Below are 68,400 nucleotides of genomic sequence, written 5' to 3' on the forward strand. Positions count from 1 at the left end.
TTGTAATAACGAGAGATTTAAAAATCGCTTAAAAACATTCAGTATGTGCTTTTGGTAGTGTTATTGATTTCTGGGCCCTGGTTATGGATATTTAAAACATGTTTACCGTTTCCAAGAACAACAGAAAGGCAATTAAAAAACGTACCGGAATCGTAAAGTTATTACATATGAAAACAATACATTCATCTGGTGTGTAATGTTTTTTTATGCAAGAATAGCGACAATACAATTTTGTTTTGTGTATTAACCTCAGTCTGCTGATGCCCGCGGGATTGTTTGTGACCGAGACTGAGAAAAAAAAAAAAAAAAAAAAAAAAAAAAAAAAACGTGTATTAATATAATGAAAGTAAGTGATTGAGCAAATAGATAAACAAAACTGCTCCAAAAACTTTCGCACAGGTCTGTACACGAGATGCTGAATCTGTTGATGTAACAACCATTGTTTTTGTACAAGTCATAAGCGACTCATAACAAATATGGCAGAACTATACTTCAAAGTTGTGATGATTTCCTTGATGTGTGCTTATTGAATAATATCAAATATATGCTGGAGTTTATGGTAATTCTCAAGTTGAAGCTATTTTTTTCAAATGAATTATCTCAACAATCTGCAACATGTATTGTGAAGATGCCTGCACATATACTTGTTATGCGTGATCGTGTTTTGCCTCATATACCAAACATGTTGGGTAACAACCCATGTCTTACTGATTTCGCTAAAATTTTCATTGTTGTCATTTGTTTTATAGCTAGTTCAAGCTATATATAGCTAAATTTAGCTATATAGCTAATTTATTACTTTTCTGTGACCTGTTTATATCGAAAATTCACTGGTTGTTTAATGATACAAAAATACTGTTTTGTTTTTTTCAAGGGAAAGCCCCGTTTTTTGTTGAAAAAGTAGCAACATCCATCAGTCTTTGTTTGTTACCATTTTATGAAGACATTGCGTTTTGGACACTAAGGTTTAGGAGTATATCTTCAAAACACAAACTTATATGATAAACGAACAGCATCTGTACCAGCAATTTGCCTGTCAATTACATGTTCTGCAGTACTGTCCCGTACTGATAATTGTTTTTGTAATAAACATTTTTTTTTTCATGTGAAACAATCCTTTCTTTCTATGTTTTGTTGTTGTATTTTTTTCTCTCAAAATGTAAGTGTAAACGTTAAATCGCTGACGGTTTTACATTTGTCATGTCCTAGATTCGACACATCGCAAAATTAATTTTCATAATTAAGGATGAAAACACACATCTTTCTTACTGCCTATTTAGTAAACTCTGTAAGACTTCCTTGAATGAATAAAGAAAATGCATGATCGGGAGATGGCGTAATCAAACATTACACTAGGAATTGCGGGGTGGCATGACCTCGGTTGAGTTGTTTCACTTAGACCGGTGAAATCAAGGGGAAACTTTCTTAGAAGGGTAAGCAAAAACTGTTAAGTAAAATTATGAATTGATGTATTCAGACATACTTAATAGCTGGAATGTTAACTACATGATTTATCAAGATTACTTGGTTAGACCTAACAAATTCAGTAGGGAAAAGTAACTGTTGGTTAGTATTGGAAACATCGACTTTATGTGGATTAAGTAAAAATAAGAGAAATAACATTGGTCAAATATAGTGAAATGTAGCTTTTATTGTCATCTTTGAAAGTACATCAGCCGAAAAATCTGATATTGAATATTTAGCATTTTCTATGCATCTGACACGGTTTTTGCAGGTATGGTTGATCTAATTTTAGGAGGCATAATTCAGACAATAGCTATTCTATCAGTTGGCAAAATTGTTGACAATTGACTTATGTATGATACATTAAGGCAGAATGATTTTGAAAACTTTGACATTCCTTAGAGGTACAAAGGTAGTAATTCGCCGGATATGCCTCCGTGGTCCACTCAAATGTAGTTCATAACAGTATATTATTCCATGTTCCGCCCAGTAAAGGCCGTTTTCATGCTAGATATAAGATTAATTTATACTCGATTGTAACTGGGAATGACTGCAGATGATTTTAAACTACGCTATAGGAATATAGTATACATGTTATTACAAAGAATAAGTTAAATGCAAAATTAAATAAAATGAATGCTTAACTTGGAGAAGAGAAACCATTTTCAGGCCAATTTGCCAGTGTTTACTCACGTGTTATCGTTATATTCTGTTAGAGTAAACCCGTAAATATTTGGAGAGGGATGAAAGTGACTTCTCAGATGGAACGCGTTATCTTAAAGTGTTTTACAGTAACACATCATATAGCTATGCTTTTATTTCGTTGATAAAATAGATACACAAAACATGTTATGAGTATAAAGCCTTCTTCTGCATTTATATTCAAAAGTTTAATGTGTTTCCAATTTGACATAAAAAATTACGTCAACATTACATTTAAATCTCATACAAATTTTCAGATCCGCTTTTATCTATACAACCAGACGACACTATTTTGTTATCGATTGCTGTGTTTTTGGAAATAGAATATATCGGATGAATATACATGTAACTGCCTGTTTTGTTGCCTTCCTGACTAACTGGACCTCGTATGAATTTCGCTGACGGTCCTTCTTCAGTCTGGTCTTCAGTTGGCTCATCGTAGATATGGTCAATTGGCTCTTCGTAGATATGACCTAATAAGAAAGTAGGTTGTTTTGTAATAGGGAACAAATTCCTTTATACAATAACAAATCTTTCTACAATTGAATGCAAAGGGGTGTAATTATTGATGTAATTATTTTAGGTAGTTTCACATTATTGGTCAGGTGATGTTTTGAAAAAAAACACGAAGCTTATTAGTAAAATAATGTTTAGCTCATTTGATTTTTTCTTAAGATTTGATTCCAGTATATAAAGGCATTAAAATGAATTAAACTGCTTCTTATCAACTGGATAGCACTTCTAACAACTGAGGAAACTGCTTTTCAAATCTGTAAGTTAAACTTTATATAATTAAGAAATGAAAAAAGAACTTAATAACTATGTTTATGAATATGAGTAAAGTGTAACAATACCACTTCTGACTAGTGTAAAGTCGAAGTATGATTCACGGTACAGCTAAATAAAACTGTCTATCTGATTTTTCATTTCAGGAAAGTAATTCAACACACTCTAGGTCATCTACAAAGGAAACCCTGACAAATAATTTTAAAGCGCAAAATAGTCGTTTTGCAGGCAATATTATCCAACTCCTATAAAATTTAGACGGGACAATTCAAAACAAGATGGTCACAATGACAGCATTTCGCTCACCTGGACATTTGCACAAATTAGTTAGAGAGAACATTTGACCCTGCACACCACAGAGGTAATTTTGTAGACCAACATGTTTGAAAACCCCTTACATAGGAACTTATTTGCAATAGGTTTCCGCCTTGCTGGTTTGCCCGTACTTAAATACATTACCGTTAGTTTCTTTCGAAATTTGACAACATTACAATGATGCTACTAATCAAGAAGATCCAGTCATCGGTTCATCACAAGAAGTCGTTTAAATATTTTCTATTTTGTGCTCTAGTGGTCCCTAAAAGGGACTAAGCGCCCCTATTTTAATAAATATTGGAGAAGCAAGACGGATGCTACAGGCCAAGTTTGAAGAATATCTATCAAGCAGTTCGTTAGCAGAAGTTGTGTAAAGGCGATTCTATTTTCAGTTTTAGCACTCTCAACAAAAGAGATCAAGCGCCCCAATTTGAAGAAATTTTGGAAAAGATCTTCTACTGAAGTTACCAACTAAACTTCTAAAGACCCATCGAGCGGTTCATGAGCAGACGTCGTTTAAAGTTTTTTCTCTACTGACACTACTTCATGTTTTACTCATGTGTTTTACTAACAAAGCTTCTGAATCAGAAAATTAAACAATAAATCAATCATCAATTAAATGTGACGACTTTGAATACAAAACAATGGATTGTTTATTTAAGGAAGATATATCGCAATTGTTATTAAATAGTGATCATCACAACAGATGTATAAATTTCGTCGTCAAATACTTAATTGTTCCAGTGATTCATATGTCATGACAATTAAAAATAAATTCAATAATATAATTCAGTCGAAAATGATAATTCATTTATAAAGTGTGTTCTTTGAAACTTTTCCAAACCAACACAACAAGACCAATTGAAGTCGATAAAGAGTTCATACACTTTTAGAAATTTCAACAAGTTAATTTGTTGAAATATTATAAACTTTCTATTTAGATACAACCTGTCAATAAAGCGGTCATAAAAATTTCAAGGTTAACTTGATCAATTCAACTGAGCATAAAATGAGCTGTTTTGGTCATTAAATATTTAAGCAGCACTTTTTAATACCATACAGAAATATATTTTTAGGGTTAATGATTGCTGATGTTTGAATGAGATTGTTAAAAGTTCTTATTTCTTACAATATTCATATTTTAATTTGTTACATTCAGTTTAGAAAATGGCGTCTTTTGAAGAAATTTATTTTCATGAAACTTTCCTCAAGCGAAGGAGAATCCTAATCTCTTCACGTGTAAGTGAAGAATTTGCTTAAGTTGTTTTTAGGTTTTTCAGTAAATAAGTTGGACATATTATCATTTACTTCAAAGGTATACTGCTTAAGCAAGAAGTATTCGTAACCAAATCTTAAACTTATATCACCTAAAGAATTGTCTTCCGAACGGTCACACGTACTTCTAACTTGTCTGTATGTCACAACTTCTCCAAACCTCCCACTGACTTCACGTTCTCGCTTGAGGTTTTGTCTATTTTAAAACAAAAACACCATTAGACTATTAGAATAAATCTCTTATACACGTGTGAAACGTTGCCTTCTTTGAAATTTAATTCAACTGATTATACGTGATTTCAGATTATTGATTTTATTGTTGTATTATGTATAGCATAAAACAAAGAAACAATAGTCAAAATAAGCATAAAAGCTCGATATGTTATTATTTCAGTAGCGCTATATGTCTGATTTTTTAAAAGAATAACTTTTCTTGAAAAAAAAAAAAAAAACAACAAAAAAAAAACATGCTGCTTTTTACATTATGAAACAGAGGGCTCGCATATACAAAATGACAATAGTTATTTTTGGCATGTAACTTAAGAAATTAAGAAATAACATTATTAAATGAATAAAGATGTATACCGTCTTTTGAGCAGTATGACAGCTACCAGGACTATACTGATGGTCAGTATTACCACGGATACAAGCAGTATTACAGAACCAATTTGTCGTGTTGTACTGGAGGTAATCTCGATTGTTTTTTCTGTTACTGATACATATTCAATATATAGGATATCTAAACTAGATTGGCAATGTATTTTAAATTACGTTTTTGTTGATAATTCAAATAGTAATATTATATGTATGCCGTAAATGAAATGTATTTAATTATGTATTAGTACTAATATGCCGAATCAAAATGTTCTGTCTATTTTTTTCAGAGGCGGTATTTCTGCTTAAATTTAACAATCTGTCTTTCTCAGTTGGACTTTATTTCAACATGGAATAAACTAGTACTGAACTAGATATCAATGGTTCTCACCCTGTGAACACATGGCCCCTTTAAAACCTTCTAGACATCCATTGTCGCAGGATCCTGTCTCTCTATCGCATGTTACGTTGCGACAATTATCGCTGCATGAATAACTGCAATCTTCTCCGTAGAAGCCAACCACGTTTTTAGCGAAATTCTCAAAAACAGTCTTACACTTGGCACAAGTGCCATTTAAATAACATATACAGTTCACTGGACAATGGCATTTTTCTCCATTAAAACCAACTAAGCACCCTTGCCTACAAGTACCATTATCGCTGTGACAGTCGCTGTGAAGACAATTTGCGGGACATTTCAACTCGCACTGTCCTCCCCAGTAGCCTCGTTTACAGCCGTAGTCACATGTGCCATAGTCAGCATTACATGTTGTATTCATACAGTTTCTAGAGCAGCGTGTGCTGCAGTGATAAAACCCACTGCTTTTATTTCGTCCGTAACTACCTACATTGCAAGTTAAACATTCATTCATTTGACCACTAGAACTATTACAAGTTTGACATTTCGTATCACATTTCGATTTGCATTTGTTGCCATAAAATCCATCTTCACAAAATGGACAATCACCAGTATCAATATTGCAATATGTTCCTGTTTTACAGTAATTGCATCTATCTTGGCAAAATTGACCATAAAATCCATTGAAACATGACTTGCACGACGTATCATCCGTACAGGAATGACAATGTTCGGGGCAATCTCTGTCACACCTGGACCCGTAAAACCCAGGTAAGCAGGAATAACAATGTCCATTCCTCAAACACTCGCCGGATAAACAATTTGCAGGACAATGTTCAAAACAAAATATACCAAAAAAGCCGGGCTGACAATCGTTGCAATAACCTGATATATTGCATAAGGAGGCAGTGCAGTTCTCACTACATGGTGTATTACAATACTCTCCATAGTAACCAGGAATACATGCATGGCAATGTCCATTCGACCGGCACATGCCATCTAAACACCCAATAGGGCATGTTAAATGACAACGCCCTCCAGGAAAATGATCTTCACAGGACTGGCAGGAGGTTTCTGATGTACATTTCTTACAGTTGCTTGGACATGAAGAATTGCAATACTTGCCAAAAAAATTAGGAATGCACCCTTGCCAGCATTCCCCATGTCGTGTATCACATATTCCACCATAGCAGTTCTCTGGACACATTGCGCTACAATTAGGTCCATACATTCCAGATATACATCGACTGCAGAACGGTCCGGTAAAGTTTACTTTACAGCTTTTGGAGCATGCGCTTGTGTTTTGATCACACATATCTGACAAGCAACCATATGAGCATTTCTGTTCACATATTTCTCCGTGAAATCCATCTTTGCATTTTGTGCACTCCGTAGTGGATAAACAGGAACGGCAGCTGTTGGGACAGTGATTTCTACAGTCCTTTCCCCAATACCCATCCTCACAATTTGTACAATTCGGCAATTTGACAGGAGGCTTACATTCAAAGCAGGCGCCTGTTTCCCTGTCGCAAACGTCGTCTAAACACCCACTTGGACAACTCATTTCACATTTATGTCCATAATATGAAGGCTTACATTTATCGCAAATACCATTTATCGGGTTACAGCTACTCTCCGAACATCCCGTAGAGCAATTCCATTCGCACCTTTCACCAAAATACCCATCAACACACATTGTACAGTCTTCATATGAATTACAAGTCCAACAATTTTCATGGCAATCTTGATTACAAGCCGGTTCAAATTTTCCAGGATTACATGACATACATGATTCACTGTTATAATTGCCTTCACAATTGCACTTCCCCGTTTCTTTATCACATACGTCGTCTACGCATCCAGGATAGCACTTTTGTGTACACGTACGTCCAAAATATCCAGGTTTGCATTCAGTGCATTCATAATGCATCTCACATGAGGCACAGTTATCGGGACAAGATAAGCAAGCAGATCCAAACAAGTAAAACCCTCTAGGACATGCCAAGCACAATGTGCCGTTTTGATAGTAACCGTCGTTACATTCCAGACATTCATTTTCTGATATGCATTTTGTACAGTTTTTGGCACATTTTCTGCACCCGCCGTTCCTGAAGTATCCCGTGTCACACTGATAACACTCGTCTTTAGAAGAACACACGCTGCAACCTTCGGCACAAGAATGGCAGATTTTTCCATCGTTGTCAAAAGGTTTTAAATAGAATCCTGCTTTACATTCCGTGCAAGTTCGACCTGATGAACATGTTAAGCAATTTGCTGAACAGTTTTCGCATAGTTTGTTATCATTGATATAATAACCATTTTTGCAGCCGTAACAATAACCGGTCCAGAAACAATTACATCCTGGACTACATCTTGATACGACAGATCCTGAAATACAATAAGAGCACCTAACTTCATAAGGTCATCGATTGAAACGTTTGATGAAAATATTAAAGGCCTAGATTCACTACTATATAAGTGTCCCCCCCCCCCCCCCCCCCCCCAAATCCAATATACAACTCCCATCTTATCTGCTGCTTATCAGCGATTATGTAATAGCAACTGATTAGAGGGCAGTTAGCACAGCAGGGACCCTAACTAGACCATGAAGATGTGTGCAGTGGAGTTGAAAGAAGTTAATTTTTCTTCATAATAATTATTATTTTGATATTTTGTAGATGATAATAACTATCACTTTAATGTTATAATAATGAAAATAATAATAATAGAAATAATCATAATCATAATAATTATTATTATCATTATATTATCATTAGTAATTATTATTATTATATATTATTATATTACATATAGGATGATAAAAGATACAGTAATAATATTGAAAATAATAATGATAATAAAACACAAGTACAGTGAAAACTTCCTGAGTTCTTTGTGCTGATAAACAATATTTTTCGATTTGGAAATTGATTTTCATGTATTCATGTAATCAACATTATTTGAATATAAAATTGTGTTCCATCTATATTCGATTTTCATTTTCAGTATGTTGCCTAAAGGGACTTTTATCATGCTTTGCTTTGTAACTTTGAAATTCACATTCTGTTTTCAATTTATACAAATGTTATTTACAGTATTCTGCAAGCTTTAAATGAGTGAAAGTCACATTTTTCAGAAATATCACAATTTTCCAGACAGAATTTGAAAAAATAAAACTTGCATGTTTCTTTAAGTAAGTTTCTCATTATTTCATTATTGTGAAAATAAGTTTCTGATTATTTTATTATTGTGTTTGATCAACAAATATTTTTCTTTACATAGAAATGCCAAAAAAAAACTAGTATAACTTTAAAAGTTATCAATTATTCATTAATTTACAATAAATTACATCTTTTCCCCTTTTCACTAATAGATACACTTGTAAGGTAGACTGACTCTCCAATAAACAATGACCCTTGTTTATTGGAGTCATACTGTGATGGTCATTAGCCCCCAGCTGTGCTGGTGAAGACAAAAGTCCCTTGGCCCACTGCCAAAATCTAGGCCTTTAAGAAGTAAGATATGTAAACTTGGAAATTTGCTAAATGAGAAAGGAAATATTCACAAATCGAATGTTTGCTATTAAAGAAGAGAACCCCCTAACTTTTAAATGGTAGCACATTCAATATTTTTTCTATCATTTGGATGATTCAACTTGTAATATATGTTTTCAATTGTAACTAAAGGTTGTTATTTGTTTTACGGTGAGGTATATGTTGATATTACATTAACTTTCAAAATATAAATATATATTCAAAGTCTACCTAATATTATGTCAGAATTTTAGTAATGTTTTTATTATATATATGAATTAATATCTTAAATGATTGATATATTTTAGTTCAGCTCCATAGCCGAAAATTCAACCGCTAGGTTTACACTGAAATACAATTGTTTTTTGATACTTTTAATCATATCTTGGAAAATATATCTGGATACGAAATAATCCTGTATATTATCTTAGTAGTCGTCTATCAAATTACATGTAATTCAGTGACATTTTGGTCACAAAATGAATTGTTCTGTGTGCAAAAGTTTTCAAAAATTTGCAAACCATGCAGCATATGGATATATGTAAATATTTACCCTAGTTAATTGTTAACAGCATGAAAGCGATAAGGACGGAAGATAACATCTGAAAAACAAAATAAATGACATATGAATTTAATTATCATACAACAAATATCAGTGTACATAACACATTACTCTTAAATACGAGACATTTTATTGGAAAACACCGTAAAACGGCATACATGTAATAGTTGCATGCCTTAAACAATAGCCTCGCTTCATAATATTAGGTAACACAATTTGTCTCATACGTGTGGAGATAAATAAATTTGACTGTGACGTTTTCTTAGGCGTAAACGAAACGGAAGGTTCAGCTTCTTTTTGCAAACATACAAGAAGTTATTATATGAGAAAATTTTTGACGAACTGATTATGAATATTAAAACATTTAAAATATACTGTCAGAAACACAAGAAACACATTTTTAACGATGTTAGAAACTAAAAACGCCATTTCTTATGATATTGACGCAGAAATAAATATTTTTTGAAAATATATAACATGTTGATTGCTCCATATTGAAGAGAAATATCTTTGTTACATCTGGTATTTCGGTATAAGTTGTTCATTTAATGAATAGATCAGAAAAGAATAAAAGAATTGTTTTAGATATCAACATAATTACCACTTTCATCACAACCACATACATTATATTTTCGACGGCGGTATTTTAATTTTTATTAGTTGTTGTAACAAAGGAATCAATACTTAACTGTCTATGTCTTAAATCAAAAACCAGAGATGTGTTTAAACGAATATTATCTTATTTTATCCGCCTCATTTAAAAATCAACAAACATTATATCTTAAAGCTACAATCTTTCTGTTACTCTAACACAGATACACTTAAAAAAGCTCAAACCCTATTTAATTAACTATATTTCTAATGCGTTGCATAGTTATTACTAAGCTTGACGTGTAATAATACAGTTTCATGCGATTATTAACTTTAACAGAAGTAACAATAAAACATTATTGAACAAGCATTAGGAAAAATACATTAAATGTATTCAGACAGGAAGGAAGTGAAAGTAATGCCGTGTAAAGTTCATACTGATTGTGCTGCTACATGAAAACTGTGACACTTGCGGCAAGTTCGCCCTTTCATCTTAGTGAACGTCATCTCTGACTTAGACACATGTTATCATTTAATTCAATGGTAATGTAAAAAGTGTATAACAGATATTATGAGCGTAAAATGTATTTTATTGACTTAAGAACAGATGTCATACTTTCTTTGAACATATATATGTTTTTTTTTATTCGCAGCCGTCATTCCCTGTATGTACCTGACGTTTAGACGTTACGTCAGAAAAGTGATTAGGCTTACCATTCGCTTTGCCACAACCGTTATCAACAACTGGAATTTTCATTTTTTTTTCAATGTTTAGAACATATATATTTCAGAAATGAGCATTGTTATCTAAGTGATCTTCCCGGGAATTGAAAGATATTTGTTTCTGTTCGAAAACTGACAGTTCGAGAAGCGCAGACCATCATAAACTTCTGTATTTATTTAATTTCCTCCTGTGTGTTCTACACAATTGTTTATTGTATTTCCAGCCCGTTTACTAACAATATGACCTGAGACATGACATGACGTCATTTGTGTAGTCCTTTATTGTCAGTCCTCCTGATAAAATATCGAGCATTGTTTCAATGTCTATAGATTTCCTCTTTGTTTCAAACTCAATGAACTTCTAGTTTAATTGCGTTTTTCGTTAACTCTCACACGAGGCAAGGTATGTGACAGTGAAGGTTGCTTTTGTAAACTTTTATTTGTCGAATGAAATGCTTCCAAGTACAAATGCCTGTCACTGAGTATTTGTTGATGTTCTTGTAGTGTAGGAGCATGAATTAGTGAATAACTACAGTTTCGTAATTTTTTTCTCAATAATAGATTTTGATGAAATGTTTTGTATGAAAAGATCATGTTATGATGTATTGAAAAATGAAATAAAAATACTAGGTCACCAGCTTTGTTTCAATTTAATTTGCCCCTAGATATGGTGCTATTTTAAACATTTTTCAAAATTTCTGTAATCCTAAAATATATTTCAGTAAAGTACAATAATCTGCATAAATTTGGTATCTAAGCATTTTTATAAAGGAAAACAATATATCTATTTGAAACATGCTCAGAGAAATCAAAAGAACATGATTTTGTAAAGAAAGGAATACTTGTTCAGCTGACCCAAAGGCTATTTTTGCATATTTTTGTCAGTTTTAAGTTGGTACTTCTGCTATTTTATCGAGTTTCACATAATAGAATTTAACCAAACTCTGCACATACCTTTGGTTATGTCTACCTAATCTAAAACAAAAAGAAAATTGATAGGTCACCATATTAGATTTCGCTTAAATCAAATTACAACGAGGTGGGGTGTGGTGGGCATTTATACAACGCAGGTTGGTACGAAATACTCTTTCAGTGTTTGAGCAAATGACTTAGAAATATATACATGTATATAAAATTATCAAACGGCAGATTTCTTAATAAGCGGATTTTAAGGTGTTTCCGAAGCATTTTGATGGCATAGAACGATAAAAGTTTCCGCCCTTTTTTAACAAAACCTATAGTTTACGAATGTACGGTACGGGTACGGTACGGGATTAGAAACAGCTGTGACTCAATGCAGAATTTGAGCGCTGGTATAAATAACAGACTCCAGTATATGCCGGATTGAAGCAATTTGAACTAAAAGTACTTTAAATGTATATATTTTGTAATCATGGTGATACTTACCCTATATTTTAGTCAATATATTATACATTTCGTACATTAAATGCATGCGAACATACAATAATTCGCGAATTTTTTGCCGTACGCGACATTAGGTAATCACTTCCGGGCATGCGCAGAAGACCGCACCAGCCCTGCAGTGAGCTACATCGAAACCAATTTGGCACGGTGTTGGGGTAAATATCGACCCGTCCGAAAAAAACTGTAGCGAGTGCCTAGCTCTTGCTTACGTATTTTTCGACTAAAGTCCCTTGATTTGCATTTCTATTTAAAGCGTTCAATGAATGAATGAATAAGCTGGATTTTAAGCCGAATCGACACAAAAAGGTCATATATCGCCGAAATTTTTTTAAATTGATAACATTTATTGTAAAGCATACCTAAAACCATTTAAGTAAAAATGTATATTCATATATAGTGTTAAAAATTCAGTTTCAAACATAAAAAGAATTGCAAAAGTTGTGAATAAAAATTTAATAAGGTTCAGATTTTATGATGTAAGCCTATTTTTTCAAAAATTGTAAACATTTTTTTCGACAGGACTTTGCATAAACAACTCCTTAAATGATTCAACATCATAGTATGAATTGCGCTGTGGATCGAAGTCTACACAGTCGATTAAAATATGTTTGATAGTAAGCGGTGTTTGAAATGGTACACACTCAGGTTGATCTTCATTGTTCAGAAGGATAAGAATGATTCAACCGAGTATGACCTATTCGACAACGAGAAAGAACAACTTCCTCCCTGCGAACAGATCTGTTTCCTTGGTGCGATTCACCTAGAGTAGGTTTATTATCATGAAGTTTATTGAACAAACCATTGTTCCATGAAGATTACCATTTAGTTAAAATGTATTTGTTAATATTTGACTTAAAATCAGTATATAGTAATTTCAAATTAGATTGTGTTAATGAAAGGGATTTCTTTGCTGCAGTATCAGCATCCTCATTTCCATAAATACCAAGTTGAACATGACTAGGAATCCAACAAAAAATAATCGACTTTTAAAAAGATAGTTCATGAACCCTGAGAAGAATATTTTGAATGAAATGATTTTCCATATTTCGGTTGAGAATTGATTGTAAAACTGGAAGTGAGTCGGAAAAGATAATAAACATTTCTTCGATATATTTGGAAACAAAATTTAACACCAAATCAATAGCTTTTGCCTCGGCTTAAAAAATTGTGGCGTTATTTGGCAAGCGTAATTTTGATTGATGTAGGTGGCTGACGGCGGCCAACCTTTTTGTCATTTTTTTAACCGTCTGTATAAATTGGGAAATGACCCTTGTAAGTCGACTTGATTTCATTATATTTTGACTTGAATATTTCAGAGTTTGTTTCTGACCTTTTAAAGGCAGTTTTCATATCAAAAAGAACTGTAGCAGAATCAAGAGTCCATGGTGGTGTATCCGGAACCAAATTCTCCTCCACATCATCGAACTCAAAGTCAGTTTCTTTCATAGAATTGTTAATGCGAAATCCAAAAGACTTGATTTGTTTTGATGATTATTTTTTGTATTTCGGTTTAAAAATGATTTTCTAAGCAGGATTTGTTTGCAGCCACCCACAAAGCATTTTGCAATGACAGTTTTTCACGTTGGGTGTAAAGTGAGGGTTCGTTTCAACATACAAGCTTTCAACCGGCGATGTTCTAAATGCGCCAAGAGCAATACGAAGACCTTGATTATGGATAGTATCTAACATTTGTAGATATCATTTTCTAGCTGAATCATAAAGAACACAACCGTAATCTAGCTTGGATCTAATCAAAGCTCTATAAAGTCTTAACAAAACCTTGCGATCGGCTCCCCAAACGGTATTTGAAATTAGCTTGGAAAGATTCAATGATTTCAAACATATGGCTTTCAGGTATTTTACATGTGGTATAAAAGAAAGCTTTTTGTCAAAGATAACACCAAGAAATTTTGCTTCGTCAACAACGGGTATTTTTGTACCATTTAGGAAAAGCTGAGGGTCACAATGTTGTTTCCGTAATTGACAAAAGTGGACTACTGAGTTTTCGATTTTGAAAATTTAAAACCATTTTTCCTGGCCTAAGTTTGAACTTTATTCAAACACTGCTGTAATTGGCGTTCAATTGTACGCATATTTTTGAATGATAACATATCAGAAAGTCATCGACACATATAATGAACAATCTGTCCCTGGTAACAAACATTTTACAATATTATTTATTTTAATGCTAAAAAGTGTAACAGATAAAATAGAACCTTGCAGAACTCCCTGTTTTTGCTCAAAAGAGTCAGAAAGAGTAGAGCTAACACTAGGTAAAAATTGTGATATAAATGTTGGAAGACGACCATTTAAACCTAAGTCGTCAAGGTCATTCATAATACTATATTTCCATGTCGTATCATAAGCTTTTTCTAAATCGAGAAAGACAAACACAAAATGTTCTTTTTTAATAAATGCATCACAAATAAAACTTTCCAGTCGAACAAGATGATTAATTGTGCTGCGCTGCTTGAAAGTTCGAAATTAAGCCTTGCGATTCAAGATACCGAACTAGTCTAGATATAATCATACTTTCTAGAGTTTACATAAACAGCTAGTAAGGGCTATCGGTCTATAATAATTAGGGTTCGTGCCATCTTTCTCAGGTTTTAGTATGGGAATTACAACAGCTTCTCTCCAGGAATCTGGAAAAATACCAGTTTTCCATGTAATATTGTAAATCTAATGATTCTTGTGGTACATGTAAGTGTTTTAAAGTTGGTCATGACATTTGTCTAGAAAAAATTTTAACCAAGAGTATTGACAATGCCCTCATTGGTTGATGCAATAGACTGGTCTGATTTTGTTAGATGAGAAACATTGGACGTTTTTCCTTTTCCATTATTTTACGAATCATTTCCCAGACTTTTTTAACCGACGACCTAGAATTCAGTTTAGAAACGTATGACTGCCAAGACTTTTTCTTTGCTTGTTTTATAGTTCTTCGAGCTTTTGCTCTCAGAACCTTAACAGACTGTAGATTGTCTTTTGTCGACCGAATAGTGAACTTTTTAATTGCCGCTCTACGTTTTCGAATAGCGGTCTTACAATCATCATTATACCATGGTTTTTGTTTAAGTTTACTATTTCTTTAAGTTTTCGGAATGGATTTTTCTGCAATATCGGATAAAGTAACAGAAAACCGATCAACAGAATCATAAAAATTTGTGAAATTCTCCAACGTCAAATCATTTTTACACAAAGACTGATATTGTTGTCAGTCAGGTTTATTTAATTTAAAATAAGAGGGATAGTCTGACGTTGATGAACGATACTTGATAAGATAAAAGAAAAATGATCACTTCCATGTAAGGACGGATTACACCAAACCGGAAATGACTACTCAGTGTGAAGTAGTCCAAAATGTAGTTCCATGCTATGGATGAAATCTGGTATAATGAGTGACATGAGGAGGTGACAGTTATATTTTTGGCTTAGTTTAATTGCTTATTGTATTGAAAAAAGATCTAAACCATTTTCATTGTGAATTTCCTGGAATAAGTTTTATTCTTTGCGAAAAATGTCTACCTACGCATAGTTGCTAAACGGCTGTTTACATGGGGGCATTTTTAGAGGGTGATGTTTCTCAGAACAGATTATTTTTCTTATATACAATATAACATGTCAATATTTTTCTATTTTTGATAAGAAGACATGTCATACTAAATGATCATATATGGTTTTCATATCATTGAAATGCTCTAAAGTGCTGAAAATGAGGTCTGAATATTTTATTGTTAATATGAAATAAATAAGGAATTGAATTGGTAGAATGTAACCTGTAAGTCATCTGGCACCGTCCATTCAAAGTCAAGAAAAAGGCTTGGTTGGCAAACTGATAAATCGAGAGAAGAGTAGTGTCCTGTAGCAGGAATAAGATATGTTTTGGATTATCATTTAGTAAACAGAGAGAATTTCTCTCAATGAAGGTTTCAATAATTTGACCTCTTGTATTGCCGTCAGAACAGCCCCAAAATTCATGATGAACATTGAAATCTCCCAACAGAATAAAAGACTGTGGTAGTTGATTGTTAAGGTGATCGAGTTCTTCAAGATTAAGTTAATATTTTGGGGTTATATATTGAACAATATGTCATAGGCTGATACATAGTAACATGTAATGCAACTGACTGAATAGTAGTATTCAAAACAATTTGTCTATGTGGACATGCATTATTTATTAAAATTGATGCTCCACCAGAATCTCTTTCTGTACTTCTATTAATTTTATAAAGTTATACATTGAATAATTTTTAAAAGATGTTTTGTCAGTTTATTTCAAAAAGGTTTCACTAAGACAAATAGGGATTATATTTTGACAAAAGAAGGAGAATTTTATTTTAATTAGCCTTAAGTCCACGGCAATTCCACAGGATGATTTTACTTGACATTTAATAATATTTGTTCAAAATGGTAAACAAAATTGTAAGACTGGAAAATTAAACAATATGTTAGTGTTGCATTGACTCGGGAGGTGGAACCTTCTTGATCTTCACCTCCTTTGTGCCAGTTAAACTGGTCGGAGGAGACAACGGCGGATCGTCGTCATCCTCCCCTGTCAATCGGTTCAAATCAAGAAGGAACCGGTTATGGTTCTGTAAGGGATCATTAGATCCCTTTTCAAACCCATCAGTTTTCAAGTGGTTTGTGTGTTTGACTCACCCCTCGTAGGTTAGAATTTGACTTAACTTTTGGTTTTGATGACGGCGTATTTGCATATTTCGGTACATTTTGTACAACTGGCGGCAGCGCTGGTTTAGCCGCAGCATTTTGAATTAAATGTCTTGCTTTGCTACAACCTTCGGCTTTTCCTTAAGTATGTCTGGGACAGGCTCAGGAGTAGTTTGCGTAGACGCATCAATACACTCCCAGGCGAAATGAAGGTCATATGACCATGGACTACCATGGCCTGCCGTGGTAGTTCATGGTCATATGATCATGGTTTACCGTGGTCAACCACGTTTTGTTAAATGACACCACGGTTTTTATAGTCAATAATCAACATGGTCAACCATGGTTGGGGGATCATGGTTGACCATGGTTGTGGACCACAGTCAACCATGGTTGACCAAGGTCCACGATCATGGTCGAACTTGTGATTATTGACTATAAAAACTGTGATGCCATTTAACAAAACATGGTCGACCATGGTCAAAACGTGGTCGACCTCGGCCATGACCATGAACTACCATGGTAGTCTATATACACAGGGATCAGTCTTGACAGATACCTGACGGACAACTAGCAAACACAAAAGCTCAAATGCTCATGGTGAGAACCAGTCATCACATGAGGTTAAAAATGGACAGAAATAAAATCAAGTGTATAAAATCATATTGGAGAAAATTCCAAAATTCTGAGAGACCGTTTCTTCGCTAGTAGTTACTTGTGTAAATATACTGAAAATTTGCGTATATTATGTGAAAAAAAAACACTTTGTAACGAGAAATCAAAATACACTATTTTGATATATCTTAAAATCAGTATATCTGAAACAATGTTTTGCACTTTACAAATTATAAGGTTTGTTTAAAATATATCAAAATATTTCACCACTACAGATAAGTAATTAAATGTATAAATATAAATTTGAAAGGGTCGAGAACATACATGACAATTGCAGTCTATATCTATTTTTGCAAGTCAGTCATTTATTTGTCATAAAATTGCTAAGATGACAACAAATTATAGTCAGGCTAAGGAAGTTTACCTTTGAATCTGTCTAAAAATGCAGGAAAACTATTCTATATCTAGGAAAACTTTTGGAGCCAAAATGCAGTCAGGCATCTTTGGTGCATTGTAAAACTTGATAATTGTGAAAATTACTAACATGACCATTGTAGTCCATGGTCAACCGTGGTTGAAAAAAGTTGATCACGGTAGACCATGGTCAAACTGTTGATTGTCTTTTCTGACCATGGTCGACCATGGCCAATTTTCTCTCTTCATGGTCGACCCTGCTCCTGACCATGTTTTCACCTGTTATTTGATGGTTGACCATGTGAAAACATGGTCAACCGTCAAAAACTGTCGTGACCATGGTCAACCATGGTCATCATTTCGCCTAGGCTGTGTTCACACAAGACAGTGCGCGACTGCAGGTGTAATGTTCATGAGAATATCCATTTTGACTGCACTTAGGGCAAATAAGGTCACTTTTGCAGTTCCTTTCGTTGTGTCCGAACCTGAAACAAATCGCCGCGGAGTCCAACAAGGGAACATGTAAACAGAGCGGATATCATGCTTATACATTTAAGGGATACTGTAGTGATATACTCGGTCAGGTATTTTGCAATCTTTGTTTATATCACCAGCTGTATTGCAGAAATGCAATAAGGGGATTCAAGAGATTGCTACTTTACCCAACCAATTGACCATAAGCTAATAGAAATATAAATACATATTGCAATGAAGTATACAATAATTGGTGTGAACATATTATGAAGTTTGCTGAAAGCAGTAAAACAATAGAATGAAAGTACATTCGATGGTGTGTACCGATAATTTGCCGAAATAGTAGAAAATTATGCAATGTAGAAATGGAATCATACAGATGCAGTTTTAGAATAAGGAATAAAAAGAATGTAAGAAGTTGTAAGGGTGAGTGAAGAGATATTTCCTGGGGCTTGGCATGACTAGCCGATTGATCGTATCAGGCCAATACAACCGCTAAAAGCCGCTAAAACGTCTAGACCGAATTAGAGGCCAAAGATATGTATTGGCATCCACGCACTGAAAAGGGGATGCACAAATGTGAACAAACATGAATCACCTTCCCAGGGTGCCATGGTGCACGTCAACATCCAGGACCCTCCCCTTCGGCTTACGGGCCGCCACCCACGGCAAACAGGTGGCTCCTTTTTCGGGGGAGTTGTACCCCTCTGCATGGAGATACAACCGGCATTTTCTATCCTCCGCCGATAAGGAGCTTTAAAGCATTCAAAGATCAACAGAATAAATCAACCGTCATTTAGTTACAATATCTACATTTCTTTGCTTTTTGCATGCGTACCACTAAACATGTTCAGTCGTTTTTTTCCAGCGAACGCCGTTTAAGAACAAATTCGTGGCCTGGACTGAACCATGCCACGTGACTGAAGTTTACAAATCAGACTACTTGATAGCGCATTATAGATAATTTATCAAAATGAAAGATTTACACAGCACAGCCTGATTGGACGAGGATGTCTTTTCTTTCACTTTGCTGATTGTGCAACGCTGAGAGAAATGACAGACGAAGCGGTTTTTTTCCTCAATGGCGTTGTATATAGTTTTAAAGCTACGTTTTGCTTAGTATATTTAGAAGAATGCTGATCTATTACATACCTAAAATTATTTTCCATTGAGTTTCAATGAACCCCGATCGAGCAATATCACCTTTCATCTCAGACGTGGAATGTTTTCTTAACGTTGTAATGGAAAGAATCGCAAGACATCCATGGCGTCCACGCGCGACAACAAGTTGATGTTATGTTCGCGGAAAATATTAAAAGGCCCGTCAGTTTGATTTGTTTATTACATTTTCGGAGAAATTCGTGGCCTGGACTGAACCATGCCACGTGACTGAAGTTTACAAATCAGACTACTTGATAGCGCATTATAGATAATTTATCAAAATGAAAGATTTAACAGCACAGCCTGATTGGACGAGGATGTCTTTTCTTTCACTTTGCTGATTGTGCAACGCTGAGAGAAATGACAGACGAAGCGGTTTTTTTCCTCAATGGCGTTGTATATAGTTTTAAAGCTACGTTTTGCTTAGTATATTTAGAAGAATGCTGATCTATTACATACCTAAAATTATTTTCCATTGAGTTTCAATGAACCCCGATCGAGCAATATCACCTTTCATCTCAGACGTGGAATGTTTTCTTAACGTTGTAATGGAAAGAATCGCAAGACATCCATGGCGTCCACGCGCGACAACAAGTTGATGTTATGTTCGCGGAAAATATTAAAAGGCCCGTCAGTTTGATTTGTTTATTACATTTTCGGAGAAATTCGTGGCCTGGACTGAACCATGCCACGTGACTGAAGTTTACAAATCAGACTACTTGATAGCGCATTATAGATAATTTATCAAAATGAAAGATTTACACAGCACAGCCTGATTGGACGAGGATGTCTTTTCTTTCACTTTGCTGATTGTGCAACGCTGAGAGAAATGACAGACGAAGCGGTTTTTTTCCTCAATGGCGTTGTATATAGTTTTAAAGCTACGTTTTGCTTAGTATATTTAGAAGAATGCTGATCTATTACATACCTAAAATTATTTTCCATTGAGTTTCAATGAACCCCGATCGAGCAATATCACCTTTCATCTCAGACGTGGAATGTTTTCTTAACGTTGTAATGGAAAGAATCGCAAGACATCCATGGCGTCCACGCGCGACAACAAGTTGACGTTATGTTCGCAGAAAATATTAAAAGGCCCGTCAGTTTGATTTGTTTATTACATTTTCGGAGAAATTCTTTTCATATTTTTCCTGTCTTTCGTTACAGAACTATAATTTAGACATAAATTTATTATTTCATAGTGGGTATGTAATAAAAAAGTTATCAACTTTGTATGTAGATATATGCACTCGTTTTTTCGCGGATATATTCCTAAAGTCGCGCAATATTACCGCTGCAGAACTCTTGCATATATCCACATACAAAGTTAATAACCTATAAATCTATAATGATAGTAAGTTTAATAAATATAATAAAATCCTGTTCATATACCAACATAATATCAATTTAGTTAAAGCTGAATACGGTCTACGTGTCACATTAATAAGGGTGTAATTATCCAATTGATTAAGGTCTTCTAGACCACTGCTGTAGATAAACGAAACAAAATTGCACCCCTACGAAACCTTTGTAAATAGTTAAAAGAGAACCATTTAAATTGTGAAAGTGTGGTGTTTAGTTTTGCCATTTGAAAAAAATGTCAGAAAGATAACAGAAAAATACAAATGATATGAAAATCTCATAAACTTCTAGTCGTTTTACAATTCGTCGACCCTCTTTTTTTTAAAGATATTTCTTGTTATGACTGTCACAAAAATTTAGTACTTGTAGTTTTTCTTGCAGGTAGTTACATGAAATAAGTGAATATTAATTTACTCAAAATAAAAAGCGAGTAAAATATATTAACAAAGTGTCGGAAATCTATGGGAGGAACGTGTCAGCTTAGCGCACACAATGGAATAAATATATTCATTGATGCTAATATTTTTATGTCCCCTGTAGCGCGCTTATTTGTTTACAATGCCTTGATTTTGCATTTATTTTACATTTTAAGTGTGTTCAGACAAAATCCATCCGCATACTGTAGCCCAGCATGTAGTTAAAGTCTTCCCGCTTATATAAATAGGGAGAGCGCAGATCTATGGAGCGCGTGGTCATGATTTCGATCCCTGGGCGAAGCGTATGCTTTCCGTGTCGATTGATAAAAGACTATGTCTGAAACCATTCGTCATCCACCTCTGATTCATGTGGGGAAGTCGGAAGTTTCTCGCGGAGAACAGGCTTATACAGGTACTTGAGAATCCAGGAACACTGATTAGGTTAACTACCCGCAGTTACGTTACTGAAATATTGTTGAAAAACGACGTTAAACCGAAAACAATTAAATAAAATGAGTTACAGTGTCCACAATGCTCTGCTTTTAGCATGCATACCACTAAACATATTGATTATATCAAAGACCCACCACGGAATAATTGTATTTCTTGGTGTCCATGATGGTGATTATAATACATGATTTGTCATTTTGTAGTAGTGCTATAGTATATAACGATTTCCATCAAATTCCACTGGGGGAAAAGAATGTCACTTGGTTGTTGTGGCTCTTTAACAGAATTACTCTTTAATTTGAAGCCAGTCAGCTATAATTCTGTTTCTTTGTTTTCATAATTCCAGGGCCGAAAATATAATTTCAAATGCACTCGTAGCATAATCGAGTAATGAACCGGGGAGTAATAGAAGGTGGGACAGTTGGACGATGTGACAATTACATTTTGTAGCCGCAAGATTACACGTGATGTGGTCACGTGACCAGTAGCTGAACAAACGTTGCAAAAGGCACAAAATATTTTTGTCTTCCCCGGAATTGTCTTTTCCTTCTTCCTAGTGTATTTTACTATTATTAATTGTAATATTTTGTACTGTTCTGTGTTTATAAAAACACTAAAACATGTACGAAGTAAATAAATTTAAAAAGGTTTGTTGAGTTGTTTACAACGTTAAATCTAATACTGTGAAATCATTTAAATTCGCTGGCATGAAATTTCGCGCAAATGTGAAAAAGGACTGTTTCGCGCGGGCTTTAATTCGCGCATTTTCAATTTTAGAAATGAAAAATAAAATTAAAAAATAATAATAGCGCGGTCTTTAATTCGCGTATCGGTCCTAGCGCGAAATACGCGAAAATTCGTCCTACGCGAATAAAAGTGATTTCACAGTAAATTGAATTAATTGTTGATTTTGTTCTTACATTTTCTATGCACGAGAATAATATCAATATTGCCTTGGGCATTGATTTTTTAAAGTATATAGGACAGCAATTAATTTGTTCCTTACTTAATTTCGAGAGAAATGAAGAGGACCACAGTCAAAAACTGGCCAAATAAAGGCAAAACTGTTGCAGTGTTTGTGATTTGTATGTGGTTTAAGGAATATAATGTTATTTTTCACTCGCACGTCCTATTAGAAGCATCAGTAAATCTCTTACGAAACATTCAACTTGTTAGACTGCCTCTCAGACTATGATCATATATTCATTTTTAAAGTTGTGAATATAGCCAATCTATATCCTGGGTATTATAATCAAGTGCTATCAAAAATTAAAGGGTGTTAACAATTAATGTCAAATCTTGACCCCAGCCTAACTGAATAACAGATGGCGATGAAGATCAATGGTTTATTGTCCTATATTTATGGTATCCACTGCATCTCTCTGGACGCATCGGGTCTGCCTCTTCAGTAGTATTTTGTCTGTATTATTTGTTACATGAGGAAATCATGTGATATTTTAAATAATGGAAAAAAGGTTAAAATCCAGTTAAGGCAGGGGTGCTGTAATTGTGGAAAGGCAGAGTGGATGTTTTTTCTTTACATGTATTGCATTCCCAACCATTGATCTTATAAGTTATTTTAAAAAAAACTATTGTAAAACAATCGAGTGCTTGTGGAAATGATGACTGTAGAAATAAAGTCTGTCCCACCTAATTTTGGACCTCAACTTTGTACTGATATGAAAAAATGGAATGGGATCAAAGAACATAAAACATGGTTTTGTGAATTAAAAAAAATTACCCTCGGGATTTTCAAGTATTTTTGCAACAATCATGGTTTTCCCGTGCGACTGAATTTCATTTTCTCTATGGAAATTCGTTGTTGTTTATTTCAGATCTGGTCGCCACTGCCAAATATTCTCCGTTTTGGAGATTTCCGGGATATTTCACGTCTTGTTTCCCTGGAACGTTTCACACTGATTTTTTAAAACTTTTTTCCACTCGTAAAGAACAGTTTGAGTTTGAAATAGAATCTACAATTTAGTAGTCTATAGTATCTACAAACGAAATTTGGAAAAATGCAAAAATGAAAATTAGAAAAAGACCTTACTTTGCGCGAAAGAATCCTTACATTAACTATTCACTCTTATAAATTATATAGTCATAATTCCTTTTATTCTTAAATCTTCCCAAACAATGTACCGTTGAATGCACAACTTTCAAAGTCAGAAGTCTTACACAAAATCCATCATGTTAAAGGTTTTATATATGAAAAAAATATATTAAATCAGAACAAGCAGGAAGGTGATTTGATTTAATGTTTATTACACAGGGTACCTAGTGTCCATGGTCTCACAGAAGCATATAAAGCTTTAATTGAGGAAGATCTTCCTGGAACATGAAGCATTGTTAGCCCGTCACCTTATAACAATTGGGGAAGTTGGATATGGCTACTCGAGACAGGAGACCCTTAATTTAGCATCAGATTATGCCTTCCATTTAGGAACCTTAGACAAGGCTCGTCCTCTTGGTTTGATTGGTTTTATGGTTTTCTCTCCAGATGAATTAAACTTAGTTTTGGAAGTAGCACGTGCAAAGTGTGCCTCTGAAGCATTGTGCCACTGAAAACTATTTTGATTAACTTTAAAGTATTCTTGGTAAAGACCATTTTTTTGGATAGACCACTAGTTATATTTAATATTAGTGAAAAGGGGCTTAGCTCAGAACATAAGCCACATAAAATTGTAGCTGGTAAGAGGTGCAAGGCCCAAGCTGTTACATCAGGCAAATAAAAAAATGCAACACTGATTGGATGTGCCAGTGGTGTTGGACAGCAAGTGCCCCCATTTTCTTCCTGGCCAGAGAATGTTAGATTCTCCTCTGAATGGTGCACCACCTGGAGTATCTGGTACTGTCACTGAGTCAGGATGGTCCAACCCTGCTACATTCAGAAACTACATTAAGGAGCACCTCTTGAAATTCCTGCCTGCTAGGGATCTCCTGAATCTCATGTTTTTTGGTGTTATATGGTGGACATAAAAGTCATATCACGATTTCTTTAATTGAATGGGCTATACAACAACATATTGTGTTGCTTGTGCTCCCCCACATTGCAGCAATATACATGTTTTATGTCAACATTTTAACATGACATTCATGTCAGTTGTTTTGGCCCACTTGAGCTGGCGTGGAACTCAGCTTGCCACAAATACCTTAGGGAGACTGGTTGAAAATTTATCATCAAGTACAATGTTTGCAAAATTGTGTGTAGGGTGTATGCATCTACTACGACTGCTTCCAACGTTCAGGCAGCATTCAAGATATCTGGAAACTTTCCATTTAATCCCAGTGTCATCAATCCTTCTTCTGTTGCACCTTCTACAGCTTTCCAACAGCCATCTGAAACAAATCCATCTGAGCCAGCAGTGACAGCTGAGTCATTTCTTGAAGCTAAATGGGTACAGATTTTGAAAAATGTACAAGCTACTTAATTTCCAGAGTCAAACAAATGCAATGCTTGCAAGCAGTTCTATCCAGCAGATAAGAAATGGGTTCACCTATCATTTTGTTCACCTGTGAAAGTTTAAAGGCTTTGTGACTCATTCCTGTCTCCTAAGTGCAAGGATTTTAGGATAATATACGTAAACATACATCTAAAACAAATCAAGGCATTAAAATGGGGGAAATGAAAACACAATTAAAATTAGGCTAATACTAGAATCTTATGAAAAACTAATTAATCTATATAATGAAGGTTATCATTTATCAATCAGATATCAATTTGTTTTATCAATCAGATATCAATTTATCATTATAATGTCATAATAATATAGTAATTTTAAATTGTAACAAAATTGAGAGGACCTTAGTAGGTTGTCACACACCAAAAGATAATAGGTAAGGGTAGATTTCTTGGAAGCACAGAGCAAACACAGCCTCAGAGCTACGCATTTGCAAAGTAGGCCCGTAACAAAAAGAAGCCGTAATGAAAAAAATATTACAGACGGGTTGCTTCAAAAATCTAACAAGTACATATAAATTTATGCCAGATATAGATAGCGGGTAGAAAGTGGTACGGGGTAAAAATGGGGTTGGGGTTTGGGGGGGGGGGGGGGGGGGGGGGAGAGTTGAAGGGGAAAGTAGACCAAGGATGAATACACAAAGGGAATACTTCGTTCCTTAATCACAGTTACACTACAACGTAAACCACAATAGCGCAGACATTCATGTATCACAGATAAACACACAACCGCACTCGACTAACTAACATTACTAAGTAAGATACAAAAACACAGTAGGGCACCGCTGTAGACTCGCAAGCATACAAACGCGCCCCTATAAGCAGGAAAAAACAATCGTGTACCGTCTTAGGATTCCGCCAGCCAAAACAAAGGGGGCCACGAAAACTAACATTAGCGCAAAAGTACCAGATTAATTAAGTTAAACATAAAATTAGGATAAATCCTAGGTATAATTACACCAATGTATTCAACAACTTATCTGAAGTCAGAGCTTTAATGCCTTACTTTTAAGGGCACGACTAAGAAAGCTGCAAGGCAAAATCCAACTCCCTCCGTCTGTTGTATGTAGAATTTAGGAGAAAAGCATCATGGAGTCTTACACTTTATTAGTCATCGCACCATCAAATAGGAAAGCGTAACGATTAACTGTAGAGGGGTCAATCACTAAACATGCACTTTGCTTGGCGATTTTCCCATCGTATCCTCTTTAGAATCCTTGTAATATTGTCTCTCAGATTTGATGATCAAGTTTGGTGATAATTCTTCAAGTGGTTAATAAGAATTTATAAGATTTTCTATTTTTACATTTGGTGGTCCCATTAGTCAAGCGAAACCATTTGTATAAATCTGAGAGACAATATTACAAGGATGTGATGCTACATACTAAGTTTGTTGATAGTCAAGTGGTTCACGAGAAGTAGTAGTTGAAACGTTTACCTATTTTGGCTCGGGTGGTCTCTAAAACCCTAAACTAAATCAAGCGGACATATTTGAAAAAAACCTGAGAGAGAACCTTATTAGATTTCAGCTGCTCTCAATACAGACAGTGGCCTTTAATATTTAGTTTCTCATTGTAAAGGTAGTGCAGATTGTTTGAACATTTTATCTATATTTTCAGCTACTTCCTCTGTAGGATGTTGAAGAGAATGAAACATCAATGCAATGATTTCAGTTCATTTGAATTTCTTAAAGATGCAGGTTTTCAATCTGTTTAAATATCATTTTTCTTTGTACTCAGATTTAATATTGTGCTCAGACACCATAAAAAGTTTGAAATATCAGAATTCTTTGAAACATTACATATCTTAGAATGTAAAGGAAACATTATTCTTGAATTTCCCAATATTTACATCAACATTATGTCCAAGACTTGATTAAATAGCTGATAAATGAATTGGCACATACCTCTTTCTAACAGTTTCATATGACACTTCTACTTCCAAATTTCTATATCATGTTAAAAGAGGCCCTGCCCTGGGGTCACTTAGTTATTATGTGAGTTATATAGGAAAACTACTTAAAACATCATCTGATCCGATTTCCAAGACTATTTAATTATAATTACCTGATGACCCCAAGCAATATGATGTCACTTGACTGTGACCTTGACCTACTGACCAACTTTCTTGTTTTTTTAAGATACAGCCTTGAAATTTTGATGACATACACAGTTTTGCACACAAATCGTAAAACTGAATTTCATTGACCATGAATGTGACCTACAGAATTTCTTAATATTTTATCATCAGTTTGACATTTGAAACATGTAGCTCATATTACTCAGGTGAGCGATCCAGGGTCATCATGACCTTCTTGTTATTTCCTCCTGTGTGTTCTACACAATTGTTTATTGTATTTCCAGCAACAATATGACCTGAGACATGACGTCATTTGTCTAGTCCTTTATTGTCAGTCCTCCTGATAAAATATCGAGCATTGTTTCAATGTCTATAGATTTCCGCTTTGTTTCAAACTCAACGACCTTCTAGTTTAATTGTGTTGTTCGTTAACTTTCACGCGAGGAAAGGTATGTGACAGTGAAGGTTCCTTTTGTAAACTTTTATTTGTCGAATGTATTGCTTCAAAGTACAAATGCCTGTCACTAAGTATTTGTTGATGTTCTTGTAGTGTAGGATCATGAATAAGTGAATAACTGATTTACTCAAAATGAAAGTTGAATAATTTAAAAGATATATTAACGATTGTTGAAATTTAGAGGAGAGGAACATCTTTTGTGCTAACATATATTTATATTCTTGCTTACGTATTTTTCGACTAAAGTGCCTTGATTTGCATTTCTGTTTAAAGCGTTCAATGAATGAATGAATGAATGAATGAATGATTTGGATTTTAAGGCGAATCGACACAAAAAGGTCATATACCGCCGAAAAAAAGTTAAATTGATAACAATTATTGTAAAGCTTATCTAAAACCAATAAGTAAAAATGTATATACATATATAGTGTTCAGTTTCAAACATAAAAGAATTGCAGAAGTTGTGAATAAAAATTTAATAAGGTTCAGAGTTTATAATGTAAGCCATTTTTTCAAAAATTGTAAATTTTGTCGACAGGAATTTGCCGAAACAACTATTTAAATGATTCAACATCATAGTATAAATTGCGCTGTGGATCGAAGTCTACACAGTTAATTAAAGTATGTTTGATAGTAAGCGGTGTTTCACATGGCACACACTCGGGTTGATCTTCGATGTTCAGAAGATTAGAATGAGTCAACCTAGTATGACCTATTCGACAACGAGAAAGAACAAATTCCTCACTGCGAACAGATCTGTTTCCTTGGTGCCATTCACCTAGAGTAGGTTTAATATCATGAAGTTTATTGAACGAAACATTGTTCCATGATGATTACCATTTAGATAAAATGTATTTGTTAATATTTGACAAAATCAGTATATAGTTATTTCAAATTAGATTGTGTTAATGAAAGGGAATTCTTTGTTGCAGTGTCAGCATCCTCATTTCCATAAACCAAAATGACTAGGAATCCAACAAAAAATAATCGACTTTTAAAAAGATAGTTTGAACCCTGAGATGAATATTTTGAAGGAAATGATTTTCCATATTTCGGTTGAGAATTGATTGTAAAACTAGAAGCGAGTCGGAAAAGATAATAAACGTTTATTCTTATACTGGGAAACAAAATTTAACGCCAAATTCATAGCTTTTGTCTCGGCTTAAACAATTGTGGCGTTATTTGGCAAACGTAATTTGGATTGATGTAGGTGGCTGACGGTGGCCAACCTTTTTATCATCTTTTGAACCGTATGTGTAAATTGGGAAATGACCCTTGTAAGTCGACTTGATTTCATTATATTTGGACTTGAATATTTCAGGGTTTGTTTCTGACTTTTTAAAGGCAGTATTCGTATCAAAAAGAACTGTAGGAGAAACAAGAGTCCATGGTGTTGTATCCGGAACCTAATTCTCCTCCACACAATCGAACTCAAAGTCAGTTTCTTTCATAGAAGTGTTAATGCGAAATCCAAAAGTCTTGATTTGTTTTGGTTTTTTATCAGAGTATTTCGGTTTAAAAATGATTTCCTAAGTAGGATTGGATTTGTTTGCAGCCACCCACAAAGCATTTTGCAATGACAGTTTTTCACGTTGGGTTTAAAGTGATGGTTCGTTTGCTTCAGCATACAAGCTTTCAACAGGCGATGTTCTAAATGCGCCAAGAGCAAACGAAGACCTTGATTATGGATAGTATCTAACATTTGTAGATATTATTTTCTTGTTGAATCATGAAGAACCTTAACAAACTGTAGATTGTCTTTTGTCGGCCGCTGTACGTTTTCGAATAGCGGTCTTACAATCATCTTTATTCCATGATTTTGTTTAGGTTTACTATTTCTTGAAGTTTTCTGAATGGATTTTTCTGCAAAATCGGATAAAGTAATAGAAAACCGATCAACAGAATAATAAAAATTTGTGAAATTCTCCAACGTCCAATCATTTTTACAGAAAGACTGATATTGTTGTCAGTCAGGTTTATTAAATTTAAAAGAAGAGGGATAGTCTGACGTTTGATGAACAATATAAGATAAAAGGAAAATGATCACTTCCATGTAAGTCATCTGGCACCATCCATTCAAAATTAAGAAAATTGCTTGGTTGGCAAACTGATAAATCAAGAGAAGAGTAGTGTCCTGTAGCAGGAATAAAGTATGTTTTGGATTTATCATTTAGTAAACAGAGAGAATTTCTCTCAATGAAGGTTTCAATAATTTGACCTCTTGTATTGCCGTCAGAACAGTCCCAAAATTCATGATGAACATTAAAAGCTCCCAACAGAATAAAAGACTGTGGTAGTTGATTGTTAAGGTGATCGAGTTCTTCAAGATTAAGTTTATATTTTGGGGTTATATATTGAACAAAATGTCATAGGTTGATGAATAGTAACATGTAATGCAACTGGCTGAATAGTAGTATTCAAAACAATTTGTATATGTGGACATGCAGGTTTTATTAAAACTGATGCTCCACCAGAAGCCCTTTCTGTACTTTTATTTATAAAGTTATACATTGAATAATTTTTAAAAGATGTATTGTCACTTTATTTCAAAAAGGTTTCACTAAGACAAATAGGGATTATATTTTGACAAAAGAAGGAGACATTTATTATAATAGCCTTAAGTCCACGGCAATTCCAGAGGATGATTTTACTTGACATTTAATAATATTTGTTCAAAATGGTAAACAAAATTGGAAGACTGGAAAATTAAACAATATGTTAGTGTTGCATTGACTCGAGAGGTGGGACCTTCTTGATCTTCACCCCCTTTGTGCCAGTTAAACTGGTCAGAGGAGACAACGGCGGGTCGTCGTCATCTTCCCCTGTCAACCGGTTCAAATCAAGAAGGAACCGGTTATGGTTCTGTATGGGATCATTAGATCCCTTTTCAAACCCATCAGTTTTCAAGTCAGTTTTTGGTTTGTGTGTTTGACTCACCCCTCGTAGATTAGAATTTGACTTAACTTTTGGTTTTGATGACGGCGTATTTGCATATATCGATACATTCTGTACAACCGGTGGCATTTTGAATTAATTGTGTCTGAGAGGGCTTTGCTGCAACCTTCGGTTTTTCCTTAAGTATGTCAGGGACAGGCTCGGGAGTAGTTTGCGTAGACGCATCAATAAACTGTGTTCACACAAGACAGTGCGCGACTGCAGGTGTCCGAACTTGAAACAAATCGCCGCCGAGTCCAACAAGGGAACATGTAAACAGAGCAGATGTCCAGCTCATACATTTAAGGGATACTGTAGTGACATACTCGGTCAGGTATTTTGCAATATTTGTTTATATCACCAGCTGTATTGCAGAAATGCAAAAAGGGGATTCAATGCATTGCTGCTTTACCCTACCAATTGACCCTAAGCCAATAGAAATAGAAATGCATATTGCAATGAAGTATACAATAATTGGTGTGAACATATTATGAAGTTTGCTGAAAGCAGTAAAACATGACAATAGAATGAAAGTACATTCGATGGTGTGTACGATTAATTTGCCAAAATAATAGAAAATTATGCAATGTAGAAATGAAATCATACAGATGCAGTTTTAGCATAAAGAATAAGAAGAATGTAAGAAGATATAAGGGTGACTGAAAAGATATTTCTTGGAGCTTGGCATGACTAGCCGATTGATCGTATCAGGACAATACAACAGCTAAAAACTGCTAAAAACGTCAAGACCGAATTAGATGGCATCCACGCACTGAAAATGGGATGCACAAATGTGAACAAACATGAATCACCTTCCCAGGGTGCCATGGTGCACGTCAACATCCAGCACCCTCCCCTACGGCTTACGGGCCGCCACCTACGGCAAACAGGTGGCTCCGTTTTCGGGGCAGTCGTACCCCTCTGCATGGAGATACAACCGGCATTTTCTATCCCCGCCGACCATGGGCTTTAAAGCGTTTAAAGATCATCAGAATAAAATAGCCGTCATTTAGTTACAATATCTACATTTCTTTGCTTTTTGCATGCGTACCACTAAACATATTTAGTCGTGTTTTTTTTTTCCAGCGAACGCCGTTTTAGAACAAATTCGTGGCCTGGACTGAACCATGCCACGTGACTGAAGTTTACAAATCAGACTACTTGATAGCGCGTTATAGATAATTTATCAAAATGAAAGATTTATACAGCACAGCCTGATTGGACGAGGGTGTCTTTTCTTTCACTTTGCTGATTCTGCAACGCTGAGAGAAATGACAGACGAAGCGGTTTTTTTTTTTGCTCACATGAGCCAAAGGCTCAGGGTGAGCTATTGTGCTTACAACATTTCTGATTTCGCAAAATTTTGCGGAAATCTCACGTAAAATTCTACGTTTTTGTCTTTAAAATGTTTTAACTTTATTATGTCGAATTTTTTATCGTGTTATCATAATGAATGATTAATAATTGACAATATCTGATCGTTTGGGTGTGATTCTGCGAATATTTAACTTATAAATTAAATTTGAAATTTTTCAATTTACGTAAAAGTCGCACGTAATTTATCTCGTATCTTCCATCTTGTGGTTAAAGATGCTATCAAATACCTGTTTGATAATGGTAATTTATAGATATCTCAATAATATTTTACATACTAAATTTCAAAAAAAGGTTTAAAAGAAGAATTAACAGAAACAGAATTATGCCGCAGATTTTTACGAAATTATTTCGTCTTTTTTTTTTGCGAGTTTCCGTCACATCTAACAGAATTGTTTTTCATCGAAATATTTATTGTGTGGTCTTAATAAATAGTACATGTTTGGAATGATTAATTCGAATGGGTTAATCTTTCAATGATTTCAATGTAAAATGAAATGCAATTTTAAAATTTTAAAATGTACGTTTAAGTCGTGTCTCTTCCATTTGCGGTAAAAGATACTAGTGAAGTCGTGCTTGTTATTGGTAGTGTTACGATTTTTATTTACATATTATTACATTTATGTATTCAAAGAAAATGTTTAAAAGAAATAAATATCAGAAACAGAAATATGTCGCTGATTTTTACGAAACCATACCGCATTTTTTTTTGTGGATTTTCCGTTGAATCTAACATACAGAATGTTATTTATAAAGTCTTCGTTTTTTCTCGCAATATTATTCGCGTAATAAGGAATAATACATGATTGAAACAATGAAGTCATTTGGAATGCTTTTTATTGTTAATTAAAATGGAAATTAAAATCAAATTTGAAATGTCTACAATTAACGTTGAATCGAACGAAATAATTCGAAAAATTTATCAATATATCTCTTCGATCTGCAATTAAATGTACGAGCAAATCAGTGCTTGAGTATGGCGGATTATAGATATCTAATGAAATCTTATGTGTAAATATTCAGAAAATATTTAAAAAGAAGTCTTAGAAAATACCAGACACATGTATGCCGTTATAATTCTCACGAAATCATTTCGTATATATTTGCGAAATTGTCTAGTACATAGTCTTTGAACTTTTTCCTAACGAAACAAAGAGAACGCTGTTTGCTTTCTAAAATGCATCTAATAGCATAACATTTAAAATTTCTTCCTTGATAAGTGTTTATTAAGATATTTTTAGTTTGCTTTGAACGGGGGAAAAATTGAAAAGTCAACTGAAACAAGAAATATCTTTAAAAATGATAGTCGGCGAATTGTAATAAGGAAAGAAGTTTATGAATTTTTCATCTAACATTCATCTTTCATCTAACATTTTTCAAACTGCAAAACTAAACACTGCACTTTAACAATTTAAATGGTTCACTTTTAATTTTTCGCAAAGGTTACGGTAGGGTTACAATTTTGTTTCGTTTATCCTTAGACGAATAATTACAGCAGTAGTTTGATGAAGATTCATGAAGTGGTTCATGAGAAGAGGTCATTAAACGTGTTTATATTTTTAGCTAAATTGGTCCCTATCCCCATTTGTAACAAAATAGCAGGAGACCTTACGATATTGTTACACATCGAGTTTGATAAAAATCCATTACATTTTAGTGGTTAATGCGAAGAAAGGCATATCTACTTTTAGCTATAGTGGTCCCTAATAGGGCCCAAGTTCCTATATAAATAAATTTGGAAGAGGACCTTATAATGATGCTCCAGACCAAGTATGACAAAGATCCACCAAGCTGTTCATGAGACGCTGTATAAAGGCATTTTAGCTCTAGCAGCCCCTAAAAGGGGTTAAATGTCCCAGCTGAACAAAGTTGGCTGCGGGCCTAATAAAGATGCTACAAATCAAGTTTGATTAGAATACATGAGAAAAAAATCAATTAAAGGATTTTTTTATTATTTATTTTTATTTATTTCTAAAATAGGCCAACTGATCCCGCTTTAACAAATGCATATTCGCTATTCATGAATCTTTGGACAATGACGTCACACCTATAAAAAAGTGAAGGTCAAGCAAAACATACAATTGTAATTATTTCAATATTTCTGTTTCATAAGCAAAGTTTGACCGTAGTCATATCACATAGATAAACTGTATGCAGCGTACCTTCATTTCAGAGTAATGAGATTCAGTCATTATATAGCAAATATATAATAAAACAGATTTCAACTGAGTTCAATATTTGTATACCATACTAAAGAAAAATATTCATATATAATAAATCAGTTAAATAATTTATAACAAATATATCAAAGCAATCAAGTACTCATTTTAATATGCAATCTGAATAAGTCACAAAAGCAAGAAACCTTTTCATATACAGACGACAATTGTAACAAGGAAAATCTTTTAAAAAGCACTTCTCTACATAAAAGACTCTTATCACACCCTTATTCATGTGATACGCAGACCGTATTCAGCTCTTTCTTTAATTTGATATATGTTGGTATTTGAACAGGTTTTTATGATGTTTATTAAACTTACTTATCATTTTGAGATATATCAATATTCTTGCTAAATATACTGAGCCAAAGTTAACTTTAAAACTGTGAACAGCGTCGTTTAGGATAAACGCTTTGTCTACATTTCACTCAGCGTAGCACAATCAACAGAGTGAAAGAAATTGTCAGGCAGAGTGTTGCATAAATCTTCTATTTTGATAAATAATCTATAATGCGTTATCAAGTAGTTTGATTTGCAAACTGAAGTCACGTGGCATATGTAACGAAAACGAATTTAGACGTCGTCGCCGAAAAAAATCAAACATGAATATGTAGACTATGTAGAATAAAATTTTAATTGTCGAAATTCGTATTTTTACAAAGAATGCACGTACCTTCATTATTAGATTCATGTCTAAAAACAGATATTGTAAGTTTTGAAAATATTTCGCGAATTAACACTTTATCCAATATTTTTTTTAGTTTCGAACTACAAGTTAAAGGCGGAATCTTATGTCTTTTCTCTTGATAATGTTTTATATGTTATATATTTGGTAAGTGCTTTTATTACTTTTTAATAGCTTTAAGGTTTTTTTCCGAATATTTTGTGTGTGATTTCATTACTTTTACTTATAAATTGTAAAAATATGAGAACAATATGATTCGGTAAATGAAATGCAGATTAAGAAAAAAAAAACACTTGTGTGATGTGCAAACTACGTAAAAAAGTTATAGTTCAATAGGAGGAAATTTGGGTGTCCTTATTAACATAATTTAATAAAACTGGTTTGTTTAAACACTAAATGTGTCATCAGCCTACTTTGTTAAAGTGCCTCATCTGATCTTACAGTGGTAATTAGAGAATTGTTTACGATCAAGGGATAATTGATATTATGCTTGCCGTAATTAAATGATTAGCATCCCGCTGTTAAATAATCACATCTACTTGTTATTGCTTATATGACATTATCTGCTTTATAGACGACGATTATTTGGTTAGTTATTCCAATCTTACGTCTTGTTGCGTAAAATCAAAGAGATAAATGCAACGATTCGCTATTTAATTTAAGTATCAGAAAATATACTCAATGCTATAATGCCCCTTATTCTACATCGATAGGGTCAGTTATAAAACATTTTGCGTTGCTTAATATATAATACATTTTATTTTTGTAAATACACGAAAATTGCATTCCCTTTTTAGCATAAAATTGTATCGGGCGATTTTGAACGTATTATTATTCGGAATCATATACTTTTCATTTTTATCTAAACGGTGTAGAATAAAAAAAAATAAAATTATCAGAAAATAAAAAATGAGTGTGTACATATTGTCGTACTCATTTTTACATTTTACTCTGTAACCATTGTTTGAATGAGTGAAGGGTAAATATAATGTTTCTTCAATGCCACAATTTATGTGTTACATTATACTACATTTCACTTTCCAAGTCAAGTCAATACTTTAATTAAGAGTCAAAGTTTACATGGTGTGAATACATGCGAACAAATACATATACAATTTTAAATGATAAAGTTCATACGGGAGTGGTAATATTCATGTTTACTGTTCTATAGGAGAAGTAATCAAAAGAAGAACGTACTTTAGATACAGAAATTGAAAGTATACGATGAAGAAAATCAGTAATATATGTCAGATTTCAATAGCGAATACGAATAAAAAGCAAAAACAAAAATAAAAGTTGAAAAACACGATATATTTTTCTAGAATATTGTCGGAAATCCTCGAAATTTTACGAGAGTCAGCTGTTATTTTCATCACTACAAGGTGTTTCTACTATTGGTAAAATCGCTTATCAATTACGGGTAATTATCCAATTATTCTGATGCTGAAATGCACACCTTATCATAGAATAACTAATTGCTTATTAATTAGTTTTTATTAATATCCAATTAATGTATCACTACTGATGTTATCCTAACAGTGTGCTGAATATTTTAATTTGCCAGAGAGCAACAAACTCATGTTTCTTTTTACTAATGCCCACTGCTTAAATTCAATAGTCTTATCAGACGAAAATCTATCTTATCTTTGTAAATAATGCTGTATTTGATTTTTAATCATAGTTTCTGTTTTATAGTCAATTCGCCTACGATCTGATCACTTTATATGTTTCTAGTCCCATTTTTTCTGTGTATTAATGTCCACTTTTTTCTTACCATTTTCTATATTATATTTGTTTTACATTATAATTCAACAACACGATTAGCAAACTGCCCCTTTGCGTTATCATGTAAATTGTACGTGAATGATGTAAATATATGAACATGTTCTCTTGTAATTTTGTATAGAATGGTAATATACATTCAAATTATGATGTGAATTACGTTGACGTTGTATTATATTGATCATATATGTGGACAAGAGTCAAATAAATATAAATGTTATATACCGTTCTCAAGTGCGCTCATTTGATTGGTCGAAATGGATGACTCTTGTAAAATCACTTTTTCTCGTATGTATGAAATATTGGTCAGTCAAATGAGTGCATTTGAGAAGGGCATATAATATAACAATTATAGACTTATGTTTCACTCAATAAATGTTTCTATACATATTTACTCTGCGTCTTTGGTCAATATCTTTTTTAAAGATCCGTAAAAACATACTGACTGAAACATAAGTCAATAAATGTATAATAGATGCCATGTATGACGTGCGTCTCAGATAGTCTCAAAAATGTCGCGTTAAGAATTCAACTAGAACCTAAGAAGAAACCTGGTTCCATCCAACCGAATTTTATGAAATCCCTCCGTATCGCTGGTAAAAACGTTTGGGTTTCTTTTTTTTAAGGGTGAATAGCTATGTTACTAATATTCCACAAATCCACACATCCACAAATGAAATATGTGATACTGGTACGTTGAATATCCGAATTTTGCATTTCTGATATATCATTATGTTTAGAAAATTAAAAGAAACTTCGAATTTATTGTACATAAAGTATTTTAAGGTGATTTTTAAATTTTAGGTTATTCACTATTCACAACGTATGTTTGCAAACCAATAGCCCTTTTTCTAAAACTGCAATATAGCTTTTATGTTGGTGAGGAAACAAAACTAAACTGTTGTGCGCAAAACAATAAATAATAATAAAAAAAAAGAATAAAGATAGTCGATGTCACTATCAAGTCGAAAAATCACCAAATTTTACTAGAATCCGTTGTTATATTTATAACTACAAAATATTTCTAACAGTATTATTGCTTATCAACCAGTGGCAGGGCGTCGTTTCTGATAATACTTTTTCAGTTTCTTCAGTACTACGTCTTTGTAGTACTTTCCGGTGATGCTTTTGCCCTTTTTCACCGGCACTTTTATTGCGACTCCTTCACCAGAGAAGAAGATTGCATACAAAACCTTCTTTGCACTTAAAGAACGTTTGGCAATTATTGGGCGTTTGCTGTGTTTAGTGGCCCAGATCTTATTGCTAACATTTCTGACGGGCTCAAAATAATGGACCCAGGTTTCATCACCTGTGACGACATTGGCAAACTGCTTTTTGTCATATTTTGGAAACATTTGAAGCAGCTTTTTGGCTACTTTAACCCATTGCCTCTTTTGCTCATCAGTCAACAGATGTGGCACCCATCTAGCAGAAATCTTTCCGACTTTCAAATGCTTCTTCAAAATAAGGTGAACCGTTGATAGTGATATGCCTACCTTTCGTGCAATATCACGAACTGTAAATCTGGCATCTCCTTCAATGATTTCCTTTATTTTGGAAACGATTTCTTTACGAGATGCAGATTTTGGCCTACCTGATTTCGGTGCATTTTTGATGGACTCTACACCAGACTCAAATTTCTTTTTCCACCGCCGAACTGTGTCATAAGACACACCAGAAGGTCCATAAGCAGTAGAAAGTTCAGTCATCAGCTGCTTCAAAGAACAACCAAGTTTTGAGCGAGCTTTGATGTAAGCCCGTATTTCATCTTTCTTGTCGACGCTTCTACCAACCATTTTTACTACAGTGGTCAATGATTGCGTGTATTCAAATGGCAAATTTTATGTCTTACACTTATGAATATCGATCTTCCATTATATATATGCAGGAACCTCCATCCTGTAAACATTGTTAGATAACCAGTAACTATTTAATTTTTTCAAGCTTCAAAATTTTGTTTTACATATCCAAAAGTATGTCCGCCATTTTGAATGCATGCAGTTAGGCGTGACGTCATTCACGTGCAGGTAGTTATTATTACGTCAAGATATATCCTAGATCTAGTACACTTTCCTAGTAAGTGGTTCCTGCCGATACTGTTTGACGAAATCTTTTATTATTTATTCATCTATTTTAGCGCACATTCAATTACCACTCCATATATTGTACTGTCATATTATATGATATTTGTTCGATTAAATGTTGTTTTAGTGCTATTTACCTTTAGCCATGCACATGTACGTCTTTTATATTGCTGTTTGAGGTGTCGGATCTGTTTGAAATACTTGTGTGCCCCCTTGTAGATTTTTTAACTATCTCAAGCACTGTTGATGTTTGTTCGAAGTACCCGTATATAAGGCGGTGTATACTCGCAGCCAGCAAGATCTTGGGCATAGCCTTCTTTAGAAATTCGTTTCAATGTATCCAATAGAAAACCGTAGCAATTTTTGGTAATACTACATTATATTTAACATAATTATTTTAAAGCATTAACAGAAATAGAGCTATTTCTCGAATTCTGAATGTTTAGCTTTCTCGTTTGCTAATTTTTCGGAAACTTTCTGCAGTTTCCTTTATTTTTATCTTAGATCAAAATAGAAGATACCAGTCTTGAGTCTTATATTTATTAAACCACCGACATCTCACTTGATATTTATGCTATATCGTTGCATCCGTATGGGGCGCCGTTTTACTATTTCATAAGCATTTTTTATATAAGAAAATCATTTCTTGATTTAAAAAATTCGATTTCTTGATCTCAAGAATTCCATTTCTTAATATCAGAAAATCATTTCTTGATTTCAATAAATCGATTTTTTTTTATATCAAGAATTCGAATTTTGGAAACCAGAAATACATTTTCTGTTATCAAGTAATGCTGTCCATTTCCTGATATTAAAACATAGAAATTTTCATATCAGGAAATGATATTTTGGTATCAAGAAATTGAATTCATGATAACAATAAATGATGTTTATATAAAAAATTGACTTCTTGATATCAGGAAATCAATTTTTGATATAAGAATATCAAGCCTATTTTTGATGTCAAAAATTCGGCACTTTCCGATCTAAACATAGATAGATTGAACAGGATCATAAGAAAACGAATTCTTGACATCAAAAATGTTTTCTTGATATCCAGAAATTGAATTCAGTGCGGTTCGAACTTCAAACTTCTGTCATGTGAAGCGAGCGCGCTACCTCCAAGTAACAGCCAAGCACGAATATTTCAGTGAATAAATATGTATATATTATATATAACTGATTTCAATTCCGGCAGCATACGTTGAAAATTAAGATAAATCAAAGAAATATAAAATAAATTTATTTGATAGCTCTTTGTGTAAATATAGAGATCCTGCTTTTTATTTAAAATATCGTTAAATCCAGTGAAAATCATATAGTCTTGTCTATTTAGTTTTTATCTTTACCATGACAGAAATCTTTAAGTTCTGTTGTTCTTTTTGAAATGTTTGTGTGCAATTTTGAAAGAATATTTCGAACGACGCAATTTTATAGGATATTTCAAAAGAAAGACGTCAGATTACACGTGCAAAATGCAGAAAAGACCATTCTTGATATCATTGCATACGAAAATAAACGTTTTCTTTTTTTTTGTTTTCGTACAAAGTATATAATGAATGGCGAAAATCGGAACCAAAATCTTTATTAAAATTTAATTTATTTCTTCTTTAGATGAAATTCGATAACTTGATTTTATTCCAAAACGGCTTACACACCTATTATTCTTATAGCGGTTGAATCATTAAACTAAAATGTTGAAGTGATTTTTAAGTATAATGGATAACGTAATGCGCTTCTAGTTTTACTAGAAATTGTAAAACCATGGTTACCCTTTTTTCATTTTTTATTTGTTAGTTTAATACCTCTTACTCTTCTGATTTCCCGCCTAGTCAAGGCCACTTTTATGCTATATATAATTTAATTGATACTTGATTGTAATGGAGAATGCCTGCGGATGACTTTTTAAAATGAAAGTAAAGTGGACCTGTATTAACGCAATACTAGCTTTCTCAATATGTGTCTCAGTCAAGTAACCATGGTTTCATTGCGTTATTGTCAGTCAATAATGTTTCGGTATTTTTTGTTTGCATAAAGACATACTTTCAAGACAAGGGTAGTCTCGCAAGAAGTGAAAGGCTGGTAATGCTGAATAAAATATGTTATTAATTGTTCATTTTTATTTAGAAAATAGTAGCGGATACATTTAATATATTCTAACCTATACTGAAAAATTCGCACTTCAAGAAAATTGCTTCAACTGGTATTTTCTAATCAGAACTAAATAACAAGATTTAGTTTAGCACAGGGTTCCTTCTCGCCCATATGCAATATTCTGCAATATTAAATATCTTTCTCATTTCTGTGCATAAAAATGTACACATAGGAAGTTAAGTTCTCTTGATCCTGTCCATATAACATAATGTGCCTCGATTAACCAAGTTCACGCATGAGCAGTTCACGGGTGTGGTCATTTTATATTTCAAACCGGTTCATTCCTTCACAATTAATTCAGCAGGCAAGTCAACACTTCGTGTTCAAAAATTATGTACATCACCTATTTGAAGCAAATAGTAAAAAATGCACATTTTCACCTTGTGACACGCCTAGCTCAAAAAGAATTGGATAAAGATTCATGAAACCTTGCATGAGTCTTAATTATGATGTAAACTTGAGTACCTCCTATTTTTCGTTTGGCTCCGCCTCCTGTTATTAGAGTTATGGCCCCTGAAATAGTCAAAAATGCACATTTTCATCTTGTGACACGCCTAGCTCAAAAAGTATTTGATATAGATTCATGAAACCTTGCATGAGTCTTAATTACTAGTATGGTGTAAACTTGCGCACCTCCTTTTTTTCATTTGGCTTTGCCCCCTGTTTTTAGAGTTATGGCCCCTGAAATAGTCAAAAATGCACATTTTCACCTTGTGACACGCCTAGCTCAAAAAGTATTTGATATAGATTTATGAAACCTTGCATGAGTCTTATTCATGATGTGAACTTATGCACCTCCTATTTTTCATTTGGGTCTGCCCCCTATTTTGAGAGTTATGGCCCCTGAATTAGTCAAAAATGCACATTTTCACCTTGTGACACGCCTAGCTCAAAAAGTGTTTGATATAGATTCATGAAACCTTGCATGAGTCTTAATCATGATGTGAACCTGCGCACCGCTTAATTTTCATTTGGTCTGCCCCCTATTTTTAGAGTTACGGCCCATGAAATAGTCAAAAATGCACATTTTCACCTTGTGACACGCCTAGCTCAAAAAGTATTTGATATAGATTCATGAAACCTTGCATGAGTCTTAATCATGATGTGAACTTGCGAACCTCCTATTTTTCATTTGGGTCCGCCCCTTATTTTCAGAGTTATGGCCCTTGAAATAGTCAAAAATGCACATTTGCACATTGTGACACGCCTAGCTCAAAAAACGTTTAATATGGATTCATGAAACCTTGCATGAGTCTTAATCATGATGTGAACTTGCGCAACATTTATTTTCGGCTGTCTCCGCACCCTATTTTTAGAGTTATGGCACCTGAAATAGTCAAAAATGCACATTTTTACCTTGAGACGCGCCTAGCTCAAAAAGCATGTCGTATAAATTGATAAAACCTTGCATGAGTCTTTATCACGATATAAACTTGCGCACTTTCTATTTTTCGTCTAAGTCTGCCCCTTATTTTCAGAGTTATGTTCCCTAAAATAGTCAAAAATGCACATTTTCACATTGTGACAGACCTAGCTTAAAAAGCATTTAATATAGATTCATGAAATCTTGCACAGGTCTTAATCATAATATAAACTTGTGCATATTTTCATATTTTTCTCATTTTCATATTTCCTCATATTTTTCATTTGTGTCCGCCCCCTATTTTCAGAGTCATGGCCCCTGAAATAGTCAAAAATACACATTTTCGCCTTGTGACAGACCTAGCTCAAAAAGCATTTAATATAAATGGTTGAAAACTTGCCTAAGTCTTTATCATGAAATAAACTTGCATATCTCTTATTTCCTTGGCTGGCTCTACCTCCTATTTTTAAAGGTATGGTCTATGAAATTGTAAAAAAATGCACATGTTTACATAATTATGTGCCCAGCTCAAAAAATATTAGAAATACTTGAAATAGCCAAAATTATATATAGTGGATTTTTTTTTGTTTGTGATGCTCATAGCTCAAAAAGCATATGACCTAGAATAACGAATCCTTTTCATATAATGTTTGTTGAGGATATACCCCATTCAGACTGCAAACATTTGAATTATTGCCCATTATTTGTGACAAATGTACCAGTGGGGGCACACCCTGTGTCCTACAGCCACATTCTAGTTTTAAAGCTACGTTTTGCCCAGTATATTTAAAAGAATGCTGATATCTATTACATATCTAAACAATTTTTCCATTGAGTTTCAATGAACCCTGATCGTGCAATATCACCTTTTATCTCGGACGTGGAATGTTTTCTTAACGTTGTAATGGAAAGAATCGCGAGACATCCATGGCGTCCACGTGCGACAACAAGTTGACGTTATGTTCGCGGAAAATATTAAAATGCCCGTCAGTTTGATTTGTTTATTACATTTTCGGAGATCTTTTCATATTTTTCCTGTCTTTCGTTACAGAACCATAATTTAGACATAAATGTATTATTTTAAGGATAACATGGTGTAACAGGCCTCTATTTCATCAAAACCGTACGTACAACTGGATGATGTAAGCTTTAAAAAATAAATGTCAAACGATAGAAATAAGGTGCATATTGACAAGTTATATAGTGACAGAAGTTTTCAAAAATTTCCTTTAGATAACCTCCCCAGATAATTTTTTTCATGAATTATCTCCCCTGAAAACTAGAAAAATATGATTTTCTCCTTTTCCCTACAGGGAATTTTAGATTTCTTTTTTATATTTGTATCAGAATCATATAATGCAGCTTTCTACCGCAAAGTTTTCTCAAAACACAAGTTAAGAGTCTCATAATCAAAGAAATTATATATTTCCCACAGGCAACAATGTTAACTTCAATACCGATTATCTTCCCAAATAATGATAGATTTTTTAAAATTTGAAAAATCTCTCTGTGAAAAGTTTTTAATTTTGAATGTCTTTTGAGTGACCAAATTTCATTCAAATATTACCATCTAGTTACAAGATATGAAATATGGCTGTTACACCATGTTATACTTAATAGTGGGTATGTAATAAAAAAGTTATCAACTTTGTATGTAGATATATGCACTCGTTCTTTCGCGGATATATTCCTAAAGTCGCGCAATATTACCGCTGCAGAACTCGTGCATATATCCACATACAACGTTAATAACCTATAAATCTATAATGATAGTAAGTTTAATAAATATAATAAAATCCCCTTCATATACCAACATAATATCAATTTAGTTTAAGCTAAATACGGTCTACGTGTCATATTAATAAGGGTGTAATTATCCAATCAATTAAGGACTTCTAGACCACTGCTCAATCTGACTTAAGTTCTTGATCTTCTAAACGAAGATCTGATAACGACCCATTCACATACGTCTTCTGTATATTTTGGATTTCCAGTATTGCTATTTTTATTTTAACCAATCAGACGACTTGTTCGAATGTCGAAGAGTAAGAAAAATGTACAGCCATTCCTGGGCTCGAACCCGGGACCCCTCACTTACAAAACAAGTGACCTACCGACTGAGCTAACCGGCTATCTGACACATTACGACATAAGAATTGTAAATGTCAAAAGTCAAGGCTACAGGTAGATTTGCAAAATCAAAAAGTTAAGTTCTGATTGGCTAGCGAAAGGGTCGTCAGAACGAGGCTATGAATAGGTCGTTCTCAGATCCTATCCGTAGCGTAGTAGGAGATGTACTTTAGTCAGATTGGACCACTGCTGTAGATAAACGAAACAAAATTGTACCCCTACGAAAAAGTGTAAATAGATAAAAGAGAACCATTTAATTGTGAAAGTGTGGTGTTTAGTTTTGCCATTTGAAAAAAATGTCAGAAAGATAACAGAAAAATACAAATGATATGAAAATCTTATAAACTTCTAGTCGTTTTACAATTTGTCGACCCTCTTTTTTAAAAGATATTTCTTCTTATGACTGTCACAAAAATTTAGTACTTGTAGTTTTTCTTGCAGGTAGATACATGAAATAAGTGAATATTAATTTACTCAAAATAAAAAGCGAGTAAAAATATATTAACAAAGTGTCGGCAATCTATGGGAGGACCGTGTCAGCTTAGCGCACACAATGGAATAAATATATTCATTTATGCTAATATTTTTATGTCCCCTGTAGCAGGTTTATTTGATTACAATGCCTTGATTTTGCATTTATTTTACATTTTAAGAGTGTTCAGACAAAAATCATCCGCATACTGTTGCCAGCATGTAATTAAAGTCTTCCCACTTACATAAATAGGGAGAGCGCAGATCTATGGATCGCGTGGTCATAATTTCGATCCCTGGCGAAGTGTATGCTTTCCGTGTCGATTGATAAAAGACTATGTCTGATCCACCTCTGATTCATGTGGGGAAGTTGGAAGTTTCTCGCGGAGAACAGGCTAATACAGGTACTTGAGAATCCAGGAACACTGATTAGGTTAACTGCCCGCAGTTACACTACTGAAATACTGTTGAAAAACGACGTTAAACCCAAAGCAATTAAATAAAATTAGTAACAGTGTCCGCAACGCTCTGCTTTTAGCATTCATACTACTAAACACATTGATTATATCAAAGACCTACCACGGAATAATTGTATTTCTTGGTGTCCATGATGGTGATTATACGTGATTTGCATTTGTCATTTTGTAGTAGTGCTATAGTATATAACAATTTCCATCAAGTTCCATTGGGGGAAAAGAATGTCACTTGATTGTAGTGGCTCTTAAACATAATTACTCTTTAATTTGAAGCCAGTCAGCTATAATTCTGTTTCTTTGTGCTCATAATTCCAGGGCCAAAAATACCATTTTAAATGCACTCCTAGCATAATCGAGTAATGAACCGGGGGGTAATAGAAGGGTGATGTGACAATTACATTGTGTAGCCGCAAGATTACACGTGATGTGGTCACGTGACCAGTAGCTGAACAAACGTTGCAAAAGACGCAAAATATTTTCGTCTTCCCCGGAATTGTCCTTTCCTTCTTCCCAGTGTATTTTACTATTATAAATTGTAATATTTTGTACCGTGTTTTATGTCAACATTTTAACATGACATTCATGTCAGTTGTTTTGGGCCACTTGAGCTGGCGTGGAGCTCAGCTTGTCACAAAAACCTTAGGAAGACTGGTGGAAAGTTGATCATCAAGTATGATGTTTGCAAAATTGTGTGTAGGGTGTATGCTTCCAACGTTCAATCAAGTTTGCGAGATAAAATAAGAGGAAGAGGTTTTATGAAAGCGTTATTTCAGGGATAAATTGAATCAATACCTCTTTGGTAAAACAGATAAATTAAACATATTCTAAACAAGAACGTTTTCTGGTTGCTAAAATATTAATATAAAAAGACAAACAAATTGATCGAGTTTCAAACGTAAAAATAGAACATTTGTTCTATTAAACATTTTTAGAAATATCACACAATTTTATCAGGAGTGTTTATACGAAATAGTTTTCATTTTCCTAAAACTTGATCCGGACGACAACGTTTTATTATCAATCTCTTCATATTCATTTGGGGTTTGTGAAACAGAATATATCGGATGAATATACATGTAACTGTTTGTTCTGATGCCTTCTCGTCGGACTGCATCGCGTTCTGTGTTCACTGAAGGTCCTTCCTCAGTCTGGTCTTCAGTTGGCTCTGCATACACATGACCTGATAAAAATGTATTTGTATTTTTACAAAAGGAGAAAATCAGTTACAAACTCTTAATTCAATATTGCTTTTTCTACAATCAAATGCAGTGGGTTTCTTTTGATGTGTCAAATCATGTACGAAACAAGTAGTATAATAGCTAAACAATTTTAGCTCATTTACTTAATATGCGATTCCAAAATACAATATGAATATAAAGACAAAGGCATCTTAATGTACTGAAAGAACTTTTTTACAAACGGAAACTTCTTTCAAATTTGCACGTTAAACTTATTTATTATACACATGAATATGACAACGTATTCAAGTGTGAAACAATTCCACTTTAGATTAGTTCATATAAAGAAGAGAGAGGTATGATTCAAAGTTTAAAAATTGCGAATTGGCCGTGAATAATATAACTAACAATAGTTTAATCATTTCAGGAAATTAATTTCTATAGATCAAGATAATCTTCCGGATGAGTTGACTAGGGACCGAGTTGACTGTAAATTATTTACGGGGAGATCACTCCGTATCAGAGTGACAGAGTTGACTCAGTGTCACTACCGAGGGGATTCGGGTCTATGACATTTTACAAGCTATTTCCACAGGAGCCATGCAACGGATTATACTGTCTAACAATACAACTTAGAGCATCTGCACACCCCTTAAGAAAAGATTTTTTATTCCATACGGAAACCTGTGAAACTTTTCATCCACCTGTCCTAAAATCAGCAGTGTCATTGTAGTCTTTTTAACTTACTGGGAAATATATATTATGCTCTTTTCGAGATAAAGCTGGATCACGAGACGAGAATACAATCAATAGTGCAAATAAATGAAGATAACTAATAAGACACTGTAAGTTTTTTTTCAGACATGGGATACACTGAAGAAGATAGAAATTAGTAATTGTAATAACTAAAGATACGAGGTCTGTTACCGTTCTGACATAGCGCCTTGCAATACCACAGCACGTGCATAATCTACTAAACACTAAACATCAAATGACCCAGAAAAATAAGTTTGAAATGTTGACACATGCCCGGCCTTCACTTCACATTGGAACTAGTACAATATTTGCATTATCACTTCAGTGAAGTTTAGTCCTTTTATTGATTGGGACCAGACTCACTCTCAAAAATAACTCTGAAAGTTAACTGGATCACGAAGAATTTATAGTAAAGATAATGGGGGCTAATTTAATTCAATACATTAAGCTATTTCAGATGTGAGAACACTGTAAGCGCTATTAGTGTAAGAATTATTAAAATCAACCACGTACGAGTTGAACATAGTATCATATCGGCCTCCTTGACCGGGCGGTTAAGGTCGCTGGCTTCGAATCTCTTGCAGTTCACCGATGTGGGCTTAAAATTTCGTCTAGGGTGTAGAATTGTTCATGTTATGAAGCCATTCAGCTGAAGGTCGTTGGTGTTACCCAGGTATCTGTCATCGTCTAAAACGATGCCCTAAGGGACACCTAGGATCTACCTCCGCCATCAAAATCTAACAAAGCCTACATATCAACAACATTGTGTCGGTATAAGAAAAACAAAAAATATCGATTCTTAAAATGAAACCGTTATGTTATTCGAGTCACTTCAATGTGAAAGCTGTATCATGCAGACTGACATGTGGATAGAAAAGATTCATTCATATGCATGTAAACTGAATATAGAATTTTCAATACCTGAGTCTTCTATAATTCTACAAGCTGCTGTTTCGTGCTTATATTCAACTACATCCCTTGAACGCAAAGTCATTTCCTGTCGCTGTTTTCCATTTTGTCTTGAATATAAATTAGATAAGACAAGGTACTATTCATTTCATAAAGTATTAATATCAGTTTATTAAATTGTACATATTAGTCCAGTTGATTAAATTAATAGTCAAAGTATAGTCTTTCAATCAGGATAACTTTAAGGTTAAAACTCTGGGAGCAAAATAAGTAAGATCATTCGTCCTTCCGCAATACATTTGTTATCTATTAGTTTTTTTCTGAAAACTAGCAGTAAAAACAAGAAATTCAGAGACAAATTTTTAAGACACTGTTATGTTAAATTCTATTTCCAGAGCAATGATGACAGATCAAAATACCAAATCAGACTGCTGTTGAATATATATATGGGTATTTTCAATTATCTGAAACATTTAGATTACTTCTTAGATTTTCAAAACGTTTTGCCATTTGTAACGATACCCTTATCTCTATGTAGATGGCAATGTTTACAAATATGCATATTTAAGGGCGTCTCCGGAAGTTTTTGTGTGCTATTTCTTTCGCAGCAGTCAGTCTGTTACTATTACCTTCTGTTTTTTGTTAGAAAAGGTTGAATCATTTTCAGCCGGCATCGCACACCTCGCATTAATGCAAACAAACTGGTTGTTTTGATCAAAACGAGGGTGAAGGACGATTGATTTATCATACACACAAGAAATGGAACAATGCAGGCGGATAGTAGAGTTATGGTCCCTTATAAATATTAAACAAAATTCGAGAAATATCTAAATATCACAGAAAAAAAACGCATTCACATGTTTTTATGGTTTTTGTTACATTTTTGTACATGTATATCCAAGAAATTTTCCTAAAAATAGAAATCAAATATAATTTATAGTACATTATGTTTGTCATCTTCGAAATATTCCATGTACTTGGATGAAATTTTAAGAAAATTCATCCATTTGTCATGAAATTCATCATAGTTTGCTTCAGTTCTTAGTTTTCATTTTGGAATACCAATTTCAAATTGGTCATGCACTTATCCTGCCCAATACATAAAAACTGTCATGGTGACGTACCCTTATGATCGCTGAAAATGATAGAGAAAATATTGAAGCAGATTTATTTAGAATCTAAAACAAATCTTTCCATAGAAAAAAATCTAGGAAATATCCTTAAATATACACTTGATATTAATTATGTACAACATAAGTACAGTTACACACAATTCAATCATATCTAATTCAGTAGAATTACACATCTCGTGAAACATCCGTTAGCCTTATACAGTAAAAAATAATTTAAATTACTTTCATACGAATAGTGTCAAAATATTTATTTTCATATAATATGCCCTGTGGAAAGGGGGTCCAGAGAGAAACTAAACCCTGTAAAACATATGGATAAATACCGTTTCCTGACAAGTAAAATAGTTGTTACAAATGCATAGATAACCAGCACAGCTACACAAAGCGACAGAATCACGGTACCAACAGGTCTGGTGGTGCCAGAATTTCCATATTTTCTTTCTGTTTTAAAAAATAAAACCTATGTATCTCAAAACAAAATTATCCCTTTCTGTAAATATCATAATAACCATCCAGATTTCCTTAATCATTTTGTCTCCTGGGAAAAATAACAAGATGGATATTTTTACCCATTCTCAGACATTATTTCCAATAAAGTTTTAAATTTTGAAGACGGAAAAACTAACTAGTTAACAACATTTCAAATATAAATATAATTCATGTCCTTATTTTATTGTGAGCTGCTAAAATGTTATTATAGAAAAATGTATCTTATCAAATGAAATTAAAATTGATAAAAAGTTAGCTTGAATTTGAAACATTGTAAGTTAGGAAAAGGCAGGTAGTTAACAGAGATGATGAAACAGTCGGTAATCATAAAAAAAAAAAAAACAGAAATGTGGACAATTTTTTAGAAAATCTGTTGAAGTTGTTTTTCTTAAATCACTAATTTTTTGCGTTTAATTTCATCAGATTAATCCTTGTTGCTACCCATTCAAAATTTTAAAAAAAAATCCAAATACTTGCAAAAATCTTTTGGAAACAACATTATACATACCAATTTCCTTATGTGAACTACGTTATATAATGAGTGGATACATTCATTATACCTGTATGACAACTAGAATAACATTTAATATACGATTCTTTTTTCTAACATTTTACTGAAACAATAAAAAAACTGTTTAACAGAACATATTTACCACAGACATTATTGTCGAATAAATCTCTGTTTTACACCATTTTTCCTAATATCTTATTTTGAAGTTTAACTGTTGATGGCAAAATAATGTTTCAATACAGTACAATACATTTAATTATTGGTATTATGACTTCACTTTATAAATAATCCAATATTTGAATTTAAAAGAAGCAAAATCTGCAATACACGCTGGGACAAAATCAAATGGAGTTTGGTAACGTAGTTCACCATTATATAGTTTGCAGTCTATTAATGTGACGTTGCCGTTAATTTATGTTACGTAATTTTTCATAACCAAAGCCATATACTTTCTTGACAATTTTATATTGCAATACAGTAATTCTATACATCTTACTTATATTTTCACAAACTTCTTATTTTACAGTATTTTAAGAAAAGTGGATTATGAAATTTATGAATTCACTGGACTAGTCTAGCTGTGATGTAAAGAATCCTACCATATTTATTCAAAATAGACATATAGTCACCACAGTTAAGGAATATTGACTAGGGACCCCTATAAATACATGTATGAAGGCATAGCTAATGCTGACTAGTACTAAATCATTATATAACTACTAACATTTATGTTTACGGATTTCAGTTGAGATTGTTTTGATCCACAATGCGCGAAGTGTTGCTTTACGCTTAATTTTACAAATAAAAGTAGTCGCAGTTAACGTAAAAAATTGTGACTAAATGTAACTCAACTAAAAGAACAAGGAACAAAAAGGAAATGAACCTTATGCAGACTATAGCATGTATTTGGTTACACAGTTCACAAAAATGCTGATTTGTTAGAACTATATCCTTGCTTACGATAGAAATACAAGTTAAACATGTGGCATAATGTTTAAGTCTATAAAACCAATGCAACACCATTTTCTGAAATGATAAAAGCAATTCTGATCACAAATGAATTGATATGAACTACGTTACCATTTTGTGAACTACGTTACCATCTCCAGCATGCTCTCCATGTATTATACCTTAATAATGTTTGCATTAAATTTAGCAGTAACACAGCACAGAGTCATCATATTACCACCAGTAAATGTAGAAAATTAACATATATTAGTTGATTAATTACTTGATCTGTTACTAAACGACGACTGGTTAAAATCTGATTGTTTGTGTTACTTTTTCGATAAAATTACACATGGGACGCACCATCTTTGTTTACACAGAACACCATGAAGTGTAGTCAGTGCCTATGTGTATTGCTCCCCAAGAAATAAGTCCTAGATTAAATATTATACATTTAGCTAATTTGATAGTAACGTAATTCAAGGAAACGTAGTTCACTAAAAGTAGATTAAGTCTGTCTAACTTACAAAAACATGATGCACAGTAAAACTTTTATGCTTTAATATAATACTGTTTACTAATATGTATGCAGTGAGAAATAGGCATGCCTTTGTTTTTATTGCATATAAATATACATGGAAACTGGAAAATGTATAATGTATGATAACGTAGTTCACAAAATAATGTAAAATTAACGGAGTATCGATTTTAAGGTGCTTTTTAAAAATTTTATTAAGACATATGAACGAAATAATTGCATACTGTACCTTTTCTATGTTTTCACTGTCTTTGAGACTGATCATAGTACATATCTATACACATATTAATTTTTAATGTTCAACTCAAAATGGTAACGTAGTTCACAGTGATTTCTATGACAAGACAATATTTTAAAATATTAAATTCTTAAATTAAATTCTAAAGACTTTTTTATGTTTCTAAACTGCTCAAATATTTTTGCTAAGTTGTCTTTGTACATGTCACCTATACAATGACATGAAAGAAACTGAATACAAAAAGCATTTTTCTTGCAGAGGTTGTAGACAAAAGTTAACTACCCAGAGTTGTGACAGGGTACTTTTTGCCAATTTCGGACCCTAATACGTACCATAATATTATTAAAGTACCATTGTCAGTGGCCAAACATTTTTTAAAGTAGATAATGGTCATAGCTTTAAATCTAAGCAAACGTATTATACTTTTACTCTTAAATATGGAACAATATGCTTGAAAAGACACTTTTACTTAATTGTCCGCTTTTCCGTTTTTCAATGTAATATCTTTACGATGTCGGCAATATATATTTATATATGTTTTCGTAGCTTATTTAGTTTTAGTCATATTATGCAGTAGATAGAATTGCATGTATCTAATTATAAATTAGTACTAATTTTCCAAATCAAAACGTTCTTTCAATTGTCATTCAGGGGCGCCATTTCTCTTTGTATTAATGGGACTTATTTACAAATGGTATAAACATGTCAAAGGTTCTTACCCTGTGAACACATGACCCCTTCAAAACCTTCAACACATCCATTGTCACAGGATCCCGTCTGTCTATCGCATGTTCTGTTGCGACAATTATCACTGCATAAATGACTGCAATTTTCTCCGTAGAATCCAACCACACATCCTAAGCTACATTTTCCTGTTGGCCAATCACATACCTGATGACAACTTCCGTCCTGTAAACAGTCACCTGATAAACAATTTGGAGGACAAAGCTCAGAACAAAATATACCGAAATAACCTGGCTGACAATCGTTGCAATAACCTGACATATTGCACAAGGAGGTAATACAGTTCTCCGGGCATGGTCTATTGCAATAATCTCCATAGTAACCAGGAATACATGCATAGCAAGTTCCATCCGACCGGCACGTGCCATCCGAACACCGAGTAGGGCATTTTGTCTGACAACGCTCTCCCCAAAAACGATCTTCACAGGACTGGCAGGAAGTTTCTGAGGTACATTTCTTGCAGTTACCTGGACACGAAGTATTGCAATACTTTCCATGAAATTTAGGAATGCATCCTAACAAGCATGTCCCATCCCTTGTATCACATATTTCGTCATAACAGTTCTCTGGACACTTTGCGCTGCAATTAGATCCATACATTCCAGATATACACCGACTGCAGTACGTTCTGGTAAAGTTTGCTTTGCAGCTTTCAGAGCATCTTCCTGTGTTTTGGTCACATAAATCAGATAAGCAGCCATAAGAGCATTTCTTTCCACAGTTCTTGCCGTGATATCCATCTTTGCATTTTGTGCACTCCGTAATTGATAAACAGGAACGGCAGCTGTCGGAACACTCGTTTCGGCAGTCTTTACCCCAATACCCATCCATACAATTTATACATTTTGGCAATTTGAAAAATGATTTACATTTACGACAGTCGCCTGTTTCCCTGTCGCAAACTTCGTCTAAACACCCACTTGGACAAGTCATTTCACATCTTTGTCCATAATTTGAAGGCTTACATTTATAGCAAATACCGTTTACCGGGTTACAGTTACTCTCCGAACATCCACTAGAGCAACTCTGTTTGCATCTCTTACCATAATATCCGGCAACACACATAGTACAGTTTTCGTATGAATCACAAGTCCAACAATTCTTAGGGCAGTCTTGGTTACAAGCTGGTCCAAATCTTCTAGGAATACATGAACCACATGATTCTCCTACAAAGTAGTCTTGACAACTGCATTTTCCGGTTTCTTTTTCACAAATGTTGTATACGCATCCAGGAGAACACCTTTGTGAACACGTACGTCCAAAATATCCAGGTTTGCATTCAGTGCATTCATAATGCATCGCGCATGAGGCACAGTTTTTGGGGCAAGGTAAACAAACAGATTTCAGCCAGTAAAACCCTCTAGGACATGGCAAGCAAAATTGGCCATACTGATGGTAACCGTCGTTACATTCATGACATTCATTTTCTGATTTGCAAATTGTACACTTTTTCGGACATTTTCTACACCATTTTTCACCGTTGTCATAAGTTTTTATGTAGAATCCTGCTTTACATTCCGTGCAATTTCGATTTGATGAACATGTGAAGCAATTTGCTGAACATTTTTCGCACAGTAAAATACTATTCAAATAATACCCATCTTTGCAGCCGTTACAATAACCTGTCCAGCTACATTTACATCCTGTCTTACATATTGATAGGACAGATCCTGAAATCAAATAAGCATGCTTAACTTCGTAAGGCCATCGTATTGAAACGTTTTAAGAAAATTTAGAGTATTAGATTTGTTAGCTTATATATTTCCTAAAAGAAGACGTAAATGCTCACAAATGCACGGTAACATAACCATTACCCCTTTTACATGTAATTCCTCACAAACTACAATTAAATTTAGTAAAGCAGCTGTAAGATTAAGACTTACATAATGTTTATTTGATATTTTCTCCCAATTATATAAGAATATTTCATTTCAAAGACGGGAAGCCCCAAACATTTTATTTTGCAGAAATCTATTTTTCTTTTTGTATCTATGTTTATTGATATTGCTTATATTTTCAACGTTTGAAAATAAGTACAAAGTCTACTAAACATTATTGTACAATTTTAATGTTTTCATTATGTTTATGAACTAGTATTTCAGATGACTAATATTATCGGTTTCAACTCTGTATTAGAATATTCAACCGCTGTGTTTGCATTGAAATAAAATATTGTATTTATATATGAAACAATTCTGCATACAATCACAACAGTCGTCTAGCAAATCGTGTGTTATTTAATGATAATTTGATTACAAATTTAAGAAATAATATATCTCATCCAGTGATTTGTCGTTGAATAAATCATTTTTTGGAGTTCAGATGCGAAGGAATTACATCACGAGAGCGCAGCCCGAGTGATATAATGATACGCATCTGAACGTCAAACAATGATATATTCAAGAGCAAATCATTAAATGAGATATTATGACGTCAAATTGCCGCATGACGTCCGATATATTACTCCTCGGGTAAATGAAGTCCAGTATAATATCTATTAAAACATATCAATGAGCATGTCAAAATGAAAACAATCAAGGCCTTCTGGTTATTTATCGTCTAATTTACCGCGGTTCGTCGTTCAGATGCTTCAGTATTTAACCACTCGGGCTAACGCCCTCGTGGTTCAATCCCTACGCATCTGAACTCTGAACCGTCGTAAATCAGACGATAAACAACTCGAAGGCCTTGATTATTTGTTAAATAATTCACTGCTTCCTGCCTTCTTTGTTTAATAGGAAAATGAATCGGATCGTGTTAGAATATAACGTTATGAATGTATAGAGGGTATTACACGAGTTTCTTTTTATATTGAATTTCAACAAGTTTAATAAATTCAATGTGGAAAGTCACAAATGTAATATTCTTTTTATTAGATTTTAGCTTCTTCAGCCGAAACATAACAATCCACTTTATTTAACTATTATAAATTAATTAATTTGACCAAGGCCTCTGATACTATTAAAAGAAGTCAATGTCAAAGCTTTATTACACTAGTGTATTATCAGATTTATGTAATGGCTTTATTTCACTCCCGCGACGTTAGACATGTGATAAAAATGTTTATAAAATTTATCAAACTCATGCAGTATACGTAAATACATAAGTACTTACCGCAGTTTATGGTTAACAGCATGAAAGCGGTAAGGAAAAAAGAGAACATCTGAAATGAATTGTTCAGGGGTCTAGTAAATCAGCTTGTGTGATAGGGAATACTTTTTTCTTTAATACAAGATTTATTTATGTCAACAAGCGTGTAGCCACGACGAAAAGAAATGCTGGTTCTATTTTGGAACATATTAAGTCAAAGTTATTATCATTTCTGGTCCTTCGATGTACTTTTATGAAGGAGTACAGATGTTGTGCTTATCATTTCCAGTTATGAACACAATCACCCCAAGAATGTTATAATTTCGCTTGGTTTCGTCCTGGGGCCTCCGTGGCCGAGTGGTTAAGGTCACTGGCTTCATATCACTTGCCCCGAGGGTTCGATCCTCACTTTGGCGTAGAATTCTTCATGTGAGGAAGCCATGCAGCTAGTTAACGGCAGGACGGTAATTTTATCCAGGGACCAGCACGTGATGAAATAATGCCCAGATGAGAGCCTATGGTCTCCCACCCCCACGAAAAACTGGAAAGTCGCTATGTGATGTCAACTCAACAAAAACAAAAAATGCTTGCGTTCTATCCTTCCAACGGATTGGTTCATGTATACCAATGGATACTTGATTTTAGATACATACGAGATATGTCTTTGGGAACACCGCAGAAATCCAGTTATAAATACATGCATTTTCTTTCAAGCTTAAACAATAACCTTCCGACATATGGTTAAGCATTTGTCTTTTACATTACGTGACCAGATACATACCTTTAGCGGTGATATTTTTCTAAGTCTTTGCTGTAAAAAGAAATACACACAACTGTATATCAAAAAGAAAGGTTCAGCTTCATTTCGTATGTATGAAGTAATTCATTATATGTAAGAATACAGTAAAGACTTTGGACAAACTGATTATTGAAAAAAATAGTTCATAAAATATAAATGTTTACTATCAGAAATACTTTTAAATTTTGTGAGAAAATTAACAAAAAACAAGAGGGCCAAGATGGCCCTAGGTCGCTCACCTGAGAAACACACCATAACACACCGGTTTAAACATGTTTGACCTAGTGATTTCATGGAAAAAATATTCTGACCAATTATTATTAAAATTGGAGCAAAAATCTTAATTATAAACAAGTATTATTTGATTTGACCTTAGGCTAGTGACTTAGTTTTTGACCCCATTTTCGAACTCGGCCTAGATTTCATCAATATACTTTGAACAGTACTTTAGATATATATTTGTGTATACATTATGTAGCCTATTGTACATTGTAATTTTTACGCCAAAATGTTTGTAACGTAACGTCATCTTTTATGACGTCTTATATTCATGACGTTTTTTTTTTATTTCATATCATATTTGTTGACTTCCTGATGAAGACTTAATAAATAGTCGAAACGTTGAATGAAAATAGAGTTAGCCTTGTATTTCTCCTGTTCTCTGTAGATTTCATCATGGTAATCCTTCTGACCAAATTTAATGAAGATTAATTGAAAAATACAACCTCTATCGCATACACAAGGTTTTTCTTTGATTTGATCTAGTGACCTAGTTTTTGACTCCAGATGATCCAATTTCGAACTCGGCCTAGATTTCATCAAGGTAATCATTCTGACTAAATTTCATGAAAATCGGTTGAAAAAAAACAGCCTCTACCGCATACACAAGCTAAATGTTGTCAGACAGACGACAAACAAACGAAGGACGCCGGGCATCGAGCGATCACAAAAACTCACCTGAACATTATTTTATACATAATTTATTTTAGGTCGATTGTGAAGAAAGTTCTACAACTTATATAAATCACTCCCGACACCTTATTCCTGATGGAATCCATCGCCGCGAGGGTATGAGAGAAGAGCCCAGTTTCCCTTTTAATGCTGAGCGCCAAGCAAGGGAGCTACTGGTACCATTTTTCACGTCTTTGGAATGACGCGGCCAGGGATCGAACCCATGACCTCCCGCACTCGAAGCGGGCGCTCTTCCACTAGGATATCGAGGCGGTAGCATTGCTAAGGTTAGCTAAAAACATATGATATGGCCGAAATAAAACAATGTAATACTTCGAACAAATAACGTAATTTACAAAACATATAGCATCCACATTGATTGCTCTTTCCTGACGAGAAAAAAAATGTTATAGTTGACATTTCAGTATAGCTTGATCATTTCTAATTTGCTTAAATATTGTGATTGATGATAAATCTGAAAGAAAAAAAAGAAAAATACTCAAAAATGTTACATATACACATTTTACCACATCCGCATAATTCGTAATTATTCATTTTGCATTCATTATTATCAAAACAGAATCAATACTTCCCTGTCTGTATCCTAAATCTTCGCCGAAATGTTGTAATAGCTCATTATTACTAAGACTGAAGTGTAATTATGTTCCTTGTGATGACTAAGGAATGGCATTTTGTGAGAATAAAAAGACAGTGAATAAGTACAGGGAAGATAAAAATGATTAGATACAAGTTACCAGGGATACTACAGAGTGCGCTGCACCTATGATTCTAGTCCAAATAATTGATTCGTTTTACTTCAACAGTTAGGTAGCAGGGTACACTTCGAATTTTGACCCCCGTCAATATTTGTTATAATTAGAACTTCGTGATTTTGGATGTCTGTAAATTAAGGTGAGAGATAATGACTGTTAATTCTTTAGAAAATTTAAACAGCCGATACATGTAAAATTCTGATGTCAGTTGTAAAACTAACTGCTGCTAGCTTTATATGAATCGATGAGTCATCTTCGGCGCGGGAAATTCAAATCATTGAAGAGTTTTATGTTTGTTGATTGACACTCGGGTACATTTTTGCAATTTTGTGAAAGAAAAAACGAGATGGCTCCATTAATCAATTTCCATTAATATCCTGTAGTTCAGTAGGGCCTATCAATTTAAATTGAGAAATGTAAACAAATGGATATTGTTCCGGCAACGGGTTCATTGCAGGCTGTCAAAAAAGTGCAAAATTGATGATTTTGGCGGGTTATTGTTAATGGATGGGGTACAACTTCCGTTTAGATATTTTTAGTATTCTTGTATGAGAGTCCTGATTTTGTGGTTAATTAAAAGCACAAAACATGCACGCAATTAATAAAGTAGCCACTCTGATTCTGCACAATAGGGAAGTGCAATATTACGACTCGCTACGTGTAAGCCTGACCGTGCCCAAAATGCTCAAATCCAAGTGTACCCTGCTACCTTAACATTCTGACATTTAACATTTCTATCGTGGCTTCCAAAGAAGTGTTGCATATTTTCCAGTTTACTCACTTGATAAAGTCAGTTAACTTTGTACCCGAATGAAACGAACACTTTGCTTCAATTTTGCAACGTTAAGTTCTAATTCTTAAATTTTGACAGTTTTTTTACATAAGTCTGCAGTATTGGTACGTATTTGTTTGTTTCTTAGTTTCGTTGTATTCTTTCGTTGTAATAAGAGAATTTTGTGTAAATCGTTTCTTTCGAAAATTATGCTGAAATGCTATTTTCAAAGTGTTCAGTTTTCACGTACAAGAAAGAATTAAAATGGCGGTATTGAGGTTTAATGAATAACTTGGTGAATATGTTGGAATTGCCTATATAACATTTCACATTTCTATATCTTTTGGCACTCGATTTACAGACCTACTTACAGTCACAGTCACAGTGTCACAGTCACAGTGAACGAGAGAACAGTATTGTGTAAGACAGTCAGTACCTTATATTGGTAAAGTTTTCAATGTTAAGAAGTGTTTTGCAAAAGGTTGTGAATCACTAATTTAATTTTATGTGTTGAATAGTTTAGCGTTGCTGTCTTCCGAACTCTTGTCTTTTTTAACTTAACTTGTGATAAAAAAATAATGGGTTACCCAAGGTCAAAAACAAGCTCACTACATTAAATCATAGAAAAAAAACATTATTGACAATCTACACGTCACATTTTTTACATGAGATAAGCAGAAGGCTAGCTAGAGGTTGGTTGTTTTAAGCCAACAGAAGAAACAATATTATATTACGCCTACTTTATCTTCAAAGTTCTATAATATGGCTCAGATATAATTATTGGAACTGCATGGTATTGTGTTGAAGACCAAAATACTATTGCATGGAAGAAGTAGCAACATAAACCTGTTGGAAGTATGCATATATATCGAGGGCTCAGAGCGAAACTAGTCTATCTGCTTCTATTTCTATATAACTTAGACTAGTTTCGCTCTGAGCCCTCGATATGTGGTTTTACAGAAGCAGGTAGGAATAAAAGTGTGAAAATGTAATAGAGTTGTACAATGTTTGTGGTTTTGTAATCCATTCAAACTTAAAAAAAGAGTATGCCATTACTCTACATAGTGCTGGTAAGTAAATATTGACAGACTATCTCCATAGCTGAGGGGTTACATTTACATGCTCTTCACCGATGTTGATTACAAACCCTGCTTTTCACGTGAGGAATCCCTCCTGGTAAATGGAAGGTAGGTGGTTCCACCAAGGTGACTCAATGTAGGTGGTTCCACCCAGGTGTGTGATGAGATAATACCTGCAGACAAATCTTATGTATTCCTCTCAACAACATCTGAATTAGGAAAAATACCAATAACACTTTACTTTTGTGAATGTGACTCAAAGCACAGCACAATGAAAAAGAACATTTCCTAGGCAATGTCAGTGAATATACATGTGTAAACACAATGTCCATGTCAAGTGACATTCTATTTCGATAGAAAAAATAAGTACAACAACAGACCAAATCAGTTATTACCATTTCTTGAGCTCCAACATGTAGTCTGGGAATAAATTGTAATGTCAGTTTCTGTACAATCCCTGTCAATATGTCTTGTGTACTGATTCTCGCTGTGTAGGTTGTTTATAGTAACCGCACCACGATAACTTAGTGGCTTACTACCGTTTGTGAAACCAGTCAAGTTAATCAGCCGTACTACCGTTACCTAAAATGGCCGCCTGTGACTGCGTATAGCCTTGTATTTTATACTATCCTTAGACAATAATAATTTTCAAGATTCTTTAAAAAAGGAATTGTCGACATATTGTTGATTTTTTATAATCAGATATTTCAAGAATCGGTTACCCTTTCGTGCATCGTTTCGACAGAATAATACTTTGTCTATGATGATAACACATTGATTGCATTAAAATGTAATTTAACCTGTCATTCAATGTTTTGTAAACTGTTGTTTTATACTTTGTGTTGTATTATTTACATAAACATATATATTGATAAAACAAAGAATGATAGGTTGGTTGTGTGTGTGGGAGATTTGGTTTGCTTTGGCTCCGTGACGTATCGGGTTCACATTCGGCTCACCTGATGGATCTGCCTTGCCGGACGGTCTTTTTCGTCAGCTTTAATTGCACAACAGGGCTAATGGTACTTTGCGGGACGGAACGAAACGGAACGGAACAAGTTAAGAGGCACTCCACGGGGTATAATCAAAATGTAAAAAAACAATGCTTTCAAACTAATCAGACCACCATCTCTGATAAAAAATAACCTATCGCATTCGATTCATTGTCCTGGTTAGTCGCATGTTAGTGACAAATGAAGACTGTTCTTCTTTTCACTTACAGTTTAATTGTAGCTGTATCAGTATAATTGTAACTCTATGTACTATCTTGAGAATGCGTGTCAATGTTTGCAAAGCGCATTTGTTGCAGAATCAGTGCACGAAACTAGTCAGTTGGTTGTCTGTGGTACAAGCTGAAATCACATCAAGTAAAATATTTCTTGTTCCGTTCCGTTCCGCAAAATACCATTACCTATATAGCTATTGGTACTTTGCGGAACGGAACGGAACGGAACCAAGTCAGGAATAAAGCTCAGCTGCACGTAATGTAGAAATGACTAATCCGAATATGTTATAAACATCACCAGAAGTTCAATCGTAATGTGCCAGATGTAGTCATTACTTAAAGATTACAGAAAGAAATTTCTTCTTTTCACTTACAGATTGTAGGTGCATACTTGTTACTCTGATTCTATATACTATCTACAAAATTAGTAACTGAGAATGTGTGCCAATGCATGCAAAACGTGTTTGTTGCAGAAGCAGTGCTTGAAACTAGTCAGTTGGTCGTCCGTGGTGCAAACTGAAATCACATCAAGCAAAATATTTCTTGTTCCGTTCCGTTCCGCAACATACCATTACCTATATAGCTAATGGTAATTTGCGGAACGGAACGGAACCAAGTCAGGAATAAAGCTCAGCTGCATGTAATGTAGAACTGACTAGTCTGAATATGTTATAAACATCAACAGAAATTAAATCATAATGTGTCAGATGTAATCCTTACTTGAAAATTACAATAAGATTATTCTTCTTTTCACTTACATACTGTAGGTGTATACTTGTTACTCTGATTCTATGTACTATTTACAAAACTAGAAACTGAGAATGGGTGCCAATGCTTGCAAAACGTATTTGCTGCAGAAGCAGTGCTTGAAACTAGTCTGTTGGTTGTCTGTGGTACAAGCTGAAATCACATCAAGTAAAATATTTCTTGTTCCGTTCCGTTCCGTTCCGCAAAATACCATTACCTATATAGCTAATGGTACTTTGCGGAACGAAACGGAACCAAGTTAGGAATAAAGCTCAGCTGCATCTAATGTAGAACTGACTAATCTTAATATGTTATAAACATCAACAGAAGTGAAATCATACTGTGTCAGATGTAATCATTACTTGAAGATTACAGTCGGACAGTTCTTCTTTTCACTTAAAGATTGTAAGTGTATACTTGTTACTCGGATTCTATGTACTATCTACAAATTTAGAAACTGAGAATGTGTGCCAATGCTTGCAAAACGCATTTGTTGCAGAATCAGTGCATGAAACTAGTCAGTTGGTTGTCTGTGGTGCAAGCTGAAATCACATTAAGTAAAATATTTCTTGTTCCGTTTCGTTCCGCAAAATACCATTACCTATATAGCTAATGGATCTTTGCGGAACGGAACGGAACCAATTCAGGAATAAAGCTCAGCTGCATCTAATGTAGAAATGACTAATCTGAATATGTTATAAACATCACCAGAAGTTAAATCATAATGTGTGAGATTTAATCATTACTTGAATATTACTACATGACCCTCTGGACGGGGCCTCTTTCCCCCCACCCCCAGGGGCATAGCTTGAGTAATCTTGTTAGAGAGCCACTAGGCAATGCTACATACTAAATATCAAAAGCCTAGGCCTTGAATTTTCAGTCAAGAAGATTTTTAAAAGTTTTTTCCTATGTAAGTCTATGTAAAACTTGAGACTTGAGACCCCCAAAGCGGGACCTCTTTTCACCCCAGGAGCTTAATTTGAATAAATTTGGTAGGGAACCAAAAGGCAATGCTACATACTAAATACCAAAGGCCTAGTTCTTTTGGTTTCAGACAAGAAAATGTTTAAGTTTTTTTTTCTATATAAGTCTATGTAAAACGTGGGACCACCGGGATAGGGCCTCTTTCATCCCAGGGGCATATTTTGAACAATCTGTATAGAGGACCATTAGATGATACCGCAGGCCAAATATTAAGGCTCTATGCCTTGTGGTTTTGGACAAGATGATTTTCAAAGTTTTCCGTTAACACCCCTGAAACTAGTACAAAGATGCCCTTTTTAATTATGTTTTATAATATAGGAACACTTAAATAAATTTTACATACTGAATAAAGTTTAAGATATATCAAGAAACTTCAAGTAGTTCTCACATAGTCTGATGCCCAAACAAACAAACAAAAAAGTTGGTCTACCTACCTACCCTATTTTTTTTTCAGAGCCGTTAGCGGAAACAAGTAACTTTTTCAGGCCTTACAGGTTTCCATTTTTCATATTTTCGGTGATTTTTTTTATTTAAATATGAAATATTTTCATCAAGTAAATTGAAAAAAAACGACAGTGTTCATTTTACTTGATTAAATAATATACGAGTCGAATATTCTTAAATCCTTAACACATAACTAAAACACGTACCTGCAGAAACGTCGCAGGAACCGAATTAGATCTGTATAATAACTATGGAAGCATATCTATGTAGTTTATTCAACTTAATTTCTTGTATTAAATCAAAAACGTTTTCTTTGACACGAAATACTGTTGCTGTACGTACACCATGGGTGGTTTATAGTACAGAAATATGCATTCATTTGTAAAGCGTTTCAATGGGAAAAAAATGTCAAAAGTGTTGCAAACTTCTGTCAACAGTTTTACAAAATAAAAACAGGTCATTATACTGAAGTTACAGTTGAATGTGATATCTTTTAAGTTGGTTCCGTTCCGTTCCGCAAAATACCAATAGCCATATAGGTAATGGTATTTAACGGAACGGAACGGAACAGGATATATTTATTTTAATGACACTATGAGCGCATTCGGCATACAAACCCGTGTAACTCTGACTAGATCACCCGAGTTCACCTGAGTGACACGAGTAACAATTGTAGTCCGAACGCTTTATCGGGTAACTGAAAATGACGGAGAATGTTACTATATGCTAACAGTTTAAAAGCTTCCGAGCTGTAACAATAATAAAGAATGATTGCTACTTTTGACACATAATGAGGACAGACAGTCTGGTATCGTTGTTAGAGACGAACTAGTACGGCTTCTGAGAGAGTGAAAAATCAGACTGGATTATTATCTATCAACTTTTCAGATTCTGGGATCAAGTAACACTTGGAAAAATGTTCAGCCCATAATGTTTAATAGACTAGAAAAAAATTATATTTTATGTTAATTTATACTTTAAACTATTTCTGAAGCAAGAGCTACAACTTACATTAATCCTCTTATGTCTAAACATGACTCTACTACCCCGAACCATTTCAAATTAAAAGGGTGTTTGGTATAAAAAAAAAATTCACTGTTGTGACTAAAATTCATTTAAGGAAACAGTGGAGACCCTGATCACATGATCTGTTTTGTGGTGCTCAATCTGCACTGTTTGCCAAGACCCATTTATAGGACACACGGCATAAAAATCACTCTGGACGGTAACCATTGCCACGCAGGTGTGAGAGAATCCATTTTCCACATTTGAGCTGAATGCCAGGGACAGTTGCTGATACATTTACCATTTTCAACTATTTTTGTATATCTTGACAGTAGTGATGGGCAAATCGGTTAGATTTGCCAATAGATCAACAAGCCAACCGATTCGATTAATCGGATATAATCGGATAATCGGTAACTCTAGTCGCATATCTATAAGGTCATCTCACAGTTTATGTTTTATGTCATTGCTTAAGAAATGAACCACACAGACGTAAAATATCTTATTTCTATTGCATCCCTTCATAAACACGAGTAAGTTAACTGCATAAAAGTAAAATATTTGTGAAGATAGTAAACTTCAAATCAGGTAGTGTCTTAATTTCACAAGAGATTTATCCAGTGATATTGTGTTATCAAATTAAAATTATTAGGAGCAAAAATCCTATTAACGATTTATTAATTCTTAGTTTAAATTAAAATTGTTTGGAGCAAAACACGTATTAATGATTTATTAATTCTCAGTTTACGACTGGAATGATTTCAATTCCACAAAATCAAAAAATGAAAATTCCTTTGCTAATATGCTTGCGTAAGTCTTACGGCATGCTATGCATACTGCCATACTAATGTCAAGAGTTTAGGTTGATGGTTTTCCCGACTTAATGTTGTAAAAGCCATATATCTTCCAAAATCTGGGTGATCACAGATGACCTGAATTTCTTTCGAGACTTTGGAGGAAACCATTTTTTAGGTAGAGTAGTTTCCCTTGGCGTAATTGCCCTAAAAACGATCAGAAACAACTAAATTATCCGTTTAGGGTGCCAAGTAATTAATCGGTCAGGGTGAAGTGAAGTCGGCGATCGCGCTCATGAATGCAACGCCGACAATTATTCGATTGTCGCCGATTGTCGGCCCATCACTACTTGACAGGTGATCGAATCCACAACCTTCCATTGAAGAAATATGTTACGAAAGTGAATAAGCTCAACTCTGCTGTCTCTATTCCCCCATGCTAATGAATTACTTTTTTTGAATGAATGAAAATGTCTTTGTTTAAAATGACATAACTGAATTTACCATGCGCACAAATAGCACATAAAAAACAGTATGCTTTTTTCAAACTTTGTACGTAGTACAGCCATGAAATGTGCTAAATGCTAGTTTGACTATTAAAAGACCAAGTACCAGTTCTTGATGTTGTTCAGTTGGGTTCATCACCATTTCCAACAATCATATTGCCACTGACAGTCACTAATGGTAACAAATGTTCACTCTCTCTGGCAAGCTTAACAACCTTGGTGGCTTACCAGTACGCTTTCATAAGGAACTGACAACTATACATTCGTATGAACTGACGTAGATTGCAAATGGCCATGGAAGGAATTTCTTCGCTAACCGGATCAAACACGTGACCTTTGGACTAGCAGTACAGTGCATCAACTACTGAGTTAACTAGAGAACAGTACCATATGAGTATGAAAGAACGTGTGTCGACAAGAAGGGAGTTTGAATTTCAAAGTTACTCTGCATTTAGAAGAAAGTAAAAAGTTTTAAAATAACAATGACAGCACGCTTCACTATTTGAAGGCAATTGTCAATATGATTGACTTTCGGTTCTAGAACTGAAATAATGATTCAAGGATTATTTGACTTGATTCTATGATCTCGCTTTAAAACCCTGAATAGATATAAGAAGTTTTAAACTCAGTACCGCCCTTAGTTTTGACAAGAGGATCTTAATGGTAAAATTTTAACCGTCATTTTCTTACTACAAAAAAGGGATATAACTTTGCCAAAATTAAAGTAAGTGTTATGGAACTTGATGCTTTTACCTTGCTTTACAACCCTGAAGACATGTGAGAAATGTTTACCCAATGCCACCATGAGTTTTGGAGATAGTAACTTGCATGCAAACACAACAATATCTATGCACAAGAAAGAGGGCATAACTTGTCCAAAATTAAGGTTATGGGAATTGATGCTTTGACCTTTCTTTACATCACTAGAGACATGTATGGAAGATTCAATCCAATTAGTTTCTGAGATAGTAACTTGCATGCAAAACATTAACCAGCTGTTTCTAAGTTTAAACAGTGGGGCATAACTTGGCCAAAGTAAGAGTTATGGAAGTTGATGACATATCCTTTACAACATGGAAGACATGTGTGAAGTTTTAACCAAACATCTGCAATAGTTTGGATATACTAACTTGCATGTAAAACTTCAAACTGCATTTTCTAAGTCCAAAAGGGGCATAATTTTGTCAAAATACATATAAGAGTAATGGGACTTGATCATCTGCGGTTAATTAATGACCTTAAAAAGTAAAATAGGTTTCAAAGCAATATGTCTATAAATGAGACCCATAATTTACATATGATTCGATCAAGAGTTATCTAATTTGATTATTTTGGTAGGTCTGATGAGTGAAAAAAGTTGTTTGAAGTTTCAAATTCAATATCATCTGTGGTTATTGAGATAAAGCCTTTAGTAATTGCACTCAAAAGTTTACAAGTCTACCAATGTTTAAAGTGTTAATGCATTCGGATACGATCACCCGCCTTTCCCAGCTTCAGGAGGTTGGTAGAATTCGGGTGACACAACTACTATCACCCGGGTTACACGAGTTATACTCGAGTAATACCCAGGGTGACTCGGATTAGCTCGAGTATGTATACCGAACGCGCCCTATTAGAATAAATAAAATTATTCACGTTTTTCATCGTCTGCTATTTTGTCTCCAGTTCCCGGTAGTTATTATACCGCGTTTTCTGCTTGCAATTCACGATTTTCTCATGTTTTCAGTGCACTATATAAGTGATTGTTAATTGATATTCTTCACTCGAGGTTGAATATTTGACAGCATAACAAGTATTTTGATTATTTGTTTATTCCCTCCCACCCACCCTAACAGACATTTCAAGTTTCCTAATAGTTATTGCTGATGGCTTGTAACTGTATTCGAATATCAAAGGCAGATTTGACTTTTTGACTGTGATTTAAACAAGAGTAATCATTTAGTTCTAGAGAGATTCCTCAGGCCAGACATTACGTCTCCTTTATATTCTGATAGAAAATAAGGTTCACAGTTATGTACTGTATATTTCAAGGGTCTTTAGACATGAACAGTTCCTTGATAATTATTACTGTTGAGTATTCATATATTACTAGAACTTTAAAGGCAGATATACATTTAACATTATATGAGAACATTTGAATTCTTCATGCCAGACTCGGTATCTACATTTAGAAAAGTAACATTCACAAGTACGCATTTAATTCTATATCTATATATTTTATGCTG

The 68,400-nt window shown here is 34.0% G+C and overlaps 2 protein-coding genes across 5 annotated transcripts; both read right to left on the reverse strand.

Annotated features, from left to right (window-relative positions):
- Positions 1-2,266: 2,266 nt before the first annotated feature.
- LOC128551240 (cell death abnormality protein 1-like) lies at positions 2,267-7,874 on the reverse strand. 2 transcript variants are annotated; one of them, XM_053531987.1, is made up of 4 exons: positions 5,528-7,874; positions 5,128-5,248; positions 4,635-4,738; positions 2,267-2,639 (listed from the first exon to the last, which is right to left on the reverse strand). In XM_053531987.1, the coding sequence occupies exons 1-4, from the start codon at positions 7,422-7,424 to the stop codon at positions 2,401-2,403; spliced, it is 2,361 nt and encodes a 786-aa protein (XP_053387962.1). In that variant the 5' UTR covers positions 7,425-7,874; the 3' UTR covers positions 2,267-2,400. The 2 variants fall into 2 exon arrangements, with proteins under 2 accessions (XP_053387962.1, XP_053387961.1); XM_053531986.1 differs by having other exon boundaries at positions 5,128-5,254; positions 5,528-7,871.
- A 38,567-nt stretch (positions 7,875-46,441) lies between these two features.
- LOC123542130 (multiple epidermal growth factor-like domains protein 10) lies at positions 46,442-58,459 on the reverse strand. 3 transcript variants are annotated; one of them, XM_053531988.1, is made up of 6 exons: positions 56,875-58,459; positions 56,118-56,166; positions 52,979-54,673; positions 49,859-49,976; positions 48,415-48,512; positions 46,442-46,739 (listed from the first exon to the last, which is right to left on the reverse strand). In XM_053531988.1, exons 2-6 carry the CDS (start codon positions 56,164-56,166, stop codon positions 46,510-46,512), a joined length of 2,190 nt encoding a protein of 729 aa, XP_053387963.1. In that variant the 5' UTR covers positions 56,875-58,459; the 3' UTR covers positions 46,442-46,509. The 3 variants fall into 3 exon arrangements, 2 of the variants coding, with proteins under 2 accessions (XP_053387963.1, XP_053387964.1); XM_053531989.1 differs by lacking the exon at positions 56,118-56,166; XR_008368733.1 differs by lacking the exon at positions 49,859-49,976 and having other exon boundaries at positions 46,601-46,739.
- Positions 58,460-68,400: the final 9,941 nt, after the last annotated feature.

The sequence above is a fragment of the Mercenaria mercenaria genome, chromosome 19 (genome assembly GCF_021730395.1).
Source record: "Mercenaria mercenaria strain notata chromosome 19, MADL_Memer_1, whole genome shotgun sequence".
In the NCBI taxonomy this organism is placed as follows: domain Eukaryota; kingdom Metazoa; phylum Mollusca; class Bivalvia; order Venerida; family Veneridae; genus Mercenaria; species Mercenaria mercenaria.

Excerpts from the sequence above, each read along its gene's own strand:
- LOC128551240 (XM_053531986.1), bottom strand. The coding sequence starts at position 7,424 with ATGCATTATGAATGCACTGAATGCAAACCTGGATATTTTGGACGTACG. Across the intron at positions 5,255-5,527 it reads AGGGGCCATGTGTTCACAGG|TAACAGAAAAAACAATCGAG; the intron begins GTGAGAACCATT and ends AATATGTATCAG. Across the intron at positions 4,739-5,127 it reads GTCATACTGCTCAAAAGACG|ACAAAACCTCAAGCGAGAAC; the intron begins GTATACATCTTT and ends GTTTTAAAATAG.
- LOC123542130 (XM_053531988.1), bottom strand. The coding sequence starts at position 56,166 with ATGTTCTCTTTTTTCCTTACCGCTTTCATGCTGTTAACCATAAACTGC. Across the intron at positions 49,977-52,978 it reads AGGGGTCATGTGTTCACAGG|AAAGAAAATATGGAAATTCT; the intron begins GTAAGAACCTTT and ends TTTTTAAAACAG. Across the intron at positions 46,740-48,414 it reads TAGAATTATAGAAGACTCAG|GTCATGTGTATGCAGAGCCA; the intron begins GTATTGAAAATT and ends CATTTTTATCAG.